Here is a 63,811-nt window from a genome sequence, read left to right on the forward strand (position 1 = left end):
TAGAGGAGATCTGCATGGAGGAATGGGCCAAAATACCAGCAACAGTGTGTGAAAACCTTGTGAAGACTTACAGAAAACGTTTGACCTCTGTCATTGCCAACAAAGGGTATATAACAAAGTATTGAGATAAACTTTTGTTATTGACCAAATACTTATTTTCCACTATCATTAACAGTTTTTTTTGTTAATTTTTTTTCTCATATGTCAGGTTCAGTCATCCAGTGGGAGAATCTAATAAATAGCGCACCTCTAACTTTGTACAGTACTAATGCAATTAGTGGGGGGGTTCGCCCAGGGAGGCATACAAGCTAGAACCGTCACTGCTCAGACATATTTTACAAACAAAGCGTTTGTGTTTAGAGAGTCTGCCAGATCAATAGGGATGACCAGGGATGTTCTCTTGATAAGTGCATGAATTTGACCATTTTCCTGTCCTACTATTCAAAATGTAACGAGTACTTTTGGGTGTCAAAGAAAATGTATGGAGTAAAAAGTATATTATTTTCTTTTGGAATGTAGTGAAGTAAAAGTACAAGTTGTCAAAAACATAAATAGTAAAGTAAAGTAAAATACTTTAAAGTATTTTTACTTAAGTACTTTGCACCACTGGTCTTCCGCTTACATTTAAAAGGCTACACTCATTTTATTTTTCTCCAAAGGATAACTCAACAACCTAATTTAATAGTGCAGTCGACTGGGAGTATACTTAAATTGTCTAGTTGGAACTGTAAAGGTTTGAATCAGCCAGTCAAACATAGTAAGTAAAGTACTTTATCGTCTTCAACATCTGGGAACATACAGTAGATTGCTTGTTTACAAGAGAACCATCTGAGAGTTTCAGATCACTTTAGATTGCGAAAAGGCTGGGTAGGCCAACTTTATCACTCCACTTTTAAGAATAAATCGAAGGGAGCAGCAATTCTGATACACAAATCAGTGCCCTTTGTTTCTTCCAATGTTATTTCGGATGCCAATGGCAGATATATTATTGTCCTTGCCAATATTATTGTCCTTGCCAATGTCTATGCATCAAATTGGGATGAAGAACATTTTTTTGTTGGTCTTTCTGTCTTCATGTCCACGTCCATATGACTCACACTTATTAATCTTGGGAGGAGATTTTAATTGCTTGCTTAATCCTACTTTGGATTGTTCCTGCAACAAAATCAGCACACCTAAGTCTGCTAAGGCTACCCAAACTTTTCTTGAAGAGTTTGCCGTTACAGACCCCTGGCGTTTTTTAAAAATCCAACTAGTAGGGAATATTAATTTTCTCCCGTGTCCATCACACTTCCCCACTCTTCCTGTGGGCCCTCCCACTGATGCATTTTTCACACCATCCCCCAAAATAAAAGGTATTATTTCTTATAGCTATGATCAAATTTACTCTCAATCCTTCATTCTATTAAAACTTTAAAAGCTATTAAAACTTTATGTTCTAGGTGATGAGTTTACTGATGACACATGGGAAGATATTCTGCACCATGTCCACTCCTCTTCTATTTGTGCCAAACATGGTTTGATCCAATGCAAAATCCACTGCACTCACTGGACTAAATTCAGGCTTTCTAAGATCTATCCTGATTTCGACTCTGTTTGCGACAGGTGTCGGCAAGCTCCTGCTTCATTAATACATACGTTTAGGGCCTGCTCTTCTCTACATAACTGTTGGTCTGCCATCTTTGATACCATATCTAAAGTATTACAAGTGCCTTTTGCTCCTACTGCCATAACATCATTATTTGAGGTAATATCTGGTACCATAACATCACCAAAATACACATCTGACTTTTTGGGTTTGTTGGCAAGAAGATTGATTTTCATTCTGTGGGAGTCGCCCACTCATCCCTCTCATTGTGTGTGGATTAAAGATGTTTTACACTAGTAAATTGGAGAAGATAAAATATACCCTACGGGGTTCTTCTGACAAATTCTACCGAATGTGGCAACCTTTCTTTACCTATGTAGAGACACTGCAATTTCCCTCTACAGTAAACTGCCTACCTAAACTTTGTATTTAATTGAACCACCTTTTTGTGAGTGTTTAATATTAGCCTGTCTTATTATAGTTTCTCTTCTTTTTGAAGGCTAGCCATTTTTTTTTGTGCACTTTGTTGTTCCTAATGCATGTTTCGTTATGAAAGTATTACAGTACTTAAGTATTTCATATTTTCGTATGGGCGTATACATTCCTACCTCATTCAAAAAGCATGTTCCCATGGTATAGCGAATGTGTAAAAACACGTGCAATGTACTGTATTTCAAGCATTGTTAACTGTAACTGAAAGAAAATACCAGTAAAAAGAGTTACAAAAAAAAAAAAAAATCTTGAACGTCATTGATCACTTGCGCTACTTACTTTTAATGTAATCTCAACCACAATCCAGGTCATTTAGTTGTGCTGATAGATGAAGTATAGTGATAAAACATTAAGTTGTTGTATAAATAAAATATATGACATTGTATCCCATTTTAACTTTGTTGTGCTTTTAAAATGATTGAAAGTGCAGTGATAACACATTTAGATGAACACTAAACCAAAAAGCTGACATCGTTTTTCCATTGGAATTTGGTTCTGCTTTTAGATGCTTGAAAGCATAGTGATACCACATTGGGAACTCAACAAACTTCTGGTTGTCTTTTTGGAGTGGTTGAATAAAAGGTTGAAATCTCATTGATCAACGTCTCAACCAAAAATGACCCATATTTCCACGTTGAAATGACATGGTGAGCCCAGTGGGTTCTTTCTTAATCTTTTGTAAAATGGTTCTTCATTTCGGTTCTTCGCTGCTTTTTGAATTATGATTTTTGGACAGAACAGCCTACCTGTCCCCCACTTACACCTCACACAAATCTCGAATCTCTCAGTAGTGTTTCCAGTCCAGCTGCACACATCCGCTGGTAGATTATTATAAAGTGCACGAACCAACGCCCTAGCAATGACTAACTCTCCCGCACTCCTTAGAGCCAACTGATGATTCATATGGAAGTTGCCCAGCCGGATGGGATGGTAACCAAGCAGAGGAGAGGTTGCCAGTGGAGGTAGGCATGGCTGATCATAAGGAAGTGACTCACAAAATGGTAATCCATTTAAAAAAATGTTGGAAATGTACTTAACAGGTCAATCTGTATGATTCTGGTCACTCAGAAGAGCTGGTAGGCTACAACATTGCTAAGAATAGCAGACAGTTATTTTATTACCTGGCTGACGAACGATCCACGTGACTACACAGGACGATTTTGAGAGCTGGTGACAGCAGACTAACAGTTATGTGCATGTGGCTTATAATATGCTATTATTACAGTATAGGACTCCCTTTCCAAACCACACCTTTGACTGAACTCTGTACAGCCTCCTTAACATGTCTATGTCAGATCACAAACTGTGCAGGTGGACTAAATCACTCCAACCAGGGTTGTGTTCAGGAGGCACCAAACGGAAGAAAAGGGTATGAAACAGGGAGATACGCTTTTCCTATTGGACAAGTTCAAATAGTGTTTTTGTTGGCCCTAATGAACATGACTCAGGAGAGCCTTGTGGTTCTACCGTTTGAGAACCCTCTGGGTTCTCCTCCAGAGAACAGAGCAGCTACATGACAGTACAATAGGTGGCACTGCATTCCCAGACAGGAACATCACCAGGGCTCCTTAACTAAGAATATAGCCATAATGATAGTAGGTAAATGTGCATGGCACAAATGTGTATCACTCAACATCCTAACACACAAAATAAAAGCAAACGTATGTGTTTCACAGTATTTTTTATCTATTTAATATGTACATTTTAAATGTACACTATTAGTGTTAGATGCACAGCCACTGATGTAAACTGCAAAAATCTTCTCTGGTGAATAAAATCAACAAAATAATTTTACCTCTTCATACCACTAGGGGGTCTGTGTGCTGGTAAAAAGGCAACGGAGTCTTTGTAGTGTTTGGCCTCCCAAACCATTTACAGTTTAACAATCACTTTGACACTAATTTCAGAAACTTGGCCATTTTTCAAAACTCTAGACCCAAAACGGTCATCACTTGTAAGACAGGCTGTCCAATGTTCAAAACATTGCAATGTGCATTCATATCGTTAAAAGAAACCATTGAGCTTGCAGAATCATTGGTTCAAATAACTAATTTATCATGAAATACCATAGGACCATTCATTTATATCACCCACACACAAGATACCTGTCACGCACGTGAGGAGAGACGGACCAAGGCGCAGCGGATGTAGAGTTCCACATATTTATTATAAAGTGAAACTTTTAAAAAACAAAACAATAAATCAATAAACTAACAACGAAACGTGACTACGTGATGCACAAAACACAAAATAATATCCCACAAACACAGGTGGGAACAATAACTACTTAAATATGATCCCCAATAAGAAACAACGATTACCAGCTGCCTCTAATTGGGAATCATACAAATCACCAACATAGAAATAATAAACTAGAACCCCATATAGAAAAAATAAACTACAATACCCCTCAGTCACACCCTGGCCTACTACACCATAGAGAAACAAAGGCTCTCTATGGTCATGGCGTGACAATACCGATAGTTTCACTGTGTAGTTGTTCGTACAATCATTAAATATTGTAGTACAAAATATGTGATACATGTTTCATTATGCTACTACACGTAAATACATCACTGTAAAATAACTAGTAGAGAGAATACTACAGACACAGTGGAATCATTGAACAAAATATGAAATTTATTGATGAAATACAATAAAATCACAACATAGGTTTCTTTGAATCAAAGCAAAAATAATTAGCTACAAAAAAAGAAAAAAACAGTTAAAGGTCAACTGCAGTGTTCCTCACGTGGCTTACTGTAAAACATCACTGCAGTGTTCCTCACCTGGCTTACTGTAAAACATCACTGCAGTGTTCCTCACGTGGCTTACTGTAAAACATCACTGCAGTGTTCCTCACCTGGCTTACTGTAAAACATCACTGCAGTGTTCCTCACGTGGCTTACTGTAAAACATCACTGCAGTGTTCCTCACGTGGCTTACTGTAAAACATCACTGCAGTGTTCCTCACCTGGCTTACTGTAAAACATCACTGCAGTGTTCCTCTCCTGGCTTACTGTAAAACATAACTGCAGTGTTCCTCACCTGGCTTACTGTAAAAAGCAAAACAAAAGATGGATTACTGTACTTCTATATTTCCATCAACCCTGTCTTGTGGATTTAGCCACAGGTTCTCATCCCCATCACAAAGGATGTATTCATTAGACAAACATCTTGGGAAGAATCTTTGACCATGGCGAATCCAGGCCTGACACTGGTCTGATGTCATTGCATGCGTCATCCATGGCCTGGAGAAGCGTGGCTTGTTCGTGAGGGCGCCTATCATATACCTTCCACCTCCATGTGGAGAGAAATTCCTCAATCCGGTTAAGGAAAGGAGAGTATGGGGGTAAGCACAGGGTGGTAAATTGTGGATGGGCCTGAAACCATGCTTGCACCATTCGAGCATGGTGGAACCTGACATTATCCCACACAATGACATAGGTCATGCCATCAGCTCTACAGACCTGATTTAGCTCATCAAGGACAGTTACATTCGAACAGCGAATCATGTGGCTGCCTGCAACTCAATATATAGAGTATATAGAGTAGAGAGCTTTAGATGTTGTTCGACCAAACATTAGAACGGGCAAGATGCGTAATCCAAGCAACTTTGACCGTGGTATGATTGTTGATGCCACACATGGTGATTCCAGCATCTCAGAAACAGCTGCCTTCCTCTGATTTTTACGCACTGCAGTCTCTAGAGTTTACAGAGAATGGTGCGATAAAGAAAACACATTCAGTGAGTGGCAGTTCTGTGGGCAAAACCACCTTGTTAATGAGAGAGGTCAGAAGAGAATGTCCATACTAATTCAAGCTAACAGAAAGTCCACAAACACTCAAATAACAGCTGGTGTGCAGAAGGGCATCTCTTAACATACAACACTGTGAATAATTCAGGCTGTTGTGGAGGCAAAAGGGGGTCCTACCCAGTACTAGATAGGTGTACCTACTAAAGTGGCCGGTAAGTGTACAGTAATGTCAAATCTGAAAACCTGGTTTGGAAAGTGGTACATGGGACCATAGAAACAGTGTCTGATAAAGAATGATGATGAAATATTACATCCATAGATAATGTAGTCTAATTGGTTCATGTTCCACGATAATTGGCGTCAATGGATCTCGTTATCTTGAAACTTTCATGATCTAAACATGGAATATTGTTCATCAGTTTCCGTATGCATTAAGAGTAACACAACAGTTACTTATTATTTTCAGTTACTTATAGTTATCATTTTGAGCAGTTGTATCAATTGATAGTTAGATCATTGTAATGAAATGAATAGACAGTCATCTCATATGTAATGTGTGAATTGCATTTTTAAATGATAATAGTTTGATGTTAAGTTGTGTCATTTTGAACAGGTGATTTTAGTTCAATGAACAAATGATCTTAGCTTTATGTGTATTGTATCCAAGCAATTGGAAAAAGCGTTAGAGTTTTGAAAAATTTGCATTTTGATCATTGGTTGTGAGTTTTGTGTCTAGAGTTTTGAAAAATGACATCAATGTTCCCAAAATTAGTGCCAAAGTGATTGTAAAAAACTGTAAGTGTTAACTTAACGTTAGATCTAACCCCCCTCTGCTTTGTCCTCCAATATGAAGTCACTGTAATTTTTAGGAGAACCAGCCAGACAGAACAGAATGGCTGTGGAGTTTCACTGAAGAAAGGTTTTCATCTTCCCTCTCCTACCTGATTTTCCCTTGCTGCACATACCAATTACTGAGTCTGTCTTCTGAAGACAACAGAGAGAGACACCGTGTGTGTGTGTGTGTGTGTGTGTGTGTGTGTGTGTGTGTGTGTGTGTGTGTGTGTGTGTGTGTGTGTGTGTGTGTGTGTGTGTGTGTGTGTGTGTGTGTGTGTGTGTGTGTGTGTGTGTGTGTGTGTGAGTGTGTTTGCAACAGCACACTGTCATGTCATGTTTAATGTCTCTCCATCTATAATGACTTGTTCCGTATGCTTCTGTGTGCTTCACTAACCACAAGTTTTCTCTATATTTTCTTTTTTCAAGTTTTATTTCTTCCTATTACCTATTTTCATGGTATTGCTAATTATATATTTTATGCAAGTACATTTGCAAGTCTGAATTGTTTTGAGACTGATAGACACTCTGGTGTAATATGAACAACAAGTATTAGACTTACTCTGGTTCTTTATTGTCCAATACCAAGTTTGGACAGTAGTCCTTGCATCAATAACTCCTTCTATGAATTTGAGAGTGGTTACATTCCTCTTGTCCCACCCCTCAGCTTTATAAAAAAATAAAAAATAAAAAAAAACAATTACAGGTTGTCCCTTTAAAGTTAGAGTCCTTGATTGAAACAATAACAAAGCCTCAACCCACCTCTGTTTTGGTAAAAAAAGCTGAGGGATGGACCTGGAGAAATGTAACCACTCTCAAATTCATAGGCAGAGCTGTGGATACAAGGACTTACCATCCATGTTTTCAAAATAGCAGTTTTAACCATGTTTTGAGGCTATACAGTGTTTGTTTACGTTTACATTACTTACAAACATTGGAGTAGAACAAGCTTATATTGTTGGTTAAGATGAGGTATAATAGTTGCTCATGAGGCATTTATAAGTTATATTTTTCAAGAAACAATGGGGTTATGTCATTAATTTAGAAGTTCACAAATGGATGTAGCAACCAAGGATTCAAGCTTTAAAATTGGTTGGGGATATAGGGATAATTCTCCTCAACAATGACAAAGCTAAAAATGATTGTAAAATAAACAGATACTTCTTCCTTGCACTTTAGACAGACTACTTATAACACATTAGTGATCCAAGATGGCGTAGCAGTCAGACGTCTTTGTCCTGTGGTGTCCCTTGTATATATCGTTTTACATCTTTTTCGTCGCATATCCTTTCAAATATTTTGCTAAACCGCAACATCTAAATACTCTCCTGCAATCCACCTCACCCAATGTAGCGTGGATCTGCTTTTTTTCCTAAAGTATTTATATTTACTTCGGATCCGGAATCCCTCAACTAAAGCTAGCCAGCTAACTACCAGCTATCAGTCAGCAAACCATTGCCAGCGGTCATCAGCTAACCTTCAGCTCGGAAAGCTCTCGTCAGTTCGAACAATGTGACTCTAACCAGAGCATAACGGACCTGTTATTTTTATCCCCGGATTCCTACCGCAAACTGAACATTTTCATCTGGATCTTCACAACTAGCTAACCGCAATCCCAGATGACGACTCCTGGGATTGCGTTTCCATCCCAGAGCAAGCACCAATTAGCTAGAAGCTCGCCCGGCCAGGGCTCCTGTGCTACCACCGAAGCAACCTCCTGGGCTACAATATCCGGACCCCTTCTACAGCCGGTACGGGGCATGGAACCCCGCTGATCCCCTAAAACTGGAATACCGACATAATCTGCCCGAGGACTCAAACAGGCCCCTCAGGCGCGACGCCCTCTGAAGGCCCATTATGCTAACCAGCTAGGCCTGCTAGCTACCTAGAGCTACTTGGAACCCTACTAATTCCACGACTGGTCTATCGACGTCACCGCACGAAGAGGCAAAAACAGACTCACCCCCATCGCGATGTCCCCCAAAGGCTAACTTGCTAGCCCCTGCTATCTGCTTGCTTGCTAACCCGGTCTGCTAACTCTTGCTATCTGCTTGCTTGCTAACCCGGTCTGCTAACTCTTGCTAACTGCTTGCTTGCTAACCCGGTCTGCTAACTGCTTGCTAACCCAGCCTGCTAACTGCTAGCTTGCCCCGGTCTACAAACTGCTAGCTGCCGGCTCCGGCCTTCTAACTGCTAGCTTACCTGCCCGGTCTGTAACTGCTAGCCCATGCTAACTGCTTGCTTGCTAACCCGGCCTGCTAACTGCTAGCTTGCCCCGGTGTAATAGCTGCTAGCTTGTTTAGCCCTGGCCTACTAACTGTTAGCTTGTTAGCCTGCTAACTGTCTGAATCGCCATGTCCCCAGCCAGCCCAACCACTCACCGGACCCATATGTTCACTTGGCTACGCATGCCTCTCTCTAATATCAATATGCCTTGTCCATTACTGTCCTGGTTAGTGATTACTGTCTTATTTCACTGTAGAGTTTCTAGCCCTGCTCAATATGCCTTAACCAACCATGTTGTTCCACCTCCTACATATGCGATGACATCACCTGGTTTAATCATCTCTAGAGACTATATCTCTCTCTTCATTACTCAATGCCTAGGTTTACCTCCAATGTACTCACATCCTACCTTACCTTTGTCTGTACACTATGCCTTGAATCTATGCTATCGTGCCCAGAAACCTGCTCCTTTCACTCTCTGTTCTGAACGTGCTAGACAGCCAGTTCGTATAGTCTTTAGCCGTACCCTTATCCTACTTCTCCTCTGTTCCTCTGGTGATGTGGAGGTTAATCCAGGTCCTGCAGTGCCTAGCTCCACTCCCACCCCCTTAGGTGCTCTCATTTGTTGACTTCTGTAAACGTAAAAGCCTTGGTTTCATGCCTGTTAACATTAGAAGCCAACTCCCTAAGTTTGTTTTACTCACTGCTTTAATACACTCTGCCAACCCAGATGTCTTAGCCGTGTCTGAATCCTGGCTTAGGAAAACCACCAAAAACCCTGAAATCTCCATTGCTAACTATAACATTTTCCACCAAGATAAAACTGCCAAATGGGGCGGTGTTGCAATCTACTGCAAAGATAGCCTGCAGAGTTCTGTCCTACTATCCAGGTCTGTCCCCAAACAATTTGAGCTTCTACTTCTAAAAATTCACCTTTCCAGAAACAAGTCTCTCACTGTTGCCGCTTGCTATAGACCTCCCTCTGCCCCCAGCTGTGCCATCGATATCATATGTGAATTGATTGCCCCCCATCTATCTTCTGAGCTCGTGCTACTAGGTGACCTAAACTGGGACATGCTTAACACCCCGGCCATCCTACAAACTAAGCTTGATGCCCTCAATCTCACACAAATGATCAATGAACCTACCAGGTACATCCCCAAATCAGTAAACATGGGAACCCTCATAGATGTCATCCTAACTAATTCACCCTCCAAATACACCTCTGCTGTTTTCAATCAAGATCTTAGCGATCACTGCCTCATTGCCTGCATCCTTAATGGGTCTGCGACCAAACGACCACCCCTCATCACTGTCAAACGCTCCCTGAAACACTTCTGCGAGCAGGCCTTTCTAATCGACCTGGCCGGGGTATCCTGGAATGACATTGACCTCATCCCGTCAGTAGATGATGCCTGGCTATTCTTTAAAAGTGCCTTCCTCACCATCTAAAATAAGCATGCCCCTCTCAAAAAATGTAGAACTAGGAATAGATATAGTCCTTGGTTCACTCCAGACCTGTCTGCCCTTGACCAGCACAAAAACATCTTGTGGCGTTCTGCATTAGCATCGATTAGCCCCTGTGACATGCAACTTTTCAGGGAAGTTAGGAACAAATATACACAGGCAGTTAGAAAAGCTAAGGCAATCTTTTTCAAACAGAAATTTGCATCCTGTAGTACAAACTCAAAAAAGTTCTGGGACACTGTAAAGTCCATGGAGAATAAGAGCACCTCCTCCCAGCTGCCCACTGCTCTGAGGCTAGGAAACACTGTCACCACCGATAAATCCACTATAATTGAGAATTTCAATAAGCATTTCTCTACGGCTGGCCATGCTTTCCACATGGCTACCCCTACCCTGGTCAACTGCCCGGCACCCTCCACAGAAACCCTCCAAAGCCCCCACCATTTCTCCTTTACCCAAATCCAGATAGCTGATGTTCTGAAAGAGCTGCAAAATCTGGACCCCTAAAAAATCAGCCGGGCTAGACAATCTGGACCCTCTCTTATCTGCCGAAATTGTTGCAACCCCTATTACTAGCCTGTTCAACCTCTCTTTCGTATCGTCTGAGATTCCCAAAGATTGGAAAGCTGCCGCGGTCATCTCCCTCTTCAAAGGGGGTGACACTCTAGACCCAAACTGCTACAGACCTATATCTATCCTACCCTGTCTTTCTAAGGTCTTCGAAAGCCAAGTTAACAAACAGATTACTGACCACTTCGAATCCCACCATACCTTCTCCGCTATGCAATCTGGTTTCAGAGCTGGTCATGGGTGCACCTCAGCCACACTCAAGGTTCTAAACGACATCATAACCGCCATCGATAAGAGACATTACTGTGCAGCCGTATTCATCGACCTGGCCAAGGCTTTCGACTTTGTCAATCACAACATTCTTATTGGCAGACTCGACAGCCTTGGTTTCTCAAATGATTGCCTTGCCTGATTTACCAACTACTTCTCTGATAGAGTTCAGTGTGTCAAATCGGATGGCTTGTTGTCCGGACCTCTGAACGTGCTCTATGGGTGTGCCACAGGGTTCAATTCTCGGGCCGACTCTCTTTTCTGTATACATCAATGATGTTGCTGCTGGTGATTCTCTGATCCACCTCTACGCAGACGACACCATTCTGTATACTTCTGGCCCCTCCTTGGACACTGTGTTAACTAACCTCCAGACGAGCTTCAATGCCATACAACTCTCCTTCCGTGGCCTCCAACTGCTCTTAAACGCAAGTAAAACTAAGTGCTATTCAATCGATCACTGCCCGCACCTGCTTGCCTGTCCAGCATCACTACTCTGGACGGCTCTGACTTAGAATACGTGGACAACTACAAATACCTGGGTGTCTGGTTAGACTGTAAACTCTCCTTCCAGACTCACATTAAGCATCTCCAATCCAAAATTAAATCTAGAATCGGCTTCCTATATCGCAACAAAGCATCCTTCACTCATGCTGCCAAACATACCCTCGTAAAACTGACCATCCTACCGATCCTCGACTTTGGTGATGTCATCTATAAAATAGCCTCCAACACTCTACTCAGCAAACTGGATGCAGTCTATCACAGTGCCATCCGTTTTGTCACCAAAGCCCCATACACTACCCACCATTGCGACCTGTACGCTCTCGTTGGTTGTCCCTCGCTTCATACTCGTCGCCAAACCCACTGGCTACAGGTTATCTACAAGTCTCTGCTAGGTACAGCTCCGCCTTATCTCAGCTCACTGATCACCATAGCAGCACCCACTCGTAGCACGCGCTCCAAAGCCAATTCTGGTCACCTCCAAAGCCAATTCCTCCTTTGGTCGTCTTTCCTTCCAGTTCGCTTCTGCCCATGACTGGAACAAATTGCAAAAATCTCTGAAGCTGGAGACTCACATCTCCCTCACTAGCTTTAAGCACCAGCTGTCAGAGCAGCTTACAGATCACTGCACCTGTACATAGCCCATCTATCTACCTACCTCACCCCCATACTGGTATCTATTTATTTATTTATTTTGCTCCTTTGCACCAGAGTATCTCTACCTGCACATTCATCTTCTGCCGATCTACCATTCCAGTGTTTAATTGCTATATTGTAATTACTTCGCCACCATGGCCTATTTATTTCCTTAACTTACCTCATTTGCACTCACTGTATATAGACTTTTTGTTTTCTTTTGTTCTACTGTATTATTGACTGTATGTTTTGTTTATTCCATGTGTAACTCTGTGTTGTTGTATGTGTCGAATTGCTACGCTTTATCTTGGCCTGGTCGCAGTTGCAAATGAGAACTTGTTCTCAACTAGCCTACCTGGTTAAATAAAGGTGAAATAAATAAAGAAAAAGTATCAATAACGTTAACAATCTTGCAGCACACCTCCAAGTCCAGAGTCTGCTTCAGAATAATGAATGCGTGGTGACATCACACACTGCCCACTTCAAAACACATTCCTTGATGAAAAACATGTCACAGAGCCTGAGAAAGGTCTCTAATTAGCTGTAAAACATTTTTGGGGAAAACAGATGAAAGTCACACACACACACACGCACGAGAACGTGCGTACACACACAATGTCCCGGACCGGGAAAGACAAAATCATACACAAACACATACAAACACACACACTCAAAGGCACAAACACACACACACTGCAGTTAAAGGCAGTGGTGTAAAGTACCTAAGTAAAAATACTTTAAAGTACTACTTAAGTAGTTATTTAGGGTATATGTATTTTACTTTACTATTTATATTTTGGACAACTTTTACTTTTGCTTCACTATATTCCCTAAAGAAAATCATGTACTTTTTACTCCATACATTTTCCCTGACACCCAAAAGTACTCGTTACATTTTGAATGCTTAGCAGGACAGGAAAATGGTCCAATTCATGCACTTATCAAGAGAACACCTCGTACTGCCTCTGATCACTAAACACACGTGCTTAGTTTGTAAATGATGTCTGAGTGTTGGAGTGTGCCCCTGGCTATCCATAAAATTAAAATAAATCAAATGGTGCTGTCTGGTTTGCTTAACATAAGGAATCAAAATGTATTTATACTTTTACTTTTGATAGTTAAACATATTTTAGCAATTACATTTACTTTTGATACTTAAGTACTTTAAGACTTTTACTCAAGTAGCATTTTACTGGGTGACTTTCACTTTTACTTGAGTCATTTTCTATGACAATTTGGTACTTTTTCCACCACTGGTTAAAGGTGACAATTAAATGGTACTATTATTGAAGGTCATTTTTTCAGAGGAGGAGGAGGAGGCAGAATGAGATGCAATGTGTGTGTGTGTGTTAATAAATGTAGTAGTGTTGGATTTCAGTGCTGAATTTGTATGAGTCCAGGCCCAAAGACAGGAGTGTCTGGATAAATCATGCAACAGTACAGACAGACTGTCTCAGATCTGACAGAGCAGTGGGAAGATTGTGTCTGTCCACAGAGAGTAGAGGGGATGGAGGGCACTTTCTCTCTCTCTCGTGCTCTTTCTTTCTTTCTCTGTCTCACTCTCTCTCACACATTATCTCTCTTTCGGGTAGAATTTGACAGAAAACAACAAAAACCACAACACCAACAATGACACAACTGTCATACAAATGACTGAACAACGACTGGCACTGTGCTTTTCTGGTCTTATTTGTTTGATTGTGTGTATGATGCCCGAGGGGATGGAGGGCACATTATGTCTGAAATTAGGTGTGAGTTTCATTGGCTTTATTGGCATGGGAAACATATGTTTACATTGCCAAAGTAAGTGAAATAGATAATAAACAAAAGTGAAATAAACAATAAAAAATTAACAGTAAACATTACACTCACAAAAGTTCCAAAGGAGTAGAGACATTTCAATATATTATGTCTATATACAGTGATGCTGTCACCGTCTGCTCCCACTCCTCCTCTCCGGTGCTTGGCATTGCCGGTCTACTAACCACCTGTCTACTAACCACCTGTCCTGGCAAACCATAATTTCTCACACCTGGCAACCTTCATTACGCACACCTGCGCCTCATCATTAGGCAAACCTGGACTTCATCACTTCCCTGATTACTCCCCCTTTATCTAGCACTCCCTTGTTATCACTCCCCCTTTATCTAGCACTCCCTTGTTATCAGGCAGCATCATTTCTGTGTTCATGTTCAGACACTAATCTTATTTGTGTATTCACTCTATGTGTGGGCGGCAGGTAGCCTAGCGTTTAGAGTGTTGGGCCAGTAACCGAAAGGTTGATGAATCGAATCCCTGAGCTGACAGATTAAAAATCTGTTGTTCTGAACGAGGCAATTAACCCACTGTTCCCTGGTAGGCTGTCATTGTAAATAATAATTTGTTCTTAACTAACTTACCTAGTTAAATGTTTTATTAAACTCACCGACCGCAACTGACTCCCTGCATCTTTGTTACAGTTGCAACGATGTGCAAAGGGTAATAAATATGGGTTGTATTTACAATGGTGATTGTTCTTCACTGGTTGCCCTTTTTCTTGTGGCATCAGGTCACACGTGTTGCTGGTGTAATGGAACACTGTGGTATTTCACCCAATGGGAATTTATCAAAACTGTATTTATTTTTTGTGTAATCTGAGGAAAATGTGTATCTCTATGGTCATACATTTGGCAGGAGGTTAGGAAATGCAGCTCAGGTTTCACCTAATTTTGTGGGCAGTGTGCACATAGCCTGTCTTCTCTTTAGAGCCAGGTCTCGCAATAGCATGGCTATGCTCCCTGAGTCTGTACATAGTCAAATATTTCCTTAATTTTGGGTCAGGTAGTCTACCATTGTGTACTTTCTGTTTAGGGCCAAGGCCAGCATCCCAGAGTCGCCTCTTCACTGTTGATGTTAAGACTGGTGTTTTGCGGGTACTATTTAATGAAGCTGCCAGTTGAGGACTTGTGAGGTGTCTGTTTCTCAAACTAGACACTCTAATGTACTTACTTGTTCAGTTGTGCACTGGGGCATCCCACTCCTCTTTCTATTCTGGTTAGAGCCAGTTTGCTCTGTTTTGTGAAGGGAGTAGTACACAGTGTTGTATGAGATCTTCAGTTTCTTGGCAATTTCTCGCATGGAATAGCCTACATTTCTCAGAACAAGAATAGACTGACGAGTTTCAGAAGAAAGTTATTTGTTTCTGGCCGTTTTGAGCCTGTAATCGAACCCACAAATGCTGATGCTCCAGATACTCAACTAAAGAATGACAGTTTTATTGCTTCTTTAATCAGAACAACAGTTTTCAGCTGTGCTAACATCATTGCAAAAAGGGTTTTCTAATGATCAATTCGCCTTTTAAAATTATAAACTTGGATTAGCTAACACAACGTGCATGTCAAGGGGTGTGTAACTGGTGGCATGGAAGTCAAACGCAGGAGAGCAGAACTTGGAAAATAGCCGGAGCCATTTCATGTACATAACTACCGGCATACAAAAGTAACGAAACACATGGGCACAAAAACCCGTATCGCAACAGTCAAATAAAGCACACATACTTACAATAAACAATTCCCGACAAGGACATGGGGGAAACAGAGGGAACATAGGCAACATGTAATTAGGGAATTGAAACCAGGTGAGTGGAACAACCAGACAAAACAAATGGAACATGAAAAATAGATCGATGATGGCTAGAAGACCGGTGACGTCGACCGCCGAACACCGCCCGAACAAGTAGAGGAACCAACTTCGGAAGAAGTTGTGACAGTGCCATTGGAACACAGGAGTGATGGTGGCTGATAATGGGCTTCTGTCCCCCTATGTAGATATTCCATTAAAAATCAACTGTTTCCAGCTCCAATAGTCATTTGCAACATTAACAATGTCTACACTGTGTTTCTGATCAATTTGATGGTATTTTAAAACCTGTTACGGATCATGCGAATTCTCGCAGCTTTTCGCAACTTTTTGTTAAAAATCGCGCAACATTTCAATGTCCTGCTACTCATGCCAGGAATATAGTATATGCATATGATAAGTATGTGTGTATAGAAAACACTCTGAAGTTTCTAAAACTGGTTAAATCATGTCTGTGGCTATAACAGAACGTGTTCAGGAGTAAAAATCCCAGGGAAAACTGTTCACCAAAAACACAAAAAAAATATTCATCCGCCAGTCTTTGCATTGTCTAAGGCGATAGAAAATAGATGAGGTTCCGTTTACAACGCCTACAGCTTCCACACGATGTCGCCAATACTGGCATTTCGTTGCAAGTTTATCCTTGGTGGGATAACGTATAGGCACTTCCTGTCTTGGGGTGCACCCAGGAAATTATGAAAGTGAAAAAAATGGACGATGATTTCAAGACTTGCTGCTATCGAATACAGATCACCCCGTGATCAATTTGATCGATTATTAACGTTTATTAATACCTAAAGTTGGTTTACAAAAGTAGTTTGAAGTGATTTGTAAAAGTTTATAGGCAACTTTTTTAATTTTAAAAAGTGACGTTGCGTCTTGTAAAGTTGAATTTTCCTTGGATCAGACGGCCGTCATAAATGGACATTTTGGGCATACTTTGACGGATTTAATCGGGAAAAAGACCCAATTGTGATGTTTATGGGACATATAGGAGTGCCAACAAAGAAGCTCGTCAAAGGTAATAAATGTTTTATATTTTATTTCTGCGTTTTGTGTAGCGCCGGCTACCGCAAAATCTTTTGTTTAGGTCTCGTTCAGGTATTTTGGGGGGGTGCATGCTATCAGATAATAGCTTCTCATGCTTTCGCCGAAAAGCATTTTACAAATCTGACATGTTGGCTAGATTCACAACGAGTGTAGCTTTAATTGAGTACCTTGCATGTGTGTTTTAATGAAAGTTTGAGTTTTATCGAGTACTACGAGTGGCGCTCTGAAATTTCCGCTGACTTTGGTTCCTGTACAGGAACCACAATACGTAAGAGGTTTAACGGACTGACATTTTTAAAAAACAAGGACATTTCTAAGTGACCCCAAACTTTTGAACGGTAGTTTATGTATAGTTTTTTGTGTGCTCTAGGTGTCTAGATGGAATTTGTATTTGTGGTCCTGACATCTGGACCTTTTTTGGAACACCATTATTTTTTTCTTCTTGAGATTTACTGTCAGGGTCCAGGTCTGACAGAATCTGTGCAAAAGATCTAGGTGCTTCTGTAGGCCCTCCTTGGTTGGGGACAGAAGCACCAGATCATCAGCAAACAGCAGACATTTGACTTCAGATTCTAGTAGGATGAGGCCGGGTGCTGCAGACTATTCTAGTGCCCTTGCCAATTCGTTGATAGATATGTTGAAGAGAGTGGGGCTCAAGCTGCATCCCTGTCTTACCCCACGGCCCTGTGGAAAGAAATGTGAGTGTTTTTTTTGCCGATTTTATCCGCACACTTGTTTGTGTACATACATTTTATAATGTTGTATGTTTTCCCCCCAACACCGCTTTCCATCAATTTGTATAGTAGACAATCATGCCAAATTGAGTCAAAAGATTTTTTGAAATCAACAAGCATGTTTTGGCTTGTTTGTTTGTCAATTAGGGTGTGCAGGGTGAATACGTGGTCTGTCGTACGGTAATTTGATTAAAAGCCAATTTGACATTTTCTCAGTACATTGTTTTCACTGAAGAAATGTACAAGTCTGTTGTTGATGATAATGGAGAGGATTTTCCCAAGGTTTCTGTTGAGGCATATCCCACAGTAGTTATTGGGGTCAAACTTGTCTCCACTTTTGTGGAGTAGGATGATCAGTTCTTGGTTCCAAATATTGGGGAAGATGCCAGAGCTGAGGATGATGTAAAATAGTTTAAGTATAGCCAATTGAAATTTGTTGTCTGTATATTGTATCATTTCATTTAGGATACCATCAACATCACAGGCCTTTTTGCGTTGGAGAGTTTGTATTTTGTCCTGTAGTTCATTCAATGTAATTGGAGAATCCAGTGGGTTCTGGTAGTCTTTAATAGTTGATTCTAAGATTTGTATTTGGTCATGTATATGTTTTTGATCTTTGTTCTTTGTTATAGAGCCAAAAATATTGGAGAAGTGGTTTGGCCATGCATCTCCAGTTTGGATAGATAACTCTTTGTGTTGTTATTTGTTTAGTGTGTTCCAATTGTCCCAGAAGTGATTAGATTCTATGGATTCTTCAATTACATTGAGCTGATTTCTGACGTGCTGTTCCTTCTTTTTCCGTAGCGTATTTCTGTAGGCTCAGATTTTCTGGGTCTCTATGTTTTTGGTTGGATAGGTTTCTCAATTACTTTTTTTGCATTCTTCATTAAACCACTTGTCATTGCTATTAATTTTCTAAGGTTGTCTGTTTTTCAAATATTCTGTTTAGGTTTGCTACAGCCAAATGTACACCTTCACTACTAAAGTGAAACGTTTTGTTCTTGAAGTTGTCTAAAAGGGATTACATTTTCTTTAGGCCAAAAGCAGATGACCTCAGACCTTGTATATTCCAGGATGAGATTGTAAAAGCTTTGTGTCCCATAGTGTCTAGTGTTGTTTTTATGTGGTTTAGGCTCGGACCATTACAGTAGTTGTGAGCAGAGAATGTTGAGCTTCTGATACATACCTCTTAGGTTGCAGGATGGGGCTTGGGCGGGTGTATTAGTACAGGTTGGGCCCATTGCTCTGCTCACGGAGTGGTCATAAGTGTGAATGTTATGTTGAGGTCCTTGCTGCAAGGGTGGGGGGCATGGGGGGGCTGAAGGGTTTGTTTGGGGAGGGGTAGACTGGTTGGGGAGGGGATGTGGTTGGTGGTGCTGTGGTCTGGGTCTATGGTTTGTTGTGGATCCTCTTGGTGCAGGTCCTCCGGGGGAGTCTCGCAGTTCTGGGAGGGTGTCTCGCTGTTGCTCCTTTGTGAGGTGCTGGGGCTGCGGTTGAGGGTGATGTTCTTCAGGGTCCTGGAAAAGGAGGGGCCTGCTGCCTTGTAGAGCTGAACCTGGTCATAAAGGCTGTTGAAGTCCAAGGTGGAGTGGTGGGCCAGGTAAACATTTGGTTTTGAGGCACAGTCATGGGAAATGCTTGAATTTACCTGCTGTATGGTGGCAGGGTGAAAGTATTTTCATGGTAGCAGGGTGGAGATAACCACTTGAGCGTTGGAGAAAGTGGAAGAGACTTTTTCAATCACTCCCTTGAGTGCTGTGGCTACCCTTTCCTGATGGGCTGTAAGGTCATTTGTGCCTGTGTGTATTATGATGTGGCTGTGGGACCCTAGTCGGTCCTCTGACAGCAGCTCCAAACGCAAGCCAGATGTTTGGACACCAGAGTTTAGCTACTTGGGGTTTTGGAAAATGTTTCCTGTCATCAATGTATTTCCCATTTGAGTCAATGAGAAGGATCATTTAGGGATTTTGTGTGTCCTCAATGGGTGTGGGGGTGTTGTCAGCAGAGCTATCCGGTGGGCTGAAAGGGGGGGTGCCTGGAGGGGGAGTCTGTTGAGTTGGTGGATCCTACCTTCTCTGTCCTGTTGAAGTGGGCGGTTGGCTTCTCTTGGGGGGATGGCTAGCTCTTTCTCACCTCCTCTTGCAGTGCTCTTAGCTGGGCTGTGTGTTCCTCTGTTAGCTGTGCCATGTGTTCCTCTCTCTTTTCCTTAAGTTCTCTCACCTCAGACCGGAGTGCAGCCAGCTCTCTCAGAGAGCCATCTATCTCTACCTTCAGCCCTCTGGGTTCGTGTTGTGCTGGTCTGTTTGGTATGTCTGTGCTGTCTGGAGTGTGTGGACTAGCTCTCTGAGCTCTACCATGTCTCTCACCAGCTCTGTGAATTCCCTCTCAATGATGGAGGAGCCATGCAGTTGTGGGGCCTGGGTGTGTTCGGTCCTGCGGGGGTGACAATCCTCATCTGCAGGACAGTTTGAAGAGGTTTGATCAGACTCGCTAGCGGTGGGGTGGTTGTCACCAAGAAAAAAAAGCTTCTCCTGCCATGGTCTCGCTTTATTTTCTGTGGAAATCCTTTTGGATATGTATGAAGTGGCCCTGCACCACCATTCCATAGGTTGACAGAGGATGTCTGTGTCCATATTTTCCAGTATTCCGATTTCCCACCCTCCACCAATACCCTCTTTATTTTTAATTGTTTTACCCCTTTTGGTAGTTACAGTCTTGTCTCATTGCTGCAACTCCTGAATGTACTCGGGAGAGGCGAAGGTCGAGAGCCGTGCGTCCTCCGAAACACAACCCAACCGCACTGCTTCTTGACACAGTGCCCACTTAAACCGGAAGCCAGCCACACCAATGTGTCGGAGGAAACACCGTATACCTGGCGACCGTGTCAGCGTACACTGCGCCCGGCCCGCCACAGGGGTCGCTAGCGCGATGGGACAGGGACATTCCTGCCAGCCAAACCATCCTCTAAACTGGACGAGGCTGGGCCAATTGTGCGCCACCCCATGGGTATCCAGTCGCGGCCGGCTGCGACAGAGCCTGGACTCTAACCCAGAATCTCTAATGGCGATGCAGTGACCACTGCGCCAACTCGGGAGCCCCCCCCCCCCTCTTATACCCTCTTATAGCTGTGTGCCATGCCCAGGGATTGTCTATGTGGAAGATTCGGTTGATTACGTTCACATTTTTGTAGCAGTCAGCAAAAATGTCTCTGGATTGTCCATGGGGAGCTTCTCTTTGTATTCTTCCCGTGCCTTGTCATTTTTAATATCCACGTGGTACTGTACTGTAGTGACCTCTGCACAGTGGGAAGACATGGAGCAGTAGACCAAAGAGGCCTCTGCATTTGGGTAGGGGAGGAACCCTGCTGCAATTGTTGGGCTCAGGGGCTTCACAGCTATCACTTCAAACTTCAGTGCCAGTTAATGTTGCAGCCGGGTCTGTTCTTTCCTTGCAAGCTTGGTAGCCTTTTAACTTAGCATTCAGTATTTATAAAGTAAAATATCTAGAAATTGTTGTAATGTTATTTTATTTCTAGGCTTTTGAAGTAGCTTCAGACTGAACATTACTTACTCAGTTCCAGGTTGGATATTTGTTGTGCTTCTTTTGCTGGTTGCTGGTTTGTCAGAACGTTTGCTGGATAGTCCTTGGCTGAAAGAATCCTTGGTAATAAAAAGTAATATTAGTTTGCAAGTTAGGACACATCCCGATTTCCGGGATGTCTCCTGGTCCGACAAACAGCACTGTAGCTCTGCCATCTTCAATCGCAGATGCAGAAGGCCACCATAGGCAGATGTGGTGGATTGAGACTCATCCCATACAAAACTGATATCTCTAGCTTAAACAGTCTTGTGTGTGTGTATTAATTAGACTCAAGGGGGATTAATTAAAGCCTAACATAACATAATTACAGTGCCTTCAGCAAGTATTTATAACCCTTGACCTATTCCACATTTTGTTGTGTTACAGCCTGAATTCAAAATGGATTAGATATGGTTCTCACCCAACTACACACAATACCGCATAATGACAAAGTAAACAATGTTTCTAGAAATGTTTGCATATTTATTAAAAATAAAATACATATGTATCTCATTTACATATGTATTCACACACTGAGTCAATGCTTTGGAGAAGCAACTTTGACAGCAATTACAGCTGTGAGTCTTTAGGGTAAGTCTAAGAGCTTTACACACCTGAATCATGCAACAGTTTCCCATTACTATTTTTAAAATTCTTCAAGCTCTGTCAAATTGGTTGTTGATCATCGCTAGACAACCATTTTCATGTCTTGCCATGGGTCTTCAAGTAGATTCTGGAAAATTCCAGAAAATGTCATGGCTTTAGAAGCTTCTGATAAGCTAATTGACATCATTTGAGTCAATGTGGATGTGTTTCAAGGCCTCTTTGCTTGACATCATGGGAAAAATCAGTAGACCTTGTAGACCTCCACAAGTCTGGTTCATCCTTGGGAGCAATTTCCAAATGCCTGAAGGTACAACGTTCATCTGTACAAACAATAGTACACAAGTATAAACACCATGGGTGAAATAAATCGCTACTATTATTCTGACATTTCACATTCTTAAAATAAAGTGGTGATACTAACTGACCTAAGACATGGAAGTTGTCAGGACCCGGTTACGAACCCGGGTCTCCGGTGTGAGAAACAGTCACTTAGCAAACTAAGCCACGAATAGTCGGCAGAACCCAGAAGTTGAGGCAGACACAGCAGTACTTGAGACGGTGTTTTAATAAAGTACAAGGAAAGTTCTTCAGGCAAAAATATAAATCCACAACATCAAAAGTAATTCCAAGAGAACAAAGGTAATCCTCCAAGTCAAAAAGGTAAATCCACAAGGTGGTAGGTACAGCAGAAAAAGCCTCAAAAGATAATCAAAAATAAATAAGCAAGAACAAAAACAGAGTACCACAAGAGAGTCCAACTGGAGCAACAAATGTTCACAGCATCATTGGGGCTGGGTGCCAACATTCAAACACAGAGCAAAGAACTGAGGAAAACTAAGGGTTTAAATACAATCAAGGGAAACGAGGCACAGGTGCAAATAATAACTGGGAACAAGGGAAAACAAAAGGGTCAAAAAGCACAATGGGGGCATCTAGTGACCAAAACCGGAACAACCCTGGCCAAATCCTGACAGAATCCTACCCCTAGGAACGGCTCCTGACATTCCTACCAGCTTTCTCGGGGTGGAGGGCCCTGAACTGTCGAATGAGGTCAGGGTCCAGTATGTCTTTGGCAGGAACCCAGGAGCGCGCCTCGGGACTGTAGCCTTCCCAGTCCACCAGATACTGCCAGGACCGCTGCACCCTGCGGGAATCCAGTATCCGATGGACGGTATAAGCCGGCTGGCCTCCGATGACACGGGCGGAGGTCTGTCTGCCGGGACAAGGGGAGAAAAAAACAGGTTTTAATAAGGAAATGTAAAACGTGGGATTAATCTTAAGGGATCTGGGTAAGTGTAGGCAATATGAAACGGGGTTCACTCTCCTGGCAACCTTAAAGGGACCGATGTATTTCTGGGACAGCTTGCGAGACTCCACCCGTAGCGATAAGTTTTTTGTGGAGAGCCAGACTCTCTGGCCGGGGCGCAGGGTAGGCCCGGGACGGCGACGTCTGTTGGCTTGTTGTTGGTACCGCTGTGAGGAACGCAGAAGATTAAGTCGGGTCTTCCTCCACGTAAGCCGACAGCGTCTGACGAACTTCAAGGCTGAAGGCCTTGAGACTTCTGTCTCCTGGTCCGGGAACAATGGAGGGGCCAGTAATAAAGTCCAACGAGATATGGGACGAGGGTCTGTAGGGAACAGGTAAAGAAAGGGTGAAGGAGTCCTTGAGGGCGGAGGTGAGAAGAGGGCTTCCATCCAATGTAGTAACCCTCATGGGGTCACTTAGAGGTTCAGAGGGAACGCCATTCTCCTTCGCCCAGACACCATCCATGAAGTTACCTGCAGCTCCAGAGTCTACCAAGGCTTGAAGGTGAAGCTTGTGGTTGTCCCAGGAAAGGGTGACTGGAATGAGCAGATGGGAGTTGGATGGATGGGAGGAGGTTATGTTTCCCGTTACAGTTCCCCCAGGTCTGCACGGGACAGAGTGTTTCCCTGGAGCCCGGGACACGTGGAGCGGAAATGGCCCGGTTTGCCCGCAATACAGACAGCATCGCTCCCTCCTCCGGCGGTCTCTTTCAGCCTGGGAGATGCGTCCAATCTGCATGGGTTCCGGTGGAGCCAGCGAGGATAAAGGTGGGGACTCGGAGCTGGGACTGATAGGGGCTAGGGCGAGAGGTCTACGGTTGAGTTCTCCCTCTCTGACGCTGGTCAATGCGCGAGGCCAACTTGATCAGGGAATCGAGATTGTCCGGTGGTTCATCTTGGATAGTGTCGGAAAGACCCTTCAGAAAGCACACCGTGAGCGCCTTGTCGTTCCAGCCACTCGCTGCTGCCACCGTGCGGAACTGGATGGCATAGTCCGTCACGCTGCGTCGACCTTGGCGGGGAGTCAGGAGCTATTTGGCTGAGACAGGGCCGCTGGTAGGGCCTTGAAACACTCGCTTGAATTCCTCAGCAAAGGCAGAGTAGCTGGTACAGCAGGGACTTTGGGCATCCCACACAGCAGTAGCCCAGGCCAGGGCTTTTTCCGACAGCAGGATGATATATGCGATCTTGAACCGGTCGGTGTAAACGACGAGGGTTGCAGCTCGAAGGAGAGAGAACATTGGGTGAAAAACCCCTTACAAGCACTCTGATCACCTGAGAACCGTTGGGGAGGCGGAAGACAAGGTTCAGCCAGGGGGTTAACTGCCACGGGCACGTGAATCTGAGGTAGTGGGGTGGGAGCTGTTGCAGGGGGAGGTCGATCAGATATCTGCTTTATGGAAGTCAGCATCTCCGACAGAAGATGAATGTCTAGCCATTAAGGCCTCTTGCTGAACCAGAGCGGCTTCGTGGCGTTGGACAGTCCCCTCGTGGTGGGACAGCGATGAACCTCTGGGTTCATCTTGGCTCTGTGTTTCTGTCAGGACCCGGTTACGAACCCGGGTCTCCGGTGTGAGAAACAGTCACTTAGCAAACTAAGCCACGAATAGTCGGCAGAACCCAGAAGTTGAGGCAGACACAGCAGTACTTGAGACAGTGTTTTAATAAAGTACAAGGAAAGTTCTTCAGGCAAAAATATAAATCCACAACATCAAAAGTAATTCCAAGAGAACAAAGGTAATCCTCCAAGTCAAAAAGGTAAATCCACAAGGTGGTAGGTACAGCAGAAAAAGCCTCAAAAGATAATCAAAAATAAATAAACAAGAACAAAAACAGAGTACCACAAGAGAATCCAACTGGAGCAACAAATGTTCACAGCATCATTGGGGCTGGGTGCCAACATTCAAACACAGAGCAAAGAACTGAGGAAAACTAAGGGTTTAAATACAATCAAGGGAAACGAGGCACAGGTGCAAATAATAACTGGGAACAAGGGAAAACAAAAGGGTCAAAAAGCACAATGGGGGCATCTAGTGACCAAAACCGGAACAACCCTGGCCAAATCATGACAAGTTTTACTTGGATTAAATGTCAGGAATTGTGAAAAACTGAGTTTAAATGTAGTTGGCTAAGGTGTATGTAAACTTTCGACTTCAACTGTACAAGGGGTAACTTTTTACTTAACTTTTTTTACTTTTATATTTGAATTTTAAACACACACACACACACACGTCTTCTCAAACCAGCCCTAGTTATGGTCCTCCAATAGTCCTCATGGGTGGTGGAAATGAAGAAATGCCCATTTCCTCTGAAATTCACGTTTGTCAACAAAGAAGCACTTCTGTTAAACAGACACAGAGGATCGCTCTTGCAACTAAGCTCAGAAAAGAATGACTAAACATCACAATTACGTCTTTGGAATCAGGCTAGGAATACAAGTGCCTGTTTAATTGATATTAGAGTGGAATATATTAGGTTTTTTCATTTCTTATTCCACAGAAACAAATCTCTATGATTGTGTCCCAAATTGCAAACCTATTCCTTGCATAGTGCATAGAGCCCTAGTCAAACTATATAGAGAATAAAGTGCCATTTGGGACGCATTCTATATTCTCTGTGATGCAACATAAAGGTTGGGAGTTAGAAGACAATATACAGGACATTTTCCACAGGCTTTTTCCCAAGTGTTTGTAGCATTATCTAGAGAGTTTGGTCTTATATGATGTAAACAATGCTGGGAGGGGAGGCATGGAGGGAAGACAAGAGGAGATACTGAATGATGTACAGTCAGATGGCCTGGGACTTTGCGGTGAATCCGGTGTAGATTTTGGGAGCACAAAGTGCACAACTTTACTAAAAACACCCTATTCTATCGTAATTCACATCTTCCTATCCTCCTACCATATTTGTAGTATGGACCGAGAAGATGATGTCCACAAGCTTTGTGCTGAGCTATGATGGTGGCTAACTGAATGCCCAGTTTGCCCATCCACCCTCCTACTACTGAAGCTTAGACAGATTGATGTGATAGTCCTGCAGATGCTCACAACAGTCCTTGGAGCCCCTGGCTGCTTATGAGATTGATCCAGCACGCTGCCACCATGTCTGCTGCTGCTGCTGCATCGTGATAAGTATTATTTAATTTGTATTTCTAACAAAGTGTCTTCACAGTCATTGTCGTGCATGTTATAGAATGCCATTTGGCAACCATTCCTATAATTATGAGAAAGACCACAGTCAAATCCAAGTGTATTTGTCACATGCACAGAATGCAACAGGGGTAAACAATACAGGTACAATTTTGTGTTCAAGCTCTTCCTCAACAGTGCAGTGTCAATGTCAAAGGGAAGAAAATAGAAAATCCAGAATAGGATCTTAAAGAGAGATATGCTCAAATGAAAACTAATTAGAAATAAAAACACAATAATTAATGCTACATACAAGGCCAGTACTGTTGGATCCTGTGTTTTACATTATAGCCATTACCATATATATGATTGAATATTATCTGCTGTTGGCTTGTGTGGATGTATGTATGTGTTATGCAACATAGCTGACTTTAAACATTGTTAAAAGCTTCAGGGCCATGGGCCTTTCTCATGATGGAAAAATACAGAGAAGCATGGGGTGTTGCGAGAACAAGCGGTCTTTTGTTAGATAACAGGAGCCAGGTGCGAGATAACGGTATCGAGCATGAGCGCATGGATGTTCTTCTCAGCAAGAGTTACATCTATCAACAGAAGCGCCAAGAGGCGGGGACCCGCCTGAGCGCCTGCAATAGGCTGAGCAAGTTTAAACCACGCCCAGCCTCTACTGTGATAGGCCAACAGACGGGTTGGAACTGTCTATCACAGTATAAAGAATACTGTTTACATACATCTTGTCAGTTCTCTGTTCTGCCCTGCGTGGTATTACAGTGAGCCCGTATATACGAAAGTTGCATTTGCCATTTATTACTTAGCTAATAAAAAATACATAGTATACAATCGGTGACTCATTGTTATATTTATCCTGATACCAAATTCAAATTTACGCAACTCTAACAGTACCATTATCATATCAATGTGCAGGGATACAGTGGTAGTAGAGGTAGATACAATATGTACATGAAGACATGTACAAAAGTGACTGGACAGCACTATTTCTGAGTGACGTTCAATGTGTGTGTATGCGTGTGTGTGTGTGTGTGTGTTGTTGTGGAAATTTCCTCTATTTACCAAATCATGGGAGCAAACCACAACACAAGTCAGAGTTAGTTATCAAAGTCCATCTTTAATTATATCAGCTCTATCACAATCCTGTGACTCTCAGATAAATTCAGTGTCTCTCAATGAATTCTCTGAGAGCCCCTTCTACATTTCAAATGAGGTCCTTTATAGCAAAGACACACACAGGATAAGACAGCATCGGCATAATTCATCGTTCAGCTTTGTCTCCTTACTCAAACCACAGAACCATAAACCAACCCTCATATCAACAGGCATATATCAAATTGTCATTTAGATACAACCAACTCTAAATACAACCAATCCTGGACAAACTCACGGAGAGGATAGAATGATTCCAGACACTGCATCCTCCTTTCTCCGATGGGAAAAGTAGGGAGTGAACTGGCACACAAACACAGTGGAGCAAAAGATATGTTTACACATGATGACCCCTTGACCTCTCCCCTCTCTGCAGCCCATGCAACTTAGTCTTGACACAGAACAGATACTGCAACCCAGTATTATACAAAAATAACATTCTTGATGAGAAGTAATTTACAAACATATGATAAATATAAAACATCTTACATATGTTACCAACAAATTCTGATTATTCCACGACATTCCCCTCTCAAGGGACTCAGTCCCTTCTGAAGAATCAGAATAGTAACATACTCAATATTTTAAAATTCTAATCCCCTCAATGTCAAATACCTTATCTTATATGTAAGCTTTCTCCCTTCTGAAACTAAGTTTACAACCTTTATTCTACAAGACAAACTTGCACATGTTTAATAACACAGAATAATCCATTTGAGGAAAATAAAACATAACATATTTATGCTCTTTAAGTTACATGAGAACCAGACATCCCTCTAAGTACTCATGCTCAGAAATATACTTAGGAATAGAGAATAGGTCATTGATATCATTCATATTCCAAATCATAAGTAACAACCCAACTATTTATCAAACCAATATTTAGAATAGCATTCCTCAGTGATTCAAATTTGTCTTATCACTCAAAGTAAAAACCTCAATTTAACACACATCAATATTAGCAGATTTACATACAGTATAATTATCCCATAATTCTACTATTAACTTTTTTAATCATGACTATAATACAGAACAGTATCTCTTAACTTTTTTAATCATGATTATAATACAGATCAATATCTCAATGCATTCTTAATCTAAATTACTACAATTTACATGGTGTAGACCTCTTCAATCAACCTGATACCACAAAAGTATAAACAATTTTAATGGCACAGTTGATTAAACCCCCCTTAAATAGGCACGGCATCTTCTGGCATCTTCGTTTTTCTTCAGATAGCTTTACAGTTCAAGGTGGACGGCCCATGATAATGTCCCAATTTCAATGTCTCATCTTTACCACTCATGTCTTGTCCATTCGTCAACCAATATACCAGCATCATAAGAAAATGTTAGAACAGATCTTTCTCCATGATCACTCCAAGTGGACTCTCACAGTATGAGAGCTTAGATCTGATACTGTACACCAATATCTGTCTTGGTTCTTTTCTCTCGGTAGAAGTGGTTTGGAAAGCCTCCTTCAATGCCTTTGTCTCTCTTCTTCAGCCAGTTAGAGGGGGTTTTGAGGTACACACACCATTCGGTCCAAATTATCTCTTCCATGCATTAAGATACCGTCTGATGTCACTTTTCATGATAACCTCGAAAGAACAGATCAGAACAACAGTTTAGTTCATTAACTACATGATAAATTATTACTTTCACCAATAATTCTTAACACACATATCTAAACATATTTCACAGAGAATATCAAAACATTCTATTGAAACTATTCTTTCAAATTGGTTTATACTCCCCATCTCACTGTCAACTCCATCGTAGAGCCAAGGATCAAGAAATTAGACCTATATCTCTCGGGAATAGAACAAAACAAACACAACAATACACTCAACAATACAATACACTCATTCACATATCACTTAAGTTGTATAACTTCAATTCAAACCCTCAAAAAACTGAATCCTCCCCCATGTTTTACACACATCTCTACGTATGAGAGTAATGTAAAACAAAATTTCAGCTAACCTAATCAAATTAAAATCACTAAACTGAAAAAAAACTCCACAAAGAAAAATTATTTAACCCCTATGGTCATAGGAAAATAGACTTAAAGCAGCATACCCTTAGTTAAAAGCAATGCCCTACTCCCTCTTCACACTAGTCCAAATTACAAATATGGATAAGAAACATATTTACCAATTACACAAATTATTTTGAAAGCAGTATTACAAATGACCATACATGTATTATCCAAATGGCTTTCCAATGCGGGTGATCAAGCCACAACAGAAAGTCATCAGAAGGTCATAGGTTATACAAAACCCTTCAAAGCAGTGTTTTTCACTATATAAAACAATTTGCAAACAATAATCAACTAGTTCCAAACATTTTCGTATTTACATGTTCCCAGAACATTCCTTTATCAAAAGAATTTGCGTGTGTAATGAAAAGTCAGAAAATAAAAATCCCAATGTGGTGAGTGCCCCTTTCAATGTGATAATTTATGGCCTCAATTTCACTCACTCTCCCCAAGAGTATAGTCCCTGGAAATATTCCAGAAAGAGACAGTGAAATATCCATTTTCCCGGAGAAAACACAAAAACACTTAGTATTCATTACACTACATCGATTCAGAAACTCAAACGTGAACTATAAACCAAACCTAATGATAATTCCATGAAATTGTTTTGACTATTGCGGTAACAACACTATAATTAAAATCTATGATACTCCCCCACTTAACATATTAGCTTACTAGTTTGGCCCAAGCTTGCTTTTCAACATTCATACCCATTCAGTCTTCTGTCAACAGGTTCTCATACTATTCAATCCAGCAATCATCTTTAATGACCTGACATTGTTCCACATAATGGAAACATACTATAATGTTAGACTACATGAACTTTCCTGCTCAAATTAACTGGTGTTACTTAAACAATCAAACCAAGAATCAATAACCATCAGAATCTATTCTTACGATGTTTTATGATTCAGACATCCAGTCTCCCACAAATCTATGATGCCCACCTAGCGAATCAGCTGCTAGAAATACAGAAAAAATTTACCTGAACAACGGTCAAAACAATTAGAGTAAGGTTATTGTATATTCAAACTAATAATGCACATTTTCGTTATTCTGCAACAATCTACCTGCCTCCAGCAACTTTCCCTGACAATTAGTAGTCAACACAGTAATTAACTCTCTTCCATACTTTCAACTCAACTTTCCTATATATTTTTCTCATTGGGCAAAAATACAACCCCTCTCATTTCAACGTTTTTTCCTTACTTCTATCGTAAGATTAAAACCCCAACTTTATAACTTCCTCTTCTCTTTGCTCTCCACACTTATGAAATGTATCCTATTTCTTTAAAAATAACACGCAGCGCCAAGATTATAACATGCGTCAGTCAATCTATAAGAATGAAAAACATTTCGGTAACCACTTTCCATCGCCATTCTCTCCCCGCTATTATTCAGAATTTCTTTAACTTAGGTAACTGTCTTCTCTATTGATACAGTAATTTAAATACGACCCAATTCTCAATACATTATTCCAGCAGATAATTTAGTGAACAGACATCGTCTTGCATCAGAATTCGCTTCGTTATTATGTTAAATTGAATTAGTCTATCAATTTAACTTAAACAATCTATTGAAAACGTTCAATTTATCTCTTATACAAACACTAGCGACCATAACTTTCCAGGCAAAACATACAAATAGATTATTTACAATCACAAACTCTGAATTCAGCTAGTGCCATGACTGGGAATGGAACCCCGGGGCACCCGTGTTGCAGGCGAGAATTCTACCACTGAACCACTAATGCTATTGCAAAAAACGAAAATTCTACGTATATAAACCCAATTTTTAAGTAGAATCAAAACACGTCACTATCGGTTTCCCAGAAGAATAATAGCCCAATTTTAATAGTACAAACGTTACTCCAGCTATGATTCTCATACTCCAGCTATGATTCTCAATTCCAAATGAATATATTAGCAATCAAAGAATAAAATCGACAGTTAATGACTAGGAAACAGATATTGCGCCTTTTAATAAAAATAGATTATGTTTACTTATGCAACGTTGAAAATATTACTTTACTACATCACATTAATCACGCAATCATAATTAGTTTGATGGAAAACCTTAGGCTTTGTACGACATTATAAATTACATTGAGCATTCCTCGAATTCTCTTTAACTTTATGGAAAACAGTTTATTCAATAAATCCCGCAACTTCTCTCATACTGGGAAGAAAAAATATAACATGTTCAGACCTTAAGGGCAGTTAAATTTCAAATGTTTCACCCAGACGGAGATAATCCAATATGCGTTCTATAGTTACATCGTTAGGGTAAGATAAACAAAAGTGGACACACTCTAATCAGTTTCTAGAGCTCAATTTCCCAGATTTTGTAGATTATTTTAATAGTGCTTAAAAACTTCATCCTTATCAAATTATCCATTTAAGATACCAACTCAAAACCTACGTACGTCTACGAATGGGTGGTTTAAATTGTATCTAATGATTCTCCGCATTACTTTATCAAATCTCTAGTAATTGATTATACACACATACAATTCATCATAATTTCAAATAATTCACAGAATCCATATAAAACTTAAGAAATCTTAGGTACTCACACAGAACTTTCAGGATCATCCACACAGGATTGGTCAGATGTTCACATAGAACTGGTCAGACGTCCACACAGAACATCCTAAAAAAGGTTTGCCCACACAGAGTCAACCCTACCCCGCTCACACAGAACGGTCCGACAACTATTACCTAGTGATCCCATAAGAAAATACTCACACAGAGTAAGCCAGGGCATACCTGGCTAGCACATTTAAAATAATTGGAACTCACCACATCTGAGGGTCACTTAGACAAATCACACAGACGCACAGAATGAGGTCCTTCTTCCAATAGGGCTTCACCAAGTGCCGTGTTTCACCTAGAACACACAGACCCCCTGGCCCATCACCCCCGACAGACCTCCCCAAATCCCCACTGTGATCAATTCAGTGTCAGGAGGGCTCTTGGTCACTGGCAACCGGACAGTGCAGAGTATCTTTTGAGTCCACAAAACCCCCAGATTACTCTCCTCTGACTCGGCCCTGCTTACGCCGCCAAGGTGCCTTCCTTACAAAGGAATTCACGCTCAGTGTATACGTAACAGGCATAATAAAAAAACTTGACTTCAAATCTGTGTGTGGTTCGCTCATTTTTTTCTTTAAAAAAAAACTCAGTTCGAGATGTGGTATCCACTCGGCTCGCTTCCTCTTAGATCAAAGGTTGGTCCATCTGCTTCGTTCCCGAAGTGTGGTTCTCCCTGAGATCCCAAGTTTAGGGGATCCCTCGTGCACGATTTATTTACCTAGATCGTAGGAACGGTCACCGAGTGAAGATTCACATCCCCTCCTCGTCGCCAAATGTCGTGGAAATTTCCTCTATTTACCAAATCATGGGAGCAAACCACAACACAAGTCAGAGTTAGTTATCAAAGTCCATCTTTAATTATATCAGCTCTATCACAATCCTGTGACTCTCAGATAAATTCAGTGTCTCTCAATTAATTCTATGAGAGCCCCTTCTACATTTCAAATGAGGTCCTTTATAGCAAAGACACACACAGGATAAGACAGCATCGGCATAATTCATCGTTCAGCTTTGTCTCCTTACTCAAACCACAGAACCATAAACCAACCCTCCATATCAACAGGCATATATCAAATTGTCATTTAGATACAACCAACTCTAAATACAACCAATCCTGGACAAATTCACGGAGAGGATAGAATGATTCCAGACACTGCATCCTCCTTTCCCTGATGGGAAAAGTAAGGAGTGAACTGGCACACAAACACAGTGGAGCAAAAGATATGTTTACACATGATGACCCCTTGATCTCTCCCCTCTCTGCGGCCCATGCAACTTAGTCTTGACACAGAACAGATACTGCAACCCTGCCACAGTATTATACAAAAATAACATTCTTGATGAGAAGTACTTTACAAACATATGATAAATATAAAACATCTTACATATGTTACCAACAAATTCTGATTATTCCACGACAGTGTGTGTGTGTGTGTGTGTGTGTGTGTGTGTGTGTGTGTGTGTGTGTGTGTGTGTGTGTGTGTGTGTGTGTGTGTGTGTGTGTGTGTGTGTGCGTGCGTGTGTGCAAAGTGTCAGTGTAAGTGTGTGTGAGTGTGTGGTTAGAGACCTGTGACTCAGTGCAGTTAGAGTCGGTGCAGAATGGAGGTTGAGCAGCCATCACTTAGCTGTTCAACAGTCTCATTGCTTGGAGATAGAAGCTGTCTCTGAGCCTGTTTGTCCGAGCGCTGATGCACCGGTGCCATTTTCCAGGGGGTAGCGGAGTGAACAGCCCATGGCTGGGGTGGCTGACGTCTTTGGCAATTTTCAGGTCCTTACCCAGATCAGGCAACGTAGCCCAAGGTGAATGTAGTTACTGTACCACAAACACATCTTCTGTTGGAAAACTTCCATAGCACAACTGAGTTACACGAGTGAGTGAGTGAGTGAGTGAGTGAGTGAGTGAGACAAGGAGAGACAGAAAGAAAGAGAGGGTGGAGAGAGAGAGACTTGTCCACAGGAAGTGGCAGGGCAAGGGTGGAGGAGGGAGAAAAGGGGGGGGGGGGCGAGGATTATAAGGGTGAGGATGAGGGGAGGGAGAGGATGGAGGAAGAAATAAAGGGGAGGGAAGTGGGTGATCAGACACAGATGCTATTTGTGATTACAGTGTGTAATCAGTGTGTAAGCATCATCCTCTCCCATGATGCTTGTTATCCATCCAAGATCCACTGTCACCATAACTGATTGAATGAGATGGGTAATGGAGAGGAGAGGAGAGGGGAGGGGAGGGGATGTGTGTGGGGCGGCGCACGAGGTGGTGGGATGCAGACAGTAAAGCAGCCATTCTATCTCGAGCTCTCCCATTATCAGCACCACGGAATTACGAGCAATCTCTGTCTGCTTCTGAAACGGAGAAGAGTATCGGTTTCAAACCTGCAGGGCGAAATCTAGACAAGGCGACACGGATTTCAGTGTCGAAAGGGGAAGTTGGAAGGCAAATAACAGGTGCGCAAACAATCCACAGGTTTGTAGCAATTCGAATGCCATTTTTTCAACACCAGTCAATTTTGTTTCATAATTAATTATTCTCAATAAACTACAATTGTTATTATTTCCCTTCTCTATGAAAATGTAAGACCGAGCTGGTGTCGGAATTGTTCATGATACAATTAGGCTTGAGACATCGTTTCTGGAGGACAGATGTGATGTGTGCTGCCAACAGGTGTGGTAGACTAGGTTTAACCTAGTCGGAATCACCAAGGCTTCTAACGAGAAATACCTGGCTCTTGTTGTCCATAATCATTGTCATGCATGTAAAGGGGAATTTGAATACATGTTAAAGTGATGCTCCAGAACTTATGTATATATTTCAGCCAGTACTTTTGAATGTAGTGCAATTCATGATATGTTACGAATTTGCTGTGATTAAGATCCCAGACTGCGTCTATAAACGACATTAACCTGCCGAGTCTGTCAAAAGAAAGAGAATGGTGGGAGGTGGCATTTCTGCAAAACCCTAACCTCCTCCTCCTTCCCATCGTAACGCCACCGGTTAGCGAGATAGAAGTTCTAGAAGTTCTTCACGGCACTGACTGCACTGCCCGGTTTGACATTTCCACAGCTGTCGCTGTGTCATTTTGGACACCATGGACGCGCTAATAAAGGGGTTCTCGAAAGCCAAGGATGGGGTCGTGGCAGCAGCGGAGAAGACGAAGCAGGGAGTAACTGGGGCGGCTGAGATGACAAAAGGTGGCGTTATCTTTGTCGGTAAGTCTTGACAAGTGTAGCCGACCTGCTCTTTCCTTTAACTTGCTTTTTAAATCATTGCTGAGATGTCGAATGCTAAGTGTTGCTGAGATGTCGAATGCTAAGTGTTGCTGAGATGTCGAATGCTAAGTGTTGCTGAGATGTCGAATGCTAAGTGTTGCTGAGATGTCGAATGCTAAGTGTTGCTGAGATGTCGAATGCTAAGTGTTGCTGAGATGTCGAATGCTAAGTGTTGCTGAGATGTCGAATGCTAAGTGTTGCTGAGATGTCGAATGCTAAGTGTTGCTGAGATGTCGAATGCTAAGTGTTGCTGAGATGTCGAATGCTAAGTGTTGCTGAGATGAGATGCTGAGATGTTGAATGTTAGAAATGATGTACGAGCATGGTTAATCAGACCATGTAAAGAGATCATTTTATTGAATGACAGTGGTCCCATTGACATCAATGGGATGTTAAATATTTGTCACCCCTCCTTCACGTTTTTGTTCTTTTTCATAGGCAACAAAACAAAGGATGGAGTCACAACAGGTAGTCTACATGTCACCATTACCAACATTACTCAGTTGAGTAGAGGCTTAACTGAATTACAGCAGAGACAGAATACGATATGGAATTGTATTGAATAGTTGGGGTAGGCCTTGTCTCCGAGCAATGGTCCATAGAACGGGGTTCCGATGATGGGCCTTCAGGTTATTATGCTGGTGGTGGTGGGGAGCTGGAAGGTCGTTGGAAGACTGTTGCTGCAAAACATCAAGTCAGAGACAAGGGGTAGGTTGACAAATACGCCCTAGATTTATACCTATTGGTTGACAGATAAGGAAGTGATTATTGCACAAGTGACCCCATAGGTTAATCAGCAAGCGTGGTGGAATTGCCTTAGTGTGCTATGCTCATTGGATGAAGTTAATAGGTGAATGACAGAGCTTTCCACACCTGGATTGTGTAACATTTGGCCATTATTATTTTCAAAATTCTCCAAACTTTGTCAAATTGATTGCTGATCATTGCTAGACAACCGTTTTCAAGTCTTGCCATAGATTTTACTGTAAATTTAAGTCAAAATTGTAACTCAGCCATTCAGGATCATTCACTATCTTTTTGGTAAGCAACTCCAGTATAGATTTGGCTTTGTGTTTTAGGTTATTGTCCTGCTGAAAGGGGAATTCATCTCCCAGTGCCTGGTGAAAAGCACACTGAACTAGGTTTTCCTCTAGGATTTTGCTTGTGCTTAGCTCCATTCCATTTCTTTTTTATCCTGAAAAACTCCCCATTCCTAAACAAGCATACCCATAACATGATGCACCCACCACTTTGCTGGTATATACGAAGAGTGGTACTCAGTAATGTGTTGTATTGGATTTGCCCAAAACGTAACACTTTGTATTCAGGACAAAAAGTGAATTGCTTTGCCACATTTTTTGCAGTATTACTTTAATGCCTTGTTAATTAAAAACAGGATGCATGTTTTGGAATATTTTTATTCTGTACAGACTTACTTCTTTTCACTCTGTCAATTAGGTTAGTATTGTGGAGTAACCACGACATTGTTGACCTTCCTTCCCCTCCGGCCTGTATCTTTGTAGTGACTGGGTGTATTGATACACCATACAAAGTGTAATTAATAACTTCACTATGCTCAAAGGGATATTAAATGCCTGCTTTTTTTAACCCATCTACCAATAGGTGCCCTTCTTTGCGAGGCATTGGATAACCTCCCTGGTCTTTGTGGTTGAATCTGTGTTTGAAATTCACTGCTCAATTGAGGGATCTTACAGATAATTGTATGTGTGAGGTACAGAGATGAGGTAGTCATTCAAAAATCATGTTAAACACTATTATTGCACACAGTGAGTCCATGCAACTTATGTGACTTGTAAAGCAAATGTTTACTCCTGAACGTATTTAGGCTTGCCATTACAAAGGGGTTGAAGACTTATTGTCTCAAGACATTTCACCTTAAATATTTGTATTAATTTGTAAAAAATTCTAAAACATAATTACTTTGACATTATAAGGTATTGTGGGTAGGCCAGTGACCAAAAATCTAAATTTAAATCATTAGAGATTCAGGCTGTACACAACAACACACAAAATGTGGAATAAGTTAAGGGATACGAATACTTTCTGAAGGCATTTTGGTCGTTCCACCAATTTGGTGCCTTTTGAGAAGTGTTACTTGGTCCAAAAAAACATTGATTTCACCTCATTTTAAAATTCTGTCATAAAGAGCACATGTTCAACTTAATAAAAAACATGTTTTACCATCTTAAGAAGTTAAACAAAAAAAAAGATTATAGTAAATTATAGTAAATGTATTCTTATAAATCATATCTAATTTTATTTGTCACATGCCCTGAATACAACAGGTGTAGACTTTACCATGAAAGGCTTACTTACAAGCCCATATTTATCTGTAAATAGCCCACCCAACTACCTCATCCCCATATTGTTATTTCTTTTTTTTGCTCCTTTGCATCATCATCATCTCTTCTTGCACATTCATCTTCTGCACATCTATCACTCCAGTGTTTAATTACTAAATTCTAATTATTGCGCCACTATGGCCTATTTATTGCCTTACCTCCCTAATCTTACTGCATTTGCACACACTGTATATAGACTTTTCTATTGTGTTATTGACTGTACGTTTGTTTATTCCATGTGTAACTCTGTGTTGTTTGTGTCACACTGCTTTGCTTTATCTTGGCCAGGTTGCAGTTGTAAATGAGAACTGGCTTACCAGGTTAAAGAAAGGTGAAATAAATTAAAATAAAAAATAAATAAAAAAGATTAACCAACACTGCAGTTTTAAGAAAAATTTGTCAAGAAAAAATGTACTTAATAAACTAAAGTAATAAAAAAAGTAACACAATAAAATAACAATAACAAGTTGACCATTTCTTCTTAAATCAGACAGAAATCCCCTTGTGACTGGGAATGGTAGCTTGTTTTTCAGAAATGACTGTCAAAGCAACAAAATAACTAGGGCTTTACAACGAAGGTGAAACTTGGAGAAATGTTAAGATTAAGTGGGTTAAAATCTTCCTAGAAGTGACCGCCACATATGTTCTCCCTCTCCTGGTAGTTGTAGGTAAAACAGTGTCTGGCGTTTCCCAGGTGGGCGGAGCCATGGTAACAGGTGTGACAGCAGTGGCTCACAGGACTGTGGAGGGGGCGGGGAATATTGCTGCTGCGACTGGATTGGTCAAGAAAGACACAGCCAAACAGGTGAGAACCTGAGATACCTGACCCATACTCCTACCTTGTTCAATATTTGATACCATCACCTAAACAAACACTTTACAGCTCTCTATCTCTTAGTTTTAGCTCTACCTCTCTCTCACACAACATTTAAATTGAGATGAATGACAAACAAGTGGGGGTTACTTTTTATTCTTATACACATATACAGTGCATTCGGAAAGTTTTCAGACCCCTTGACTTTTTCCACATTTTGTTACATTACAGCCTTATTGTAATAATCAACACACAATACCCCACACACAATACCCCGCTATGACAAAGCAAAAAACGTATATATATATATATATTTTTTTTTTTTGCAAAAGTATTTATTACCAAAATGCAATATCATATTTACATACGTATTCAGACCCTTCACTCAGTACTTTGTTGAAGCACCTTTGGCAGCAATTACAGCCTTGAGTCTTCTTGGGTATGATGCTACAAGCTTGGCACACCTGTTTTTGGGGTGTTTCTCCCATTTTTCTCTGCAGATCCTCTCAGGCTCTGTCAGGTTGGATGGGGAGCGTTGCTGCACGGCAATTTTCAGGTCTCTCAAGAGGTGTTCGATCGGGTTCAAGTCTGGGCTCTGGCTGGGCCACTCAAGGACATTCAGAGATTGTCCCGAAGCCACTCCTGTGTTGTCTTGGCCGTGTACTTAGGGTCATTGTCCTGTTGGAAGTTGAAGCTTCGCCCCAGTCTGAGGTCCTGAGCGCTCTGGAGCAGGTTTTCATCAAGGATCTCTCTGTATTTTGCTACGTTCATCTTTCCCTCGATCGTGACTAGTCTCCCAGCCCCTGCTGTTGAAATCACCCCACAGCATGATGCTACCACCAACATGCTTCACCGTAGGGATTGTGCCAAGTGTCCTCCAGACGCGACGCTTGGCATTTAGGCCAAAGAGTTCAATCTTGGTTTCATCAGACCAGAGAATCTTGTTTCACTTGGCCTGAGAGTCTTTAGGTGCCTTTTGGAAACTCCAATTGAGCTGTCATGAAGAGTGGCTTCCATCTGGTCAATCTACCATAAAGGCCTGATTGGTGGAGTGCTGCAGAAATGGTTGTCCTTCAAGAAAGTTCTCCCAACTCTGGTGCTCTGTCAGAGTGACCATCGTGTTCTTGGTCACCTCCCTGACCAAGGCCCTACTCCCCCAATTGCTCAATTTGGCCAGATCTAGGAAGAGTCTTGATGGTTTAAAACTTATTCCATTTAAGAATGATGGAGGCCACTGTGTTCTTGTGGTTTTGCACATGCACTGTCAACTGTGGGACCTTACAAAGACAGGTGTGTGCCTTTCCAAATCATGTGCAATCAATTGAATTTACCACAAGTGGACTCCAATCAAGTTGTAGAAAAATCTCAAGGATGATCAATGGAAACAGGATGAACCTGAGCTCAATTTCTATTCTCATAGCAAAGGGTCTGAATATTTATATAAATAAGGTATTTCTGTAGTTAATTTTTAATACATTTGTTAACATTTATAAAAACCTGTTTTTGCTTTGTCATTGTGGTGTATTGTGTGTAGATTGACGAGGGAAAAATAATAATTTTATCAAATTTAGAATAAGGCTGTAACGTAACAAAATGTGCAAAAAGTCAAGGGGTCTGAATACTTTCCAAATGCACTGTAAGAGAGATAACAGAAGCAACCTTTGCTATTCATTTTAGTCTTGATACCGACATTTCATCAGAACCTATTGCCATCTGAATGCTGTCCTTTCCTTTCAGCACAGCATTTTTCAACCATTTTAAATGTGACAGCTAATTCACTTCTCTTTCCCCCCTGTCAAATGAAGCCTGACCTTGAGTCCTCTGGCTTGTTGCTTTTTCCTTTCTTATCCTCTTCCTCCGGCGTTCTTAGTTCTCTGTCATAAAAAGCAGGATGGATTCTCACTTGTCTGTCTGAAGGTCTGTTTATATAAAGGCAGAGAAAGATCCAGACAGACAGACAATTTGCAGCCCTGATGGTCTCTGAAGATGAAAAATGGATTGTCTCTCTTTCAAAACAAAACTAAACAGAATCGTGGACATATTAAAGTAAAGCTTGGCTGCAATGCTGGCCTTGTAGTAGTAGTGATGATTCATCTTCAAACCAACAGCAAAGCAACAAGGTTTCTTCAGTCTGCCCTTCCATGTTCTTCCAATTAATGGGACAATCTGCAATATGTACAGCTGTCCAAATGGTCAATTCAATGAATGACAAAACACCCATTGATTCTTGAGGGAAAAAACTTGCCTCAAGAGTTTAGTAGAACTGAACTCAATCTATGCATTTGAGAATGGTTGCATTTCTCCAGCCCCATCCCTCAGCTTTATAGCAAAAGAAGTGGAGGGGCTGCCATCTGTATGAAAAACAAATGACAGATTGTTGCTTTAACAGTGTTAATCTGCCAAGTGAATTAGCCACCCCAAAGCACCCTGCTGACATCACAGGTACTCAGCAATCATTGCATTCATTATCTGTATAGTGTCCTTACACACACACACACACACACACACACACACACACACACACACACACACACACACACACACACACACACACACACACACACACACACACACACACACACACACACTGGCATTATTATTAGAAAAAAATCAACGACATCAATCAGAGAGAAAACCTCACTAATTAGAACAATAACTTTAGCTGCCTTCCTCCTTTGCCTTTGTTCGTTTATGACTAGATTAATAAATTGTTACATGACACACACACATCCGCACACACAGAGGTTAATAAAGTGTTAAATGGGACATAATTCTAGAGGGATTATACAATTAGGCTGTGGTTATGCTACTGAGAGGAAGTTATAAACAAATAGAATATCCCTGGGCAGAGAAGAGAACAGTGAACAGCTCAATTGAAGGTTTGTTGAGGAGCTCCTACTGTATGTAGATTTTAGAAGAGGACTGACCTCTCCTCATAGCCTGGTTCCTCTCTAGGTTTCTTCCTAGGTTTTGGCCTTTCTAGGGAGTTTTTCCTAGCCACCGTGCTTCTACACCTGCATTGCTTGCTGTTTGGGGTTTTAGGCTGGGTTTCTGTACAGCACTTTGAGATATCAGCTGATGTACAAAGGGCTATATAAATACATTTGATTTGATTTAGGATTTAGAATTTAATGACTGACTGTTAACGTAAATGTTAAACAAATTGAGTAGCTGGCCAGTGTTCACACAAGATTTGGTTCTGGGTTCCAAGATCAAGAACTTCAGAACAATAATTACCGACACACACCCAGAATTGCTACTGATGAATAAGATAAAAGTAGTGGAATTCTTTGCTGCTAAAGGAATAAATATTTTGGTCTGGACAGGGGGCAATGCCTTGGAACCACTCTGGTAATCCGAGTAATGTCTTCAGCATTATCTTTCAGCCAATTACAATCTTTGTTTTCTCTGTTAATCGCCTGTGTGTCGACACAATCCCCTGTCCATTTGATTTGTTTTTAAAGACGTTTGATTGTAGCATTTCCTGTGGCCATTGATTGGCTACCTAGCGGTTTATCTCCAAACCCTGTCTAATGCCTAATCGCGTCCTCTGTGTAACACCTTAACGTGTCCTCCGAGTTTGACAGAAGAAACACAGAAATACAGAAACTACGTCCCAAATGGCACCCTAATTCCCTACATGGGTGCTGTTCAAAAGTAGTGCACTACATATATAAGGAATAGGGTGCCATTTGGAACGAAACCAGAGATGGTGCACAGAATTGGATTGATCTCATTTAGACAGAGCCTTAGTGCCTGTCTGTCCCTGCTTGAGTTCTGAGCCCCAATCATTACAGTATCATTGATATCGACCAAATTAAAAAGGAGCCCATCAAAGGAGCTTCTCTGCCTAGGGGGCTCCGACCCAGGCGCAATCTCTCTTTACCTTTATCCCTTTATCCATCTCTCCATACCTCCTTTCTAAAGCAAGCATGGAACAGCAGGTTAGGGAGCAGAGCGATCAATCTACTTTCATCTGGTTGTCCACAGCAGCGAGCCAACTCTCATCAGTTAGTTAGACAGTGTGAGAGATGGGGTGTCTGATGACGAGGGAGGAAGAGCGAGGCTGCTGCCTGTTTGTTTGTTGAATGTAACACCCATCCACCCACACACAAACAACTAGCAGCGCTAGCAGCGATGCTCCGGCTGGTAAATGGATTTGGGCTGGTAAGACAGAACACCTCACCAGCTCACGTAGACCGACTCATTGCACTCATGTCACAGATGCTGTTCTGTTGTATGTTCGGTTGTTGAGCCACAAGACAAGAGGAACACAATCAAAATCTTGTTAATGTTTCATATGGGATAGGCTCAATTAAAAGTGAAAAAATGTATGTATTACAAGTTAATACTTACCTGGATAAGATATTCCAGATTTAATTTATAATTTGAAATAACTATCATGGGGCTTCATGGGTTTGGGTTTCTTAAAATTATTAGCAGAATAGAAAATAGCACAGTAGAGACAGTATTTATTGGCCACGGTGGGTGTTGAGAGACGCTGTGTGGTGTGCTTCTTTCTATGTGTGTGTGTGTGTGTGTGTGTGTGTGTGTGTGTGTGTGTGTGTGTGTGTGTGTGTGTGTGTGTGTGTGTGGTGTGTGTGTTTCTGGCTGTGCTGCGTGAACAGATGGAGACGCAGTGGGCGGTGTTAAATGGAATGGCAGGAGGAGAGGGCACAAACACACACCTACACATACACACATACAGGAGGAGAGGGCACAAACACACACCTACACATAGAGGAGAAGAGGGCACAAAAACACACCTACACACACACACATACAGGAGGAGAGGGCACGGTAATTGCTCTAAGGTTGTCAGCTGGTAGTCATGTCACACACATACACACACACACACACACACACACACACACACACACCAGGAGATGAGTGGAGCTGTATGTGTCACCGGCCTGTATCTTATTAAAGGTCACAACAATGACAATCACCAATAAATGCCTTGTATTGTAGCACAGAATTTAATGTAATAGGTTTGTTTCCCACAGCCTGCAATTGTTAGCACGCTTGTCTTGGAATACACTGAGTGTACAAAACATTAGGAACACCTTCCACCATCAGAACAGCCTCCGTTCGTCGAGGCATGGACACTACAAGGTATCGAAAGTTTTCCACAGGGATCCTGGTCCATGTTGAATCCAATGCTTCCCACAGTTATGTCAAGTTGGCTAAATGGCCATTGGGTGGTGGACCGTTCTTGATACACATGGGAAACTGTGCGTGAAAAACCCAGTAGCGATGCAGTTCTTGACACACTAAAACCGGTGAGTTTAATACCTACTACCATACCCCATTCAAAGGTACTTAAATATGTTGTCTTGCCCATTCACCCTCTGAATGGCACACATACACAATCCATGTCTCAATTGTCTCAAGGCTTAAAAAGCCTTCTTTAACCTCTACAGGATTTCCCAGGACATAGACATGTCTTATATGGGCAGAAAGCTTACATTCCTGTTAATCTATCTGCAGTGTCCAATTTACAGTATCTATTACAGTTAAAAAATACCATGCTATTGTTTGAGGAGAGTACACAACAACAAAAAACCTTTTTCATGGCAACTGGTTTGATACATTCACCTCTGAAGGTAAATAATGTACGTACTTACATTCAGTAATCTTGCTCTGATTTGTCATCCTGAGGGTCCCAGAGAGAAAATGTAGCATAATTTTGTTTAATAAAATCAATTTTTATATTCAAATGTAGGAACTGGGTTCTACATTTTCGACCCCTGCTGTCTCTGAATCCACACTCACCACACCCAGCCATCTAGATGTGTGAAAGTTAGTGTGTAAGCTACTGATCCATCATGTATGACATTCCTAGGAGTGTGTAAACTTACATTTTGCATTACCATATCATTGTTGTTTCTCTATAATGATTTACTTGAAAATGTATCAATTGAACAATTCGGTACATTTGGGCAGACTTGATACAAATAATTGTCCAGTATTGAAATGTGGCTCAATCTGAAATGTTGCACACACACTGCTGCCAAAATCTAAATTGCACTTAAACTGCAATAATACACTATGGTCTTTGTCTTGATGGAACAAAAAGATGATGGAACAATTTTTTTTGTTGAATTGTTTGTATTATCTTTTACCAGATCTAATGTGTCATATTCTCCTACATTAATTTCACATTTCCTCAAACTTCAGTGTTTCCTTTCAAATGGTATCAAGAATATGCATATCCTTGCTTCAGGTCCTGAGCTACAGGCAGTTTCTGATCCTCTCTTTCATCTACACTGACTGAAGTGTAAGGGATACTAGCTTTCACCTGGATTCATCTGGTCAGTCTATGTCATGGAAAGAGCAGGTGTTTTTAATGTTTTGTGTATACAGCAACCAACTAACAAAAGTGGTCATTGTCTACTGTGGATATTTCCAACACTTCCCCACTGTTGACCTGGTCAGTGAATGTGTGTTATTATTGCAGGATGAAGATACTATGTCTAAAGACTCACCTATCAAGGAGTCACCAGTGGACCCAGAGGGTGGTGATACTGCTGCAGAGGTAGGATATTTACCTACTACTTACAACATCTTCTAGAGCAGTGGCTCCCAACCTTTTTTAAACGGTGGCACACCTTGTTTTAAAAACAATCGAGATAAAACAGTCAAGATTAGGAAAAGTTTTGGGGCACACCTGAGCATAGGGATGTGAAGAGGTCGTCACGGGTTCAAAAAGTTAGACACGTTCCGAAATGGATCTATGGCTTTCCCACCCAACCCGATATGCATAAATATAACATTATTATAAACTGAGACCCGTTCCGAATGGACCCGAGGGTAATCAGACCCATTCCGAAAAGGCTTTTTGAAAACAGAACCAAACAGACCCATGACGGTTCGGATGAAAGAGACCCTTCCAGATCCGAGAGTAGAAAGAGAGAGAGAAAGAAACTTCCGACTGGGCACTGCCAGCGCCATCAATAAACAGGTGATATTGGCCAAAAATTACACAGTTACTTATGTGTCCTTAAACTGCCTATAAGAAATATCAAAACAACAATTTATTGTGTTTCGATGTTAAAAAATGTATAGACTATTGTTGTATTGGTTTTTACTGTCCCAAAACAATAATTGTCCACCTGATTTGAACGCTAAATGCATTAGGGCATTGTATGCATATACAATTGAAGACGGAAGTTTACATACAGTCGTGGCCAAAGGTTTTGAGAATGACGCAAATATTAATTTCCACAAAGTTTGCTGCCTCAGTGTCTTTAGATATTTTTGTCAGATGTTACTATGGAATTCCTGAAGTATAATTACAAGCATTTCACAAGTGTCAAAGGCTTTTATTGACAATTACATGAAGTTGATGCAGAGTCAATATTTGCAGTGTTGACCCTTCTTTTTCAAAACCTCTGCAATCTGCCCTGGCATGCTGTCAATTAACTTCTGGGCCATTCTTGCATAATCAATGCTTGGAGTTTGTCAGAATTTGTGGGTTTTTGTTTGTCCACCTGCCTCTTGAGGAGGTTCTCAATGGGATTTAAAGGTCTGGGGAGTTTCCTGTCCATGGACCCAAAATATCAATGTTTTGTTTCCCGGGCCACTTAGTTATCACTTTTGCCTTATGGCAAGGTGCTCCATCATGCTGGAAAAGGCATTGTTCATCACCAAACTGTTCCTGGATGGTGGGGAGAAGTTGCTCTCGGAGGATGTGTTGGTACCATTCTTTATTCATGGCTGTCTTCTTAGGCAAAATTGTGAGTGAGCCCACTCCCTTGGTTGAGAAGCAACCCCATACATGAATGGTCTCAGGATGCTTTACTGTTGGCATGACACAGAACTGATGGTAGCGCTCACCATGTCTTCTCCGGACAAGCTTTTTTTCCGGATGCCCCAAACAATTGGAAAGGGGATTCATCAGAGAAAATGACTTTACCCCAGTCCTCAGCAGTCCAATCCCTGTACCTTTTGCAGAATATCAGTCTGTCCCTGATGTTTTTCCTGGAGATAAGTGGCTTCTTTGCTGCCCTTCTTGACACCAGAGCATCCTCCAAAAGTCTTCACCACACTGTGTGTGCAGATGCACTCACACCTGCCTACTGCCATTCCTGAGCAAGCTCTGTACTGGTGGTGCCCCGATCCCGTAGCTGAATCATCTTTAGGCGACGGTCCTGGCGCTTGCTGGACTTTCTTGGGCGCCCTGAAGCCTTCTTCACAATAATTGAACCGCTCTCCTTGAAGTTCTTGATGATTCGATAAATGGTTGATTGAGGTGCAATCTTACTGGCAGCAATATCCTTGGCTGTGAAGCCCTTTTTGTGCAAATCAATGATGATGGCACGTGTTTCCTTGCATGTAACCATGGTTGACAGAGGAAGAACAATGATTCCAAGCACCACCCTCCTTTTGAAGCTTCCAGTCTGTTATTTGAACTCAATCAGCATGACAGAGTGATCTCCAGCCTTGTCCTCGTCAACACTCACACCTGTGTTAATGAGAAAATAACTAACAAGATGTCAGCTGGTCCTTTTGTAGCAGGGCTGTTTTGGGGGGATTCAGTTCATTTGCATGGCAAAGAGGGACTTTGCAATTAATTTCAATTAATCTGATCACTCTTCATAACATTATGGAGTATATGCAAACTGCCATCATACAAACTGAAGTAGCAGACTTTGTGAAAATTCATATTTGTGTCATTCTCAAAACTTTTGGCCACAACTATACACCTCAGCCAAATACATTTCAACACAGATTTTCACAATTACTGACATTTAATCCTAGTAAAAATTCCCTGTTTTAGGTCAGTTATGATCACTACTTTATTTTAAGAATGTGAAATGTCAGAATAATAGTAGAGAGAATGATTTATTTCAGCTTGTATTTCCTTCATCACATTCCCAATGGGTCAGAAGTTTACATACACTCAATTAGTATTTGGTAGCATTGCCTTTAAATTGTTTAACTTGGGTCAAACGTTTTGGGTAGCCTTCAACAAGCTTCCCACAATAAGTTGGTGAATTTTGGCCTATTCCTCCTGACAGAGCTGGTGTAACTGAATCAGGTTTGTAGGCCTCCTTTCTCCAACACGCTTTTTCAGTTCTGCCCACACATTTTCTATGGGATTGAGGTCAGGGCTTTGTGATGGCCACTCCATTACCTTGACTTTGTTGTCCTGAAGTAATTTGCCACAACTTTGGAAGTATGCTTGGGGTCATTGTCCATTTGGAAGACCCATTTGCGACCAAGCTTTAACTTCCTGACTGATGTCTTGAGATGTTACTTCAATATATCCACATAATTTTCCAACCTCATGATGCCATCTATTTTGTGAAGTGCACCAGTCCTTCCTGCAGCAAAGCAACCCCACAACATGATGCTGCCACCCCCGTGCTTCACGGTTGGGATGGTGTTCTTCGGCTTCCAAACCTCACCCAATTTCCTCCAAACATAACGATGGTCATTATGGACAAACAGTTCTATTTTTTTTTCATCAGACCAGAGGACATTTCTCCAAAAAGTACGACCTTTGTCCCCATGTGCAGCTGCAAACCGTAGTGTGGATTCTTTTATGGCGGTTTTAGAGCAGTGGCTTCTTCCTTGCTGAACGGTCTTTCAGGTTATGTCGTTTTACTGTGGATATAGATACTTTTGTACCTGCTTCCACCAGCATCTTCACAAGGTCCTTTGCTGTTATTCTGGGATTGATTTGCACTTTTCATACCAAAGTACCTTCATCTCTAGGAGACAGAACGCGTCTCCTTCCTGAGTGGTATGATGGCTGCGTGGTCCCATGGTGTTTATACTTGCGTACTACTGTTTGTACAGAAGAACATGGTACCTTCAGGCTTTTCAAAATTGCTCCCAAGGATGAACCAAACTTGTGGAGGTCTACACATTTTTTTCTGAGGTCTTGGCTGATTTCTTTTGATTTTCCCATGATGTCAAGCAAAGAGGCACTGAGTTTGAAGGTAGGCCTTAAAATACATCCACAGGTACACCTCCAATTGACTCAAATTATGTCAATTAGCCTATCAGAAGCTTCTAAAGCCGTGACATAATTTTTTTCAATTTTCCAAGCTGTTTAAAGGCACAGTCAACTTAGTGTATGTACATTTCTGACCCACTGCAATTGTGACAGTGAATTATAAGTGAAATAATCTGTCTGTAAACAATTGTTGGAAAAATTACTTGTGTCATGCACAAGGTAGATGTCCTTACCGACTTGCCAAAACTATAGTTTGTTATTAACAAAACATTTGTGGAGTGGTTGAAAAATTTGTTTTAATGACTTCAACATAAGTGTATGTAAACTTGTGACTTCAACTGTACATACATCCGTGGCAATTACATATTAGTTTCGACCCAGATCCAAAGCAAAAGTCAGAATTTAGGACACGGACACGTTCGGAATTTTGGATCTGTTGGATTCGTGAAGACCTCTAGTGTGAACGTTTAAACGTTAAAATATTGAAACGATATTGGGTCCCAATATGTCTGTTTTTATTAACAACTTTGAAATTGTGCAGTTATCACAAAACTACCACTAGCAGGTCCCAATCATCATCATAAAGGGGGGAAATAAAATTCAACAAATACCTAACGCAACAATGCTGTAACCGTAGTAGAAGGACTTGCGCTGGTAGACTAACTTATTGCTAGTTATTTATCACCTCACCTGAATACATACTACCTGTTTAAACTGCATAAAACCAAGAGAAGCCTTCCTAATGTTATCTAGCTAGCTAGCTAACATTAGGAAGGCTAATTGATGTTAGCTAGGCTAAACTGTGCGCTTTCCCCCAAATACTACAGTAAATAACAACAACAACTCTAGAAATCTGTGTCAGAGGCTCTAGGCCAGGGCTCACCAAACCTGTTCCTTGAGAGCTATCATCCTGTAGGTTTTCACTCCAACCCTAACATGCAGACCTAACCAAACGCACGCATGCGTCTGCGTGCGCCATTGCACACAAGTTGATTTTGTTCACCCACACCAGATGCGATCAGGACACGCAGGTTGAAATATTAAAACAAACTCTGATCCAATTATATTAATTTTGGGAGAGGTCAAAAAGCATTAAACATTTATGGCAATTTAGCTAACTAGCTTACTGTTGTTAGCTAATTTGTCCTGGTGTACAAACATTGGGTTGCTCTTTTACCTGAAATGCACAAGGTCCTCTACTCCGACAATTAATCCACAGATAAAACGGTAAACCAAATTTGTTTCTCGTCATCTCTTCTCCTTCCATCAGGCTACTTTTTCTTCTTTGGAATTTATATGGTGGTTGGCAACCAACTTTGCTGCATTATTACAACTGACCAGCTAAGCAGACGTTCGTTGACACACGCGAGCAGTGTGGGTGCAATGATTGAATAGCATGGACGTGATGCGAGCAGTGTGGTCAGCATGTAACCACCCTTTGATAAACTGAAGGGTTAGATAAAACTGGGTTTAGAACGAAAACCTTCAGGAGGGTAACTCTCCAGGAACAGGGTTCGAGAGTCCTGCTTTGATCTTTTGTGACAATAAAATCAATATTTCAGAGTCTCAAACTGAGTCATTTGCTAGGTTTCCATCCAATTTGCGACAGATTTTCATGCAAATATTCTAAAATCTTCATCAAACAAGATGCACATTTTCCCACCATTGGTGTTTCCATCAAACTTACTTTTAGTGGATAAAAGGCTGTGCGTTATAACGCAACGTTAGTGCACATAGGGGATGAGAGTCACGTAGTGTGCATAGATTCCCAGGTACCGAATGAAAAATATGAATGAAAAAAATAAGTTAAATGGCATACCATCGTATTTTAAAATCTACTGATGGTTTTGCCACAACAACTGTTTCGTTATATAGAAAATGTGCCCACTCTGGTCTTGGCACATGCGCTCTATCCAACAGTTCGCAGATACAATGCAGGTAGGCTACCTACATTATGAGATTAATATGGATAAGAGCGATATTATTTGTATTTGTCAAACGGCAGCCAAACTTCGATCATCACGTCACCAGAATAAGACTAGATATTTATTGGAAAGGAGCATCAAGCTCATCACCTTGTACTTTCACCACCCCTTAAAGTTCATCATCATTTATTTAATCTGTAACCTAATAAACTGCATGCTTTCCCGAGTCTTAGTGGGAGGAACACACAATATATCATCGCATCACTCGGTTTCCACCTCCATTTCTCGCAGAATTAATTTTACAGACACAAAAAGACCCCACCATGTCGAATGAAGACATTTTCTGACTCCGTTTATAAAATTGTAATGGCATTTCATGTTTCTGTCAGACCTGTCGTGACATTTTCATCCATTCAGTCAGGAAATTCATCCATATGAAATGGTTGGATAGAAGCATGGTTAGTGCATCAGCAGTTAATGGTTTACTCCTTATTATCCTGTAACGGCTCTTGTTGGTAGAAGGAGACCAAGGCACGGCATGGTAGGTATACATCGTATCTTTATTGATGACACCAAACAAAATAACAAAGTCAAAAAACGAAAGCGCACAGTTCTGTCAGGCTACAGAAACTAAACGGAAAATAAGATCCCACAACCTAATGGTGGGAAAAAGGGCTGCCTAAGTATGATCCCCAATCAGAGACAACGATAGACAGCTGCCTCTGATTGGGAACCACACTCGGTCAAAAATAAAGAAACAGAAGACATAGAATTTCCCACCCAAGTCACACCCTGACCTAACCAAATGTAACAGTACTCGTCTTGCGTTGTGTACAATCAGTCATCGACACGGAACTCCAACATGTAGCACCAGTCATGTAGCTTTATTCGCTGGTTTGGTGCTTGTTCACTGGGGTAGTTACCAAAATAATACAATTACAATATACAATATAATATATTTAACAATGTACCTGATAAGAACGACACAAAATTGCACGTCATGCAATGCACGTCTCACCATCCAACTCTGCACTCACGCACTGTACAAAATATATGAACCCCCCCACCAGACACAGTAAGTTGCTGGCTAATACTGGCGGGAATTCTCTACAACAAAATGCACAACAAATATTCTCCAAAAACCGCTGCATCTTATGTGTGATGTTCGAATAACATTTACAAACAATTTGATATAAATTGTACATTTAAATCATCACTTGAGAGTATAAAAATCACTTTTGATGTACAGTGCTTTGCAACCAACAACTTACCGCTGGTTTGGTGCTTGTTCACTGGGACGATTCTAACTGGAACATCCCCCCTCGTAAGCAAGCTACGCAAACCAGCCAATAAGATGCCATGTTGAGTAGGTGAAGGCAAAACAAACTCAAACCAAAAACCCATTGGCTTAACAATAAAGTGGCAAGGGGAATCACCAATATAACCCTGTTACACTCCCCCCTACTGAATTCCAATGGCCAAGAAAAATAACAAAATACAAAACAGCACTGTGCAAACACACCAGATACAGAGACACTCAACATATGTACAGAATAATCCAGAGAAAAAATATATATATATACTACCTAATAGAGAAAACTAAAAGGTAAAGCTGTGTATATCAAGGATGCAGACCCTGCTTTTAATCAGTCACTAAATATTCCAGTCATTAGACTATTCTCCTTGAGAATTAGAGTGAAAAGCAGTTGATCAAACCCATTAGCCCTCGTAGGTAAACATGCCTGTCACATGTTAAGTACACTCGGTGACTTTAAAACATCCAAGTAATAAAATAAACCACCATAAGAGACTTTATCATATCCGTCACATTACCATCCTGCAACCTCTAATCATGATCACAATGATGTAAAAGCAAAACAAATAAAAGACGTCAATACCATTGACCCTCTATTCACATATTTAACCTTCAAGAGCTAACTTTCTGCTGATTCATAATCTCAATCAGTCTTGACACTGGTTTAAATAGCCTTCCTGCCCTTGACCTAATATGACCCCGACTACCTTCAACTGCATAAGGGGTAACAGTGTTGTGTACTGTTGCAATAGTGTGTCCGTCAACACAGTCAGTACGTAACTGATCAGGGAAGGAATGGTCCGTGTTTGGTAGGTCAGTACGGATATCGTAAGCAGACTGGTCAATTAGCTCACTCACTACACTGTTACAGTCTCGGTCAGATTCTTGAAGACTCTCTGATCGAGGCAGACCTTCCAGCTGCAGTATATCATCCACGGAATCCAAAGATAGAATATCCTGAGCATCCAAGGATCGCACATCACCCTCCAGGCTTGTTTCACCTGTTCCTTCAGAAGACAACTCTGACACCCACACTCTGGTTCTGTACTCAGCACCATCATCCACTGCAGTGTCCATGGCAGCTGAGACCACAAGGCTGTCATTCATGTCCTCAGACTCTGTTAATCCAGACATGTCTGTTCCCTCCTCAACAGCAGCATGGGGAAGAGGAAGAAAGTTGACTGGCATTATCAGGTTGCGATGTACCGTCTTCTCCCGTCCAGTGGAGCTGTTCTGAATCTTAAAAGTGTGACTGTCAGCATTCAATCCAGTGACAAGGTAGACAGTATCCTCCCAACGGTCAGCGAGCTTCCGCTTTCCCCGCTCCCCCTTGTTAGCCAGCAATACTCGATCCCCAATCTCCACTGGTGCTCCTCTGACTCTTCTGTCATAAAGGTCAGCATGCCTCTTCAACTGCTTCGCTGCAGATGCCTGTGCTGCATTCATGGCTTCTTTCAGATCGCTCCTCAAAGTCTTAACAAACTGGTCATAGTCGACAACTTCTGGGTTCTCTATGACAGAGCCAAAGACTATGTCAACAGGCAGTCTTGGCGTCCTCCCAAACATTAGCAGGAAAGGGGCAAAGCCTGTGGTCTCGTGGATTGTACAATTGTATGCAAACGTAAGGGACTTCAGCGCCTGAGGCCATCTGTGCTTTACTCTCGTTGGCAGGGCCCGGATCATATTTCCCAAAGTCCTATTCATCCTTTCGCAGGACCCGTTCCCCATCGGATGGTACGGCGTGGTGTGAGACTTCTGAACGCCTGCAACACTCAACAGTTCGGCTATTAAAGCGCTCTCAAAGTTGGCTCCCTGGTCTGAGTGTATACGGCGAGGCATCCCGTAGACACAGAAATAGTTGTTCCACAACTGATGAGCTACTGACTTAGCAGACTGGTTCGGACACAAGAAGGCATGAGCCAATTTGGTGAAGTGGTCAGTAACAATGAGCACATCCAAGGATTTGTTTGAAGAATCTTCTGCAGACCAGAAGTCTATGCACACTAGTTCAAGAGGCTCAGTTGTTATTATACTCTCAAGAGGAGCTCTTGCTTCCGGATCAGGAGTCTTGCTCACCACGCATCTCCTGCAGCACTTCACATAAGCTTTGTCTTGTCTTGTCAGGTAGACTGTTCTCTGTTGGCCCTGGTGGCCAGCTTCATCATGGACACCCTTCAACACCATTGCTTTCATGGAGGCTGGAACCACATACAGATACATTTTCCTCTTTGTAACCACATTCTTCGAAACACGATACAGTACACCCATCTTCATGGTCAACTTGTCCCAACTTCTGAGAAGACACAAAACCTCAACACTCTCATGGGCACGCTCTCTCCGGGATGGTCTTCTCCCCCTCTCCACAAAGAAGATGACTTTGCTGATCACGTTGTCATCACGCTGCTTACTCATCAGTAGGTCGTGTGGCAGAACATCGACATCGGTCTGCTCTGATGGCATAACAGCCTGTGGGAGCTGTGGCAACAGCAGTGCATGTGAGCCCACTTCACCCACCCAGCACCTGTGTGAATGAAGAACAGCTGCAACTTCATGTCTTGATAAAGCACCAGATGGGGGGTCAACAGTAGCCTGACAGCTAATGACCACTTCGTTGGAGTCAGAGGCTTTGTCAAAGGGGTGGCTGGACCAGCGAAACACATCTTGCACTCTGTCTGTGCGCACAGCGTCGGCTTCAGCTAGTAAGGTCTCGTACGGAACCCTTGTCAGGCGATGGAGTGCACTGGGTCGTACGAAGGGCTCTCTGCTCAAAGCATATGCAACAACATTTATTTTTCCAGGGATGTACTTGATGTCAAACTCGTATGGTGCCAGCTTGGCGACCCATCTCTGTTCACAAGCATCAAGCTTTGCTTTGGTCAGAATGTATGTCAAGGGATTATTATCCGTCCATACCGTGAACTGCTGTCCCCGTAGCCAGTGGTGGAACTTGTCACAGATAGCCCATTTCATGGCAAAGAACTCGAGCCTGTGCGCAGGATACCTTGACTGTGCATAACTGAGGGACTTGCTCGCGAAGGCTATAGGTCTCGCTGTAGTTCCCGGTTCCTGCACCTGAGATAGCACAGCACCTACGCCATTGCTGGATGCATCCACCGAGAGTAGAAAGGGTTTTTCGAAGTTGGGGTGGGCCAACAAAACCTGGTCCAGTAAGGCTTGCTTTAGCTGGAATAAGGCCTGTCTGCATTCTGTTGTCCAGTCGGCAGCCGTCAACTTCCTGACAGGTGAGCTTCGCTTATTTTTCCAGCGTGGAGCCTTGTGTCCAGTAGTCAATCCAAAGAGAGGCTTTGCAATGGTCGAGCAACCTTCAATGAACTGTTGATAATACACCACCATCCCAAGGAATGACCTCAATTTCTTCTGAGATGGAATGTCAGTGCCATCTTTCATCAGATCGGCTTCTGTTACTCCTGTAATGGCCCTCACCTTCTCAGGGTCTGTAGCTACACCATCCGCACTAATGATATGCCCCAGAAACTTCACAGACCTCTGCAGAAAGTTACACTTTTTTGGCGCCAACTTCAGGTTGTGAGCCTTGAGACGCTCAAAAACCATTTCCAGGCGCTGTATAGCCAGATCTTCAGTGGGCGCATAGACCAAGACATCGTCAAGGTAACACAGCAGGCTAAGAAAGTTCTGATCCCCAAAGATGTTTAGCATCATCCTCATAAAGGTTGCCGGACTATTACATAACCCCTGTGGCATTCGATTGTATTCGTACAATCCAAATGGCGACGTAAAAGCTGTGAATCTCCGGTCATCCTCATGCACTTCCACATTGTAGTAGCCAGAGGTAAGGTCCATTGTCGAGAAAAAGGCATTTCCACCTAACACAGCCAGCGCGTTAGCCTGGTGAGGGAGTGGGTGGGCGTCTTTGATGGTGCGAGCATTGAGCAAACGAAAATCAGTACAGAGTCTCAGGTCTCCAGACTTCTTCCATACAAGGACAAGGGGAGAGGCGAACTCACTACTAGACTTCCTTATGATATCACGTTCTTCCATCTCATTCAATGCTTGTTTGAGCTTCTCATAATTATTTGGTGAAAGGCGTCGGTAGGGCATCCGAAAGGGTTTCTCATCACTCAGTTGGATGCGGTGAAGACATCCGGAAGCTTTTCCACAATCCAACTTGTGCCTGGAAAAAATAGACTGGTACTCAGCTATGAGCTGGATGAGTTTCTTCTTACCAGCAGGAGACGCTTGACAGGAGGAGACATCAATATCAGTCAAACCTAAGTCACGTAAGACCTCAGGATCGTTTGAACTGTCAAGTCCGTCAGTATTGTGAAGTTGGCTGGAACCGTCAGTCTGTGTCAAGTCATCTTGGCAGTCAGTGAGTATATCAGCCATTCTCTGCACTTGCTGCTGGAAAGCTGCTGATGAATCATCATTCACACACGAACAGTCAAAGTCCTCTAGAGCCATGCAAGGAAAGACATCGGCTAAAGTGGCGTTTCGTCTCAATGTCACTGTCTTCTGAGAAGGGTTTATCACTCTAACAGGGAGCCACCCATTCCCCCGCAATAGAGCTACTGTCCTCCCTACCAGTATTGACCTTGGTGTTGACCTTGAACTGCTGGGCTCAATGACAACAGCACTGCCAGCTGATAGATTCTGAGTGTTTCGTAGTCTGCCCCAGACTAAGTGTTCCTGCATAGGCTCTAGAGTCACAGACCCTTTTAGTCTCACAGTTCCAACTTTGTCAGGTACTTCACTGTCTCTCCATCTCTCCACATTAGCCATCATATCGATTAGCTTGCTCTCCTCACCCCCGTCACACACAGGAGTATAAACCCTCTTCCAGAGATCTCCATCCGTCTTCAGGTGGCGAATCAAGTGCTTTAGGAGATTGCTGCCCAAGATGAGGTCATCACTCTGGCCTTCCAACACCAGTGTAGGCACAGCAACTCTACATCCGTACACCTCCATCTCCAGCTCACATACTCCCAAAGGCCTCGTCTTCAACCCACCACAACCAACCAAGACTACCTCTGTAGGACTCAATGATGGACTTTTCAACACTCCTGCATGCAACAGTTCAGGTAACACCCTAGAGCTCAAGGTACAAGCCATGGATCCACTGTCAAGCATAGCTCTCACTTCTACTTCTCCTCCTATTAACACCTTGGCATAGAATAAATCATCATACGGGGTAAGTCTCTGTGTGTTCTGCATTATGATACTCTTCTCAGTCTCCATTTCGTCACAAACACTTTTATATACAGACTCCAAATCAACAGCTCTCACTGATGGGGACTCTACAAAAGGCCCAACACTCTCCCCTTCTACATGCAGGCCTACTAGTTTTCCGGAAGCTGAGCAGTGATTACTGTAGGGACTCCACCAGCTGTGCTCAGAGCTGCGGCCTTGGGGCACTGAGAGCGTGCGTGGCCAGCTACATGACAAAGAAAGCAGAGGTGATTGGCCCTGCAGTGAAAGTAAGTATCATGTCCAGCATCCCCGCACACGTTACATGGCCCATTAGACTTCACTTTGCTCCTATTCCCTTTTTGGAACTTAGACTGTTGTGGCCTCTGCTCCAGCACACGCTCCAGCATTGCAAGGATACGTTCCATCGGCTCAGCTGAGCCCTGAATAGTCTGGGCTGGGTAAGGCAACGTATTGGGTACTTCCATGTGGGTTCTCACAGCAGGCATGGTGATCGGCATGACAGCACCAACTTCCTGCTTCATTGTTGCGATGGCTGGGGTCAACTTAGATAAGTGAGAGTACCTCCGCTCCCTCCTGTATTCATCCAGCCTCTCATGAACATCTGCAGCAGTACACTGCTGTAATGGCTTGCACTTAAAGATAAGCGACAGTTCAGCATTAGCGCAATGTCTGATAAACATGACTGTGAGCTCACGAGATGGGTCTTCAACACTTTTTCCCTGTCTCTTTAGACAATCTTCAGCAACCTCCATAGCCCTGTTCAGTCTGAGCCAATATTCAAATGGTTGTTCATCAGTCAGAGGTAATGTGGCATAAAAGTCAGCAAGGGGCATGCTTGAAAAAACAGTGTCACTAAAATGTTGTTTCAGTATGTCAAAGATGGGACTCGGGCCTTTAGATAAATCAATGGAGGGATTGCTGCGTATGCCAACTTTAACAACATCGCGGGCCCTTCCCATAAGCCTGCCCATAACCTCAACTGCTTGGTCCATCACAGACACGCCCCTCATGTAAACCATTACCATATCCTCCCACTCATGCACTGTGCACTTTTCAGAGCCATCCCCCCGAAAGTACACCGGTTCCCTGATATCAGACTTCAATACCAGGTTCAGGCCTGACACATCCATACCCCTCGAGCTGCATACACTCCCCATAACATTGTCCCCAACATGCCCAACAATTGCCTTTGACTCCAAACAGGAGGCAATGTTCTCCCCAATGGAATGGCCAATCTGCTGTACTATGTCTGCTATCAAATCCATGGAGACCTCCCCACTCCCTGTATTTGGCAAAACTCTTTCATACACATCCTTGGGCGTGTCCATGGGTAACCTATTGTCAAAACCCTCCAGTTTGGGCATAGGTGTAGAAGTAACTGGAATTTTGGCTGAACCCCTTCCAACAGATGGTGACATATTAAATGACAGGAAACCCCTACCTCTTCCAACACCTTCCATTTTAAAAATGGGAAATCAACACCCCAATAAAAATGTAAATAGCAAAACATGCATATATATATATTTTAAACCTCACGTCAAAATCTAACCTATATCTAGTACACTGGTAAAACTCACCCTACTTATATCAGATATACATTATAATTGCAATTAAACAAGTAACACAAAAGTTCATCAATTTCGATAATAAAACGTTCTAGTGGCACCCTCTTGTGGCGAAATGCGATATCGCCATAAACTGCACCAGCAACGTCTTATCTGATTCTTCAACAGCAACCACGGCGAAGCGGCACCACGGCGAAGCGGGAATTCTCTACAACAAAATGCACAACAAATATTCTCCAAAAACCGCTGCATCTTATGTGTGATGTTCGAATAACATTTACAAACAATTTGATATAAATTGTACATTTAAATCATCACTTGAGAGTATAAAAATCACTTTTGATGTACAGTGCTTTGCAACCAACAACTTACCGCTGGTTTGGTGCTTGTTCACTGGGACGATTCTAACTGGAACATCCCCCCTCGTAAGCAAGCTACGCAAACCAGCCAATAAGATGCCATGTTGAGTAGGTGAAGGCAAAACAAACTCAAACCAAAAGCCCATTGGCTTAACAATAAAGTGGCAAGGGGAATCACCAATATAACCCTGTTACACAAACACAGAGAACAATAAGGATCTCTAAGGTTAGGGCGTGACACATCCTCCCCTTTTTAGATAGTCATCCTTTTCCATGTTTCATTCATCAGATTGCTTTACATGGGTTTTTGTGTTACATTTTTTATTTTGGCTGTTAAGATGGGTGAGGTTCCCATTTCCTCACAAGAAGTCCTTTGGGGTTCCATCCACCATCATCATGATCCATCAGCACTATGTATGTATATGATACGATTTGTTAATTCATCTTATTTTTAACATTATGTACAAATAGGGTAATACTTTACCTTAAGTTACCCTAATAACTATGTAACTACACATTAGGTGACCCTTGTATTTCATTTTTGCATTGTCTCTATGCACACTCACAGGACTCTAAACACTCACGCACACTGACACTCCAACACTCACACGTTTTTCCTGACTCTACAAACACATACTGACATACAATCAAAATGGTCCACCACCCAAAGGACATCCAGCCAACTTGACACAACTGTGGGAAGTACTGGAGTCAACATGGGCTAGAATCCCTGTAAAGTGCTTGCGATACCTTGTAGAGGCCGTCATAGTAAATAAGAATTTGTTCTTAACTGACTTGCCTAGTTAAATAAAGGTTACTTTTTTTTTTAAAGAAATAGAGTCCATGCCCCGACACATTGAGGCTGTTCTGAGGGCAAAAGGAAGTGCAACTCAATATTAAGGTGTTCCTAATGTTTTTTACACTAATGTTTTGTACGCTGCTGTTGATCATATATCCTGATACCTAATCACCTTACATGTCTACCTCTATCACTTCAGTATTCCTGCACATTGTAAATATGGTATTGGAACTGACCCTGCATATAGCTTCTTACTTTCTGGTGCTCTTCTTATTTCTTATTTTTATTTATTGTGTGTTTTTGTTCTACCTTGTGTTATTTTTAGTGCTATGTTGATATTGATTACTGCATTGTTGTGTTTGGAGCTTGCAAAAAAGGCTTTCCACTGTACTTGTGCACGTGACATTAAAACTTGAAACGTGAAATATCTGTAGTGACATTGTATTAACATGTACTTACATAGTAACTGCTTTCTACATGGTAATAGAGTTTAGTGTTATCAGTTGTTACACAAGTGGTAAAATCATTTCATAATAATTCTAAAAGTAACCTCTCCCCCATCTGTACTTGCAGGAGGATTCCGATGGCTATTAGAAGTACAGCACTGTCAAGTGCCTCATCTCAGAACATTCCAGAACTACTGTAACAATCAACTATCAAAACATTCCATGTCACCCTGCCAAGTCCGGTTGTGCCTCGTTGTGTTCCTTAATGGATTCTGTACCGTGCGTGTGTGTATGACTCTGTGTGTGTATCTATTAGTGTGTGTAACGTGTGTATGGGTGTGTCTTAATGCTTAGTGGGTGTACGCCAGTGTGTGTGTGTGTGGGTCAGTGTGTGTCCTGGAGTCTCCGTCAGTCAGTCCTGAGTGGGGTCTATACGCCCATCTTCAGTAACTCCCTCCCACTAAGGCAGCCACCTGGACACAGAAGGGACTATATGTTCTGTCTATCTGTCTGTGGACTTTGAAGTAAATACAAATACTGTATTCAGGACGGTGTCCGCCCACTCTACTCCGAGGGTGGGAAAACGCATGTTTTTTTGGTGATGACATGTCACTTCCTTATGTTATAAAATAAATTAAACCAAGACAAATATGATTATTCATGTTCTGAATTGTTCAGTGGAGCCTTTCTCTAACATATCACTAATGATATCCAAGAAGTCGGATTTCCTAACCTAATACAGCCAATAATAAGCACCGCGCTCTGTTGACATAGCAAGTTTCCCGTAACAACTTGAGGATTTTACATTTGTTTGGTGGTCGGCTTTGAAAATAAAAAGCTTGGTATACGCTCAGTGCTCTGTTGACATTTCACAGATGTACATTTGTTTTTGTGGGAAATCCCAAAAAATTATAAAAGGAATTTTGAATTAATATGAAGCGTACACTAAAATATGAAAACATGTCTCAAAATCAATATCCATCTTATCTTGATTGTTTTAAGTCCTGCGGATTCGAGAAGAATGACGACGAGTTCAACGGAAAAGTGAGCCTGTCAGCTAGCCAGTAGCCTTAATTCTTGCACAAAATCCAACCCAGCTGATTTTGATGAAGTTTTCCCGATTTTCCCCGATTTTTTTTTTTACCCCTTTTTTCTCTGGCCTCCACTGATTTAGTCACCCTAATTCTAGCCATCCTAGAAGGGTAATAACTCCAATAACTTTTGAACGGAGTATAATTGAGACATTTGTACCATCCTTCTATCTACACAATTAACATTATTTTTACCCATTGGTCAAAAGATGGGTTTTTGATTGGACACCCGAGATATAAACTAAGCAAAAAAAGAAACGTCCTCTCACTGTCAACTGCGTTTATTTTCAACAAACTTAACACGTGTAAATATTTGTATGAACATAAGATTCAACAACTGAGACATAAACTGAACAAGTTCCACAGACATGTTGTCACGATCGTCGTATTAAGTAGACCAAAGCGCAGCGTGGTGTGAATGCATGATTTAATGAAAAGATGGAAAAAACACGAAGTACACTCAAACTAACTAACTAACTAACTAACTAACTTGACTGCTAAAGAAACACTGTGCTAACAAGCAACATAACATAGACAATAACCCACAAACCCAAACTGGAAAATGGCAACCTAAATAGGTTCCCCAATCAGAGACAACGATAAACAGCTGCCTCTGATTGGGAACCAATCCAGGCCACCATAGACCTACAATATGCCTAGACTAGGAACACACACATAGACATACAAAACCCTAGATGAGACAAAAACACACATACCACCCTCATCACACCCTGCCCTAACCAAAATATATAAAGAAAACAAAGAATACTCAGGTCAGGGCGTGACACATGTGACTAACAGAAATTGAATAATGTGTCCCTGAACAAAGGGGGGGTCAAAATCAAAAGTAACAGTCAGTATCTGGTGTGGCCACCAGCTGCATTAAGTACTGCAGTGCATCTCCTCCTCATGGACTCTACCAGATTTGCCAGTTCTTGCTGTGATATGTTATCCCACTCTTCCAGAAAGGCACCTGCAAGTTCCAGGACATTTCTGGGGGGAATTGGCCCTAGCCCTCACCCTCCGATACAAGAGGTCCCAGACGTGCTCAATGGGATTGAGATATATAGGCTCTTCGCTGGCCATGGCAGAACACTGACATTTCTGTCTTGCAGGAAATCACGTACAGAACGAGCAGTATGGCTGGTGGCATTGTCATGCTGGCTGGTGTGGCTGAGTATGGCTGGTGGCATGTCAGGATGAGCCTGCAGGAAGGGTACCACAGGAGGATGTCTCCCCTGTAACGCACAGCAAAGGATGTCTTCCCTGCATTGACAACAAGCTCAGTCCGATGATGCTGTGACTCACCGCCCCAGACCATGACGGACGCTCCACCTCCAAATCGATCCCGCTCCAGAGTACAGGCCTCGGTGTAACGCTCATTCCTTTGACGATAAATGTGAATCCAACCATCACCCCTGGTGAGACAAAACCGCGACTCGTCAGTGAAGAACACTTTTTGCCAGCCCTGTCTGGTCCAGAGAGTGGGTTTGTGCCCATAGGCGCCGTTGTTGCCGGTGATGTCTGGTGAGGACCTGCCTTCCAACAGGTCTATAAGCCCTCAGTCCAGCCTCTCTCAGCCTATTGCGGAGAGTCTGAGCACTGATGGAGGAATTGTGTGTTCCTGGTGTAACTCGGGCAGTTGTTGTTGCCATCCTGTACCTGTCCCGCAGGTGTGATGTTCGCATTTACCGATCCTGTGCAGGTGTTGTTACACGTGGTCTGCCACTGCGAGGACGATCAGCTGTCCGTCCTGTCTCCCTGTAGCTCTGTATTAGGCGTCTCACAGTACGGACATTGCATTTATTGTCTCATCTGCAGTCCTCATGCCTCCTTGCAGCATGCCTGCAGATGAGCAGGGACCCTGCGACCTTTCTTTTGGTGTTTTTCAGAGTCGAGTCAGTAGAAAGGCCTCTTTTAGTGTCCTAACTTTTCATAACTGTGACCTTATTTGCCTACTGTCTGTAAGCTGTTAGTGTCTTAACAACCGTTCCACAGGTGCATGTTCATTAATTGTTTATTGAACAAGCATGGGAAACAGTCCTTTACAATGAAGATCTGTGAAGTTATTTGGATTTTTACAAATTATCTTTGAAAGACAATGTCCTGAAAAAGGGACGTTTCTTTTTTTGCTGAGTTTAGTGTACTGTGATAAACCGCTGACAGTCCTGCACAGATGCGATCACTATATGCAGAGTACACTGTATTACAATTTATGAAAAAGCACATAAGTGTCTATAACAATTAACTATATGAATTTGAAAGGAAGTATACTTTATTTCTGTGTGTACTGCTGTGCTATATGCGGTATTTGTGAATTTATGAACTTGTATTTTTATGTTCTCACTCTGCAGATTAGTAAAATACCAGGTAGTTTGAAACATACCAGCCTGGAACCAAAACATTCAACTAACTGTGACAAGGAGTTTAGTTACATTTGTTAAATGTTGAATAAGGTATAACATGTCTTTATTTCTTAGTTTGTCTTATTACATCTATTCACAACAGGTGTGTTTGCCTCAGAAATAGAATGCGCT

The 63,811-nt window shown here is 42.0% G+C and overlaps 1 protein-coding gene across 1 annotated transcript; it reads left to right on the forward strand.

Annotated features, from left to right (window-relative positions):
- The first annotated feature begins 35,242 nt into the window (after positions 1 to 35,242).
- LOC139408939 (alpha-synuclein-like) lies at positions 35,243 to 60,727 on the forward strand. Its single transcript, XM_071153440.1, has 5 exons — positions 35,243 to 35,380; positions 35,879 to 35,908; positions 38,466 to 38,608; positions 45,078 to 45,155; positions 60,311 to 60,727. The coding sequence occupies exons 1-5, from the start codon at positions 35,260 to 35,262 to the stop codon at positions 60,329 to 60,331; spliced, it is 393 nt and encodes a 130-aa protein (XP_071009541.1). The 5' UTR covers positions 35,243 to 35,259; the 3' UTR covers positions 60,332 to 60,727.
- The last annotated feature ends 3,084 nt before the right edge of the window (positions 60,728 to 63,811 follow it).

The sequence above is a fragment of the Oncorhynchus clarkii genome, chromosome 5 (genome assembly GCF_045791955.1).
Source record: "Oncorhynchus clarkii lewisi isolate Uvic-CL-2024 chromosome 5, UVic_Ocla_1.0, whole genome shotgun sequence".
Taxonomy (NCBI): Eukaryota; Metazoa; Chordata; class Actinopteri; order Salmoniformes; family Salmonidae; genus Oncorhynchus; species Oncorhynchus clarkii.

Coding starts and splice junctions, on each gene's coding strand:
- LOC139408939 (XM_071153440.1), top strand. CDS start 35,260: ATGGACGCGCTAATAAAGGGGTTCTCGAAAGCCAAGGATGGGGTCGTG. Junction 35,381..35,878: donor AGGTGGCGTTATCTTTGTCG/GTAAGTCTTGAC, acceptor TCTTTTTCATAG/GCAACAAAACAAAGGATGGA. Junction 38,609..45,077: donor AGAAAGACACAGCCAAACAG/GTGAGAACCTGA, acceptor TTATTATTGCAG/GATGAAGATACTATGTCTAA.